This window comes from Cupressus sempervirens, chromosome 10, assembly GCF_028749045.1.
Source record: "Cupressus sempervirens isolate cs-2001-9-10 chromosome 10, ASM2874904v1, whole genome shotgun sequence".
In the NCBI taxonomy this organism is placed as follows: Eukaryota; Viridiplantae; Streptophyta; class Pinopsida; order Cupressales; family Cupressaceae; genus Cupressus; species Cupressus sempervirens.
The window spans coordinates 86,909,611-86,981,699 of NC_143127.1; the positions used below are offsets into that span (position 1 = coordinate 86,909,611).

Genomic DNA, 72,089 nt, shown 5'->3' on the forward strand with positions numbered 1-72,089 from the left:
TCCGTTTGTGGCCTCTTGTTGGACATTAATAAATTATCTTATCTTATATCTTATCTATTGTTCGCTGATGATGTGATCCTTCTGGCCTCCTCTCCTAAGAGTCTTCAGAGACTCCTTGATGGCTTGGCCTCCTTCTATGACCCTCGTCAACTCTCTATGAACCTAAGAAATACTCGGGTTATGGTCTTCAACTGCTTGAAGACCCACTTTCAGGGTCATGAGATCGAGATCACCACATCATGTGTGTACCTTGGAGTCGAGTTCTCTGGACCTCACTTTGGTTTGAGACCTGTCATCCAGCCTAGGTAAGAAAATTAAACAAAACAATAGTTCCACTCATTGATTTTTAATTGAAAGTGTATTCCAAAAAAATTTAAAACACATAATTATATTCCATTCCTTCAACATTCATTGCATGAAATATTTTGCACCAAGAAATTGATTTGCAAACTTTATATTGTCATCAAATCCTACAAAATAGGTGACAATAAGAGGATTAATGATTCAATCCTTACAAAACTCCTCCAAACTTTGTCCCCTACTTTGGAATTCGACCACATCATGACATTTATGGGGTTTTTTCAATTACATAACCACCGAACTACCCCCTGGCACTGAACTACATACTTAGACAAAGTTTAAGCACTTTTTGGTTGGTAACTTTAGTTGACAACTAGACAATTTTTTGCATTTTCACTCTAACAATGAACTTAGTAAGCCATATTACATTAATTTTACCCTTGGCCATTTTTGCACGACTTGATCTCCTTGACCCAATCAGGACCCTGTTGGCTACTTTGCTCAACTAGATCACATTGCTTTAAAAAATGTTTTGACATGTTTTAAAATGATTCATAATACATTAAAGTGGCCTTATAGGCTCAAACATTAATGAGATTGCTTATGGCATGACCTTTTGACCTCCTAGTGTATCGTTGGAACTAGGTACCCCTACAACAAATGACATTACTCCTTTTGAGGGAGAGTGTGGAAGACAATTGGTTGTGAAACACTTCAAAGTATTTGGCTGTCCATCATGGGCACACATATCTTCATAGAAATGCAAGGCATTGGAACCTCAAACTAGGTCTTGCACATTTATTGGATATGCAAAACGTTCAAGGCATATAGCCTTATGGGTTCTGAGACACATGAAATTTTCATAGATAGGAGTGTTCACTTTAATTAAAGTTCGCCTAGCTTAGACTCTACCCCACATACTTCAGATGTTGTGGAAATTGATAGTGATGATAATTGATTCAAAGGATGAATCTATCTCAACTCTGACTCATGGGATTACACCATTTCTTGGTTAAGTTAAAGTTGAGAATACTCCGTCTTCTTCCACTAGACCTCATTGGGTTTGACAAACACTTAATTCAGCGAGCTCACTTATGGAGGATCCTTCGACCAATTAAATGACAAGGTCACAACATCAGGGTCCTCCACATGCATAAATTGCTACACTGATCAATCCATGTTAGTTATAACATCAAGAAATGACTACTTTATGGACATTGTGGGTTTGTTCGTAGAGTCTTACATTATAGATATGGAAGATATCATTGATGATATACATCTTCTATTTGATGAGGATGATCCTTCTTCAATTGTTGCAAGAGAACAATCTGACCCTCTTGTCCATTTTCCACATGATCAATCTTTTGAGGTTGATGGCATTGCAACTCCTTATGTACAATAGTTGGAGGAGGTCTCTTTATCATTAAGGAAGACACTAGGTTCTTTGGGACATTCATCTATCCTCACTAGATCTAAACTTGTTCTTTCAGAAGTTTTGGAAGGGGCAAGCATTGGTATCAACATGGGGATAGTTGAATAGCTTTAAGAGATGTCATACATATTGAGCTTTCTTCCTACAGATTAGGGAGTTGTCTCTCATACACCTATGGTATTATTTCTTCCTAATCGGAGGAATATTTTACATTCATGGACCAACTTTTGTATTCACCTTGGAGTAGCTATCACTGATGTGCACTCTATAGTGAGGTGGGGGGGGAGGTGCTACTTTTTCTTTCTTCTTCTCTTATGAGGGGGAATTTTCCCTCATAAGTGTTGTGTCCTCATACTTCTTGATTGAATATACATGATGTATGTTCTAGGCTAGGACCCATTCTGCATTAACATCTCGCATTTTGAGCTTAAGTACATTTTCGCAAACTACACTTAAGAGGTGTGGCGTGATTATAATTACACTTTATAAAAGCTTACTTAGAACAATGTATTACATAGTAGTTTGTATTGTACATGCATAGGAGTTTGCATCCTATATTAGTACATAATATAGAAGAATTCCAAATTAGGCAAAGTTAGTTGCTAATTCATTCCACTTTATGTCTAGATCCACCTTTAGCGCTCTTATCACATTTAGCATCCTCTCTTTGTTGAACCTACTGTGGTTGATATGTTATCTCTTGCATATCTCATAGTTATCATGCATTGCTTATATATTCAAGCACATCTACTTTGTACACATCAATTATCATTTTAATATTGATCATCATGTAGTCAAAACAATTGAGGATCATATCATTAAGATATAGCCAAGTTGACGCTACTTTGCTTTGGCAGCCAAGCTTATAGAAATTGGTAATAACATCTAACTCGCTGCCAATGATTTTGTGAGAATAGAAAGTATTTCTTCATTTTTAACAAAACCACATTACTATTGATCTTGTGATGAAAAGATTATGTTAGGATCATGGTATGAACATTTAGTATAAATGTCACTGCTATTGTATTAGCTATGAAAGGAAATTATTAGTGTCATAATATGAGCATCTCATAATTCTATCAACCACAACTAGTAGAAAACCTTTGCCCTACCAAGTCCACTGAGACATCTTCCCTTTCTAATGGCCAAATGTTTGTAAACCCAAGGAACTATAAAGTTTTGGCACCTTGATCTTCTCTCATTATTTGTTGCTTCTATGCATCTTGTCATATGGCGATTACTAAACTAAGTATGATCTTTTAATAAATGTCTACAACTTTAAAATGATGAATACAAGGATCAGAACAAGAAGTCATATCTGAGCATCGAGACTCCTTAATCAATGTGTTAGTTGACAACCAAGAAAGAATACACATAATAGTTGCAATAGGGAAGCATGTTACTTCAAAGAAAATTGTTGTGTGAATTCGTGGATTATTATTTGTACCACATTTTTTTGGCACTAAAGCCATGTCCAGGAGACTAATGTCAAGATAGCAGTTAGGTGACCTTGAAGGAACATGCGGCTATTTTGTATGAAAATTAAATTAAGCACAGAAAACGTGCAAGAAGTCAGGTTAGTATTGCAAATCTTAAGAAATTCAGGCTTCTCAAAGCACTCAGGTTATATTTAATCACTACCAAAGTCATTGTAGATATTTTGAAACTTGTGATTTTTTCTAGACTTCTTCCAGCTAATATCGGAAAGAGAATCTAGCCCATTATGTTAATGTTTAGTGTCAACAGAAGCAAAACATGAATTAATTGATATTCTGAAACTACTGTTGATTCCATAATCACAAAGATATAAGCAAACATATATGTATATTTATATTAATATACGTATACACATACATATACCTACATCCCTATAATATATCATGGATTAGCAGCAGTACTGAGATCATGTTATTGATTAATCGGCAGACTCCATAATGATCAGGCACTTATGTTTATCTTGCCTTGTTATCGGGTGTCAATACTAATTGTGCCTTGTTATTGTTATTGGGTGTTAATACTTATTGTGCCTTGTTATTGTTATCGGGCACTTATGCAAAGGTTGGTTGTTATTTAAACTAACATGCCTCCGAAGAGGCATGTCTCTACGTGGCCCTTGACTCTTCGGAGTCATGTCTTTCACTCTTATATATATGTGTATAAGCTGCCGCAGGGAAAGCATCAATCACACAGCATCCAAGTACCTGCAGTCAGCGACAATATTGTATAAGCATCATTTTGTTATCACCATTGTTTTATTTGTTATACAACACTTCAGTGTTATAGTTACTATTGAAGGAGAAGGATAAGCAAATATATTACTGAGATTGCTGCCACAAAAAAGCAAAGATATTTTGCATTGTTCAGGTAAGATATTCTTTGCAAGCATTTATTTGTAATTGTTTTATCTATCAGAGATCCACATTAATTAACATACACGCTTAATTAGTTTCAAAATATCAATTAATTATGATGCTTATACAATAATGTGGATCTCTGATGTTTTGAAACCTTCTCAAAACATGAATCAGAAGAAGTAACCATTGGAGATAATTCCTCTCACCCTATTAAAGGAATTGGTTCTTGTTCTATACAACTGAATTCTGGAATCACATTTCAACTCAAGAATGTCCTATATGTACCAAAGATCAAAAGAAATCTTGTCTCCATCTCCAGACTTGTTGATCAAGGGTACAGAATTACATTTCAGGAAGATAGAGTTCTATCTTGGCCTAAGAACTCACTATTAAGAAAGCCATCTCCATTGGAATCAGAGATGGAAGTCTTTATAAGCATTGTAATAATCAAAATCCTAATTTAAACTTAAACCTTAGTAATGATAAGTCAAACTCCTCTGAAATCCGGCATAGGAGACTAGGTCATCTTAACTTTTGAGTCTTATCATCTATAGGAAAAATTGTAAAAGATCTGCCTAATCTGAAAGCAGATCATTCAAGTATTTGTGAAGGGTGTGCATTAGGTAAAAATAATAAACATTTCTTTCCCAAAAGTGATCATAAATCTAAATCCATTCTTGAATTGATTCATACAGATCTTTGTAGTCCTATGTCAGTCCCCTCTCTTAATGGATGTCTTTTCTATATAATTTTCATTGATAATTACTCTAGAAGAACTTGGATCTATTTTCTGAAACAAAAGGAGTCATTTGAGGTCTTATCCAAGTTTAAAGAATTTAAAGCCTTAATTAAAAACCAATCAAGTCAAAAGATCAAAATCCTAAGGTCTAACAATGGAGGTGAATACACATCTGATATCTTTAAAAACTTTTGTATTTCTATTGGGATTAAGAGGGAGTTTTCTATACCTTATAATTCTCAACAGAATGGAATAGTTGAAAGGAAAAATAAATCTATTGTTGAATCAACTAGAGCCATATTACATGATCAAAATCTTCATTGCTCATTTTGGGCTGAAGCATCCAATATTGTTGTTTGCATTCAAAATTGATGCCCTCACTCCATATTAGAAAATACCATCCCAAAAGAAGTATTTACAGGCATTAAACTAGATTTAAGCCACCTGAGAATATTTGGATATCCAGTCTATATTCACAAACCAAAAGAAAAAAGAACCAAATTGGAGTCTTCCAAGAAAAAGGGAATATTCATTGGATATAGTGAAACTACAAAAGGATATAAGATCTACATTCCTGGGTAAAGGACAATTGAAATTAGCGGAGATGTAATATTTGAAGAAGACACAGCCTTTCAAATCTCTAGTAACAGTGATGACTCTATGTCAAAAGAAGATCAACCTACAGAAATTGAGAGGGAGGATGATTCTGACTTCTCTTCCATGTCTAATCATATAGAACCTGAAAACATTAACAATAAGAAAAGACCTCTTTGGGCTAGAAAAATGTTACTGAAAAATCAAGTTGAACCAGATGAAGTAATTCAGGAAAGCAAACGGACCAAAAATCAATCTTGTTATGTTGCATTATTATCTGAACTCATAAAATCCGAACCTACTAATGTTGAAGAAGCACTTTCACATCAATCATGGAAAGAAGCAATGATTGAGGGATATAACTCTATATTGAAAAATGATGTATGAGATGTTGTACCTAGACCTAAAAACAAATAAGTTGTCTCTTCCAAATGGTTGTTCAAAATTAAACATGCTTTAGCTGATAGTATTGAAAAATACAAAGCAAGATTTGTAGCCTGAGGTTTCTCTCAGAAAGAAGGTATTGATTATGAAGAATCCTTTGCCCCTGTTGCCAGGTACACTTCAATCAAAACAATCTTATCAATTGCAGCATCCAAAAGATGGAAAGTACATCAAATGGATCTCAAAACAGCATTTCTCAATAGTAAGATTGAAGAAGAAGTTTACATTGAACAACCAGAAGGGTTCAATACTTATGACAACAAGACTCATGTTTGTAAATTAAAGAAAGCATTTTATGGACTCAAACAGGCTCCCAGAGCCTGGTATGAAAGAATAGATAATCACCTATTGAAATTAGGATATGTCAAAAGTGAAGCTGATCCAAATCTATACTTCAAAACTGAAGGTGATAATATGGTTATTCTTGTATTATATGTTAATGATTTGCTAATTATAGGTGAGGAACATCTCATAAAGAAATGTAAACAAGAACTCACTGTAGAATTTGAAATGAAGGACTTAAGGTTACTTCACTACTTTCTAGAATTAGAAATCTGGAAACAAGACAACTGTATTATACTAAACCAAAGAAATATACAATTGATATCTTAACCAAATTTGGAATGATGGAATGTAAACCGGCTGCTACCCCTATGGAAATAAATCTACACAAACTAAAAGATGATATGAACGATTCTAAGGTTGCAAATCCTACTTACTACAGACAAATTATCAGATCCCTAATGTATTTGGTCAATACTCGTCCGAACATATGCTATGCAACTCACATCTTGAGTCAGTTTATGTGTGCTCCTAAGAAGATACATTTACATGCAGCTAAATACATATTAAGATATATGACGAGTACTATTGGAATGGGAATCAAATATGACAAAGTCAACATTGAACTACTTGGATATTCAGATTTTGATTGGGCTAGAAGCTCCATTGAGCGAAAGAGTACTTCAAGATATTATTTGTGTCTTGGATCTGGTATGATTTCTTGGTCTAGTCAGAAACAAACTTTAGTAGCATTGAATTGCACCGAAGTTGAGTACATTGCATCTTCCTTGGATGCTAGAGAAGCAATATGGCTACAAAAGTTGCTTTCAAATCTCTTCAAAAGACATTTGAAGCCCACTGTGATTTATTGTGATAATCAAAGTTGTATTAAGCTTTCTTCTAATCTAATATTTCACAACCGCTCCAAACATATTGAAATTTCATTTCATTACATCAGAGATATGGTGAATCGAGGAGTTATTCAATTGAAATACATATGTACAAATAGTCAAACAGTTGATATCCTTACCAAGCCTCTTGCTAAAGTGAAACTAAAATACTTTAGAGAAAAACTTGGTATGATTAATTGTAATGACAAATTTTTGCAATAAAAGTTATATCATTTGAGTTTATGCCTCTATTGGTTACTTAGCAGTATTTGATATGTAATGAAAGGTGACAATCTTTCATGAACATATTCATTTGTAAAAAATTATTTACAAGGTGACGATCTTGTAAATAATAAACCGATTATGAGCATCTCTAGACATTGCTTAAGTGCAAGTAGAGATTATATGTGCATCTCTAGACATTACTTAAGTGCAAGTAGAGATCATGGAAACTTTATCACAATAGATATCTCTAGACATTGCTTAAGTGCAAGTAGAGATCATTTACTGTTCATACCATGTTGATTATATGATGATTCTAACTTAATTAATGTTTTACTTCTCCCTAGCTAAAGAGGGAGTGTTAATGTTTAGCGTCAAAAGAAGCAAAACATGAATTAATTGATATTCTGAAACTACTGCTGATTCCATAATAACAGAAATATATATATATATATATATATATATATATATATATATATATATATATATATATATATATATGCCTACATCCCTGTAATATTTCATGGATTAGCAGCAGTACTGAGATCACGTTATTGATCAATCAACAAACTCCATAATGATCGGGCACTCATGTTTATCATGCCTTGTTATCGGGTGTCAATACTAATCGTGCCTTGTTATTGTTATCAGGTGTTAATACTTATTGTGCCTTCTTATTATTATCGGGCACTTATGCAAAGGTTGGTTGTTATTTAAACTAACATGCCTCCGAAGAGGCATGTCTCTACGTGTCCCAAGGGCCACGTAGAGACATAACTCTTTGGAGTCATGTCTTTCACCCTTATATATATGTGTATAAGCTGCCGCAGGGAAAGCATCAATCACACGGCATCCAAGTACCTGCAGTCAGCGACAATATTGTATAAGCAACATTTTGTTATCACCATTGTTTTATTTGTTATACAGCACTTCAGTGTTATAGTTACTATTGAAGGAGAAGGATAAGCAAATATATTACTGAGATTGCTGCCATAGAAAAGCAAAGATATTCTGCATTGTTCACGTAAGATATTCTTTGCAAGCATTTATTTGTAATTGTTTTATCTATCAGAGATCCACATTAATTAACACATTAAACTAAGAAAACTTAACATATCTATTGCACACAACTAGTACAAAACTCTTGGGATCTACTTCAAAGCTATGTATTGAAATCAACTTAAAAGTAAGGCTACATTCAAACATGCTTCTTAAAAAATTGCCATTGAGACATTTTTAGACTGATTCTACAATGTTCTGAGATCTATAAAAATTATTTTGTCAAGGCATTGATCATTAAAACATCACTGGAAGAACTTCCGGAGATTTTAGCAAGACCAAACAGTTCAACTACTCTACTCAGTTAAGACAGTCCTCACAGTGGTTAAGCTTTTAGGCAGTAAAGTAACCTCTGAGAATTAGTTGGCCACTGGTACCTAGCGGTTCATCTACTCTGGTTGAGACAGAATCCTCATGGTGGTTAAGCTTTTATGCTGTAAAGTAACTTTGAGAATCATCTGGCCAACAGTTTCTGTGCAGTTATTATGCATGCTGACAAAATACGCTCTGTGACTCTACCTATCTAGATGGCTGTATGACTTAAATGCAAGACTATTTTTCAACTCTCTGCATAGTGGAAATATGTTTTTGTAACTCAATTTTGCAATTACCCGTGTAAATCCTATATTGATGCTTGAAATTCTATATTATATGCTATTCTATGTTTGTAACTGTCTATAACATGGATTGACTTCTTACAGGCATGGGTTTGGTTACGCTTTCTTTTATTTGATTTCTCATTTACAAATCAACAAATGGGCTATTCTTGACTTGTTGTAATCTGCCTTTTTGGCGGACAGCACACTGCTTGTGCTGCTTATTTTGAAAAAACAAAGGTTTTCTAGTAATTTAAATGATCATATAAAAATTTGATTGCATCACCGTCATTCAATATAGAATTCAAGAACTTTATTAACTTATAGGCATTACATAAGTATCTCCACAGAAAATAGCTGCAATAGGCTAAGCATTCTTGTGAGCTCAAAATCTATCCTGAAATAATCTTAAATTGTAGTGTGATCAACATGAGATTGACCAAAGTTATTCCTTTTCCAGACAGGAGCATTTATCGTCTGCACATAAAATAAACAAGTGAGATAAAATTCAAGTATTTCATATTGTTGCAAGTGGGAACATAAGAGAGGAAAATAGGCTGGGGTCTAAGAGATTAAAAATTGTCCTAGCCAGTGATAACCAGTGATATAGCTTCATAACCTGCAACATTATAACCCATACAACCAAGATGATGCAAAGAAATGTCATACTTACTGCATTTGGTCACAAACATATGAACACTACCACTTCACGAACACCTGTGCTCATTTACACAGGAGCTGTGCATGCATGCATGCATGCATCAAGGGAGAGAAATTGGTTTCTGTCCACAATGAATAGCCTAAACAGATGACTTGCATTAACCAATTTTACTTACATATTTTCTACCCAACTTACATCTTTATTGTAGCTCAACACCCTTAAGTTGCAGCCTCTCAATCATCTTTCATCATAAAAACAGAATGAGGTAGGCTGAATTCCTCCTCTTGACCCAATGCCTCTATCTCATCATCATCTGGCTTCTGAAGTAAATGACAAAATATTAGGAATGTCCGCCTAATTGTACTAGTATCCATGTCAAGCAACTGCAAGCAAACTATAAATCTTTAAGCTCTACCACGATTGAAAATACCAGAAGCAATATAATTTTGTGAGTGTAATTTATAAACAATGGTATGAAAGTGTAATATTCTACCTACCAGCATTTCAAGATTGTAGAAACGATCCAGAAGCTGCAAGACCTCATCTGGAGAGAAGTGCCGATTCAGCCTGTTTATACAAAAATAAACATAAAACACTGGAAATCAGGTAATATTTTTTTTGAATAGTGCAACTACTGACCTTCTCTTGAGGTATTCCATCAAGCCAAAGAGGACAAAGTGCCTGTGCATCCCTGCATAAAATCATTCAAATCAATTAAGTTCGGAATGCTTTATAACAAAGAAAATCTATGCCCAACCACTGGGAGCGTGACAAATTTTCATATTTCGTCCCAAAAAAATCCAATATATAAAATCGACTTAATATTCATGTCATAGTATTCATTCATTTATCCCAATTCCAAACATAAAGGTGAACCAAAGCTAGATACTGACAAGCAACTAAAATAAAATAGCCGCAACTCATACATGAGTAAAGGATTATAATAGTCAATGACATGCTTTCAATATGGTAACACAGGATTCTAAAGTATAAGTGTAACTCAATGTGGTGAAAGAAAATGAAGAAACGAAAGCAGAATCCAAGTTCAGGAGAAAATTGAAGTCAAAAATGTTGAAATTGGCATCTACTAAACAATATGTAGCATGCATAATTTGGGCAAACAATGATTAACAATCAGAAAAATAAATCAGAATCCAAGTTGAGGAATTCAAGTCTATTAGGTTGAATTCAAGATCCACCCAACTCTGCATCTACCTTGCATTGTAATGCAGGTTTCTGGAAGGTACACATGATACAGCACCCTAGAGCCTCAGAAAGTGATATAATAGGACAAAAATTGAAGAAATGAAAGCTGAATTTTAAGGACTTTTTAAGTCAATTATGTTGAAATTGACTTCCACAAAACAGCGTGTATTATGCATAATTCAAGTCAATTAGGTTGATTTATCATCCAGCAAACCATATGTATTATAGAAAGATAGGTACCTACTTACTGGTACTTTCCATTTATTCTGGATCCATTATTGAGTATTATTAATTTGAGAGCACATAAAATCATGTGACATTATTTAATCAAATACCGTACATATTTATAGGATATGCACACATCCCAATTCAGAGGGAAATTTTTCTCTAATTATACAAGTTGTTTGTAACAACAAATGTACAGCTGATATTAATAAAATAGTTCACAAACCTATAATGTGAATATTAACAAATATACAAACACCCTCCCTTAATAAAAAACCTAACAGGTTTTGTCATTACAATACATTGAACGCGCGTAATCAAGAACACATATAAGCACTTCTCTGGTGAAAGTGAGCATAGTTCTCTCATAGTACAGACAAACAGAAAATAAGAAAAATAGTGCAATCACAACCCTCCCAATGAAGAAACATGAAAAATGCCTAACTTGTTCCTTAACTTTACGAATTTGAATTGACTACGCGGCTTGGTCATTGTGTCAGCAACTTGTTCATTGGTGGGATAGTGGGACAACATTGAAGACAGATTGCATTGTGGGTTATTAAGTTACCAGATATAATGATGATGAATTTCAATATGATAGAATCAGCATAATTAATTGGATTCCAAAATGCAAGAATGAGCTCAAGAAAGTATGAAGAGGTTATGAAGTTGTCCTGAGAAATTGAAACTGTGTAGAGGAAGACCAATTTAAGCCAAGGAATGAAGTTTTGAGTTGCCGAAGTGATTCTCGACGTTGGTGGGTGGTGGTAGGAGGCATTACAATGCAGGGGTGGCAATTGTGACAGTATCCACAGCTCACTGCATATCTGTATGCTCTCAGAATCTCAATGCGATTTTAATTTTCTGAGACGACAAGAAAGCTATGGCTTGTCATAGAGCCCTTCCAAGAATAATAATATATTGGGTAGTTTCGTTGAAGCCATCAAGTGTAGAACAATCATTCTTCCCCAACAAAGAAGACTGATATATGCTTAGATGGTCATTTGGATGTATCTTCTATTAGTGATAACTTAAAGATAAATTGTTTGGGAGGAATAAGTGGGAAGTGTCTACTGTTTCCCAAGACAAATGTGGTTAGAATATTGTCCAAGATTATATGGCAAACAATTGAGCAAGTTCTCAAGGATACTGATATGGACAATTAAATGTCTCAAGCGGAAGCTTTGATGTTTTGGATTATCACAGTGAATCACGAGGGGTTTATAGTGCATTTTATCTCTCTATCAAATGTTGTATTACTTTCTTCTAGTCCTACTTTTGGAAGGTAAAGGACTAACAAAGGTCAACTTGGAGGCCAGAGGCACTAGAGGATGGAGGATTTCTACCATCTCAAGCTAGTTTCTCACTTTGAGATGGTGCTTGTATGAGGAGCATTTTTGGCTTTTCTTTCATGCTTTCTTTTGGTCTTCTTTGTTGTTGTTGATTGATTTAAGAATACATGTACTAATAGTGATAACTTAAGAGGTAAATTTCTTAGGAGGAATAAGTGTGAAGTGTCTACTGTTTCCCAAGATAAATGTGGTTAGAATATTGTCCAAGATTATATGGCAAACAATTGAGCTCAAGGACACTAATATGGACAATTAAATGTCTCAAGTGGAAGCTTTGATGTTTGGGATTATCACAATGACTCGCGAGGGGTTTATAGTGCATTTTATCTCTCTATCAAATGGTGTATTACTTTCTTCTAGTCCTACTTTTGGAAGGTAATGGACTAACAAAGGTCAACTTGAAGGCCAGAGGCACTAGAGGATGGAGGATTTCTACCATCTCAAGCTAGTTTCTCACCTTGAGATGGTGCTTGTACAAGAAGCATTTTTGGCTTTTCTTTCATGCTTTCTTTTCGTCTTCTTTGTTGTTGTTGCTAGATTTAAGAATACTTGTAGCATCAAGGTTGATTTGGAGAAAGGTCTGGCGTTTGGTGAAGAGCTCGAGCATGGAAGGTTGCCCAAAGAGTTCAAGAGAATATGGTTGAGAATTATCACCTTTCCAAGGGTCAAGAGATAATTTCAAAGTTTTTTGTTCAAAATAATTCAGAGTTTGTGATGCAAGATTTTGAGACTAAGAGCTCAAGCCTTCAACTCGGAGCTACACACCTTTATGAGGGTCACAAGGCAACTTGAGAGAGTTCTGCTTGATTTAAGATTTGATTCTTGAAGGAAACAGTTTCTCAAAAATATCTTTCCATTTATGTAACCAGGAATTTTTCCTGTTTAAGCCTTAGTAGGGTACACCTTGCTTTCACTTTTTAGGGTTTTGTTTAAGCATTTTAGTTTCAGTCTTCACTGTGCAGTTTAGTAGTTTATTCCCATTCAGAAGCATCATTAAAAATGAACGAGAGAAAGCATTACCAAATGAGTTTTCTGATGCCACAAAGGTGTTCAAGAGGGCCACGGGGTTAAGATTGACAATGCTTGAGGTCAATTCTAATGAACCCTATTTTTTTGGAAATGTTGTTGTTTCTTGCTTTTTGCTTTTTTTGAAAGTTTCTGGTTTTGACATTTGAGGCCAACCTGCTTTTTGTTTGCTTTTTCTAAATTAGGAAGTTTTTTTTCTTTTTTGAAGTTTCCTTTATAGATGTTTCTATTTTGGAAGGTCAAAAGTTGTGAAATCGCCCAGATGTAAAATTCCTATTTTCAACTTCAAATTCATCTAGGATTTTGCAAAAAATGCATGAAAAGTGGTGAAATGTTCTGAAATTCAAAATAAGGAAAAGCATTTTAAATCGTGGAAAAGCTATGGAAAAGAAGATTAGTGGAAGCATATCGATTACTGAAATTTGGTTGAGTCTAAAATTTTTAGATTTTCCCAAACCTAGAATTTCCATTATAATTCTTGGAGATCTGAAACCACTCTTACAAGTCCTTACATAAGAAAGGACTTAAAATGTTATATTTTATATAAAAATTTCACCTAAAGAGAGAAACTGTTCAATGTCCAAACCCACAAAAATAATAGAATAAAACAAAAGGATCGACTTGGAAAAGAACTTCTAGAAGAAAGCTAAGGATCGACATTGAAAAGAATTTCTAGAAGAAAGCTACAGATCAGCTTATGAAAAGAAATTCTAGAGGGAAAAAAAAAAGCAAGAAAATAAAACAACTCAGTCCCTTCTTGATATCATCATTTCCTATAAATACAAGAGCTTGGCATTGTATTCATTCACAAACAAAAGATCGCAGCTCTTGAGATAGCATTACTTTTTTTCATTTCAGAGTATGGCAGAGATTTTGGGTGATTTTTTAATTGAAATCCATGATTTTTTATGATGACTTCTTGGAATTTTAATGTTTCCTGACGAATTTCTTTTCAAAATTTTGATTTCTTTCAAGATTAGAGATGATTTTCAAGATTTTTTGAAAGTTTTCAAGGGTTTTCTAATCTAATTTGCAAGCTCTAACAAGTTTAGGCAAATTTGAAGGATATTTTCATTCCAAATTCAAGATTTCAATTTGAAAATTCTAAAAAATGGGGTAGATTGTAATTTTCCCTTTTTGGGACATTAGGAAATATCAAAGTCCGCTTCATCAAATATTTAAAAAGTGAATTTAGAACAAAGTGCAAGATATTTTAAGGGTTATTTTTAAACTAAAAGAGGAAATAGAGACTCACTTTAGATGCTTGGTTATTGATTTGATTTGAGTTTTCTCTTGGAGAAACTTGGAAGCATTCAGCTTTCATGTTCAGCACTTGAGGACAGAAACCTTCATGCTCTTCTTGGTGGATTGGTCGCAAACCAATTCATCAGACATGGTGAATTCAGAACAGAGTTCACATTTGGATTTACAAGTTCTTTCCCATTTTCCAATCTGACTGTTGACTCTGTAAATAAGATTGGATTTTTGGTTGCTATTGTATTGCTGATCAATATAATAAAATAATTTCTGGTTTATTTGCTGAACTTTATTGCATTAAATTATCTGCTTATATTTTTTAAATTTCTGGGAGATTTTGGCAACAATAGCGATCATGGGATATTGCAGTGGTATCAAAGTTGGTTGTCCTACCAGCCAGAGAGATTTGTAATAGAAATTTGAAGTGCTTGCAGCTATGGAATTTTCTAAAGTTTAATCATAATTTGCAAATAGTTGAATGGAGGAATAAATGAAAGATTTATGAGAGGAAGTACTAATATTGGGCATTCAATTCTTTGAAATAAATAATTACTGTGAATCTATTTAAAGTAAAACTTTGGGCCTCTATTCATCCTCGAATAATTCAGAAAATTGGTGCAGTAAATGTATAATGATAATTTATTAATATCTGATCCTTTCTAAAGTTGCTGAGTTGGGAGTAATGTTTGTAATGCGTTGGGCATTGATATTATTGGGTCCCATCTAAAGTATTGGTGGATTCATGGTAGCAGACTTATTAGTTGTCATGAGGAATATTGCAAAAAGAAATAATTGAATATATTATGAACTGACAAACATTTGAGTTGTAAAGTGTCACAAACGTAATCGGTGTGCCCTGGATATGCCCGATATCAAGTCTGGCTAGCAGAGAAGTATACTCATAGCCTCCATTCGCAGAAGAGTATCATGTCCTTCCTGTTACAAACAACCGGAGAAGTAATTGTATTGTTGCGAACTTGGGGTGTGAGTAAATTTTTGGTTTTAGGGAAGATTCTCAGAAATTTTGGTCAAGAATTTGCAGGATTGCAGTGATGAGCAATTTCAACTTCTAAGGAATGAAATCTTCTCATAGGGACATGGTCTTTGGATTTCCAGCTTCATTAATTCCAGTTATTCTATGTGATTAATGGTATTACAAGTAGTGCGCGAAGGTATCTCTATGTTCTTGTTACTGAGTTCATCATACCTAGAAGTGTTGGGGAAAAGATTGAACAATACATTTAAGCAGGTCTTGAAATACATGCGGTGAACTGATGCACAGAAGGAAAAATACATTACGGACTCAATTTGTGGTTGTTTCAAAAAAGTTAAAACTAACTGAAAGTCAACCTACACACTAGCAGTTGCCTTGAATCCCTTTTGGGAGATTCGGCAGGTTCTAATGATTTATCATAATAGAGAACTAGAGACTGGGAATGATGGAAAGAAGTAACTAAAGACTGCATATGTCCTTTTGAATATCATTCAAACTGAATTTAGAAATGTGTCCACTGTTGGAATGATAGAATGAAATCTTTGAACTGGCTGGTTAACATGAATACCAAACCTTAATCTTGGAAAGATTATCTTAGATTAGATTGCAACTGTTGACTAGTGATCAGTAATGAAGGCATAGACGTTGTGATTAATGGCAAAATATTCAGCTCGTAAGGTCGCTTGATCACATAATCAGTTTTGATGGAAAGCATTCATGAAAAATGAGAAAACAAAAAATACTGAGAGGGGGAGGGGGCGAATTGGTATTTAAACTTCAATCTAACAAGTTCAAGAGAATTAAGATAGAGACACACAGATTTATCTCCTGGAAACCACAATACAGCTAATCAAAAAGGACACCGATCCAATTACATGAGAGAGCTCCAACTCTCAAAAGAGCATACTCCACATATCAGAGGATGCAACCTCAATGAGCACCTACTCATACATCAGATTACTACAAGAAATATTTTGGGCACACATTCAAGCTCTATATTCACTATGAAATAAGTGAACCCAGATTTTAATGACCAAGACCAGCTTCTCGTTTTGTCAGTACCAAGCCTGTGCAATCAACTCAAAAATGTTGAGACCTTAATATTGTATCCTCTATAAAAACAAACATGGAGATGAAAACTGTATCTCCAGAACACTGTTATTTATCACAAAAATCTTCTTTGTCAGCTGATTTTGCCGTCAACTATACTTGCAGCATTAAAATCTTCAAAAATGTTCCATCACAACTACATTTGCCATCTTCATTTTTCCGAGAAAGGAAAATTACCAGTGTAACCTGGAGACTCGCACCCACCCCAAAACCTCAAAGTACCAGTCCCTGAGACGTCCCCACACCGGATGCTTGGAGTACCCAAGTACCCCTACCTCCACCATTCTGCAACCATGCCACCACCAGGAAGGATACTTGGTCTATTTGAATTTTGATTTTTTATTTTTTAATGTTACTATTGGTTATGTACTATTTTACTATGTAAAATGTTCAACGGTTCTGATTTGTGTTGCAATTTGGCTATGTTCAAGTATTTCAATTTGGTATGTTATACTGAAACATCATTTCCTAACTAGTATTTCGAATTTTGTATGTATAATATATAGCACCCCGTCGTCATCCCGAAATCTAGGCCCTTCGTCCCCCCATCCTGGAAATTTGTCCCAGCATACTGACATCTTGATGTACCACAGCGTCAGTGTCACACTGAAAATTACTTTCTTGCTATCTGCTACATTTTTTCTAATCATTGTATATCAATCCAGTAAGAATCGCAAAGTGTCTCTAAAAAACAGGAGCCTTCAAAACTTCAACCCAGAAAAAAGGCCATGCACTTTGTTAATTTCTGGGCGTCTAAGACTGATACATCGGGACAAAAATAAAATATTGTCATATTCATGCACAAACAAAATCACACCCCTGCTAGAATTTGAACGCACGATACCAACCTTCCTCACCGTAACTACCACTCTTGTTTTTACCACTTCATCCTTTGTATTACCTTCCTCACCAATAACCACAACTTTTGTTTTTACCACTTCATCGTTAATATTACGTGTTGTATCCTTGCTACCATGCATGCCCAATTTCGCAAAAAGATGTTCTTTGCACACTTCACTCATCCAAAGAGAATATCTTCCGCATCAAAAAGAAACTCAAAAACTGTCACCTGTGAATTTTCTTCACACATACCTTCTATCTTGCAAGAACGGCATTATAAAAAGTAAACATCACAGTCATCTTTTTAACACAGCACTCAACATTTTCATTTGCACACACATATATTCTTTTTGCAGGTAACGCTACTGCTCATGTTCAGGTTACATTATTGTCTTCCTACAAACACATATAGTCCATTTATCTCTCTGCAACCTTGGTGGCTTCAATGCAATTTGCAGAATAGGTGAACTCAATACTATTTGCAGACCTGGAGTTTCATTTACTTTTGGCAGACTTGGCGTTAACAGAAAGAATAAAAGAATCTACTTAAGTAGCTATGACAAGTGTACATCTTTTCTTAAAAAATGTTCTACCAAACAGTCATCTTCTACTTAGCATATTAGTGAATGCAACAATGCAACGTGGACCAAATTGAACTGCTTAGACAGCCAATCCATGAGAAGAGCAAATGTAACCATGTGTCATTAACAAAAAACAAGACAACTCTCAACATTGTTGGCACCAATTTGTTTAGAAAAACACAAGCTTCCAAAGCAAGCACGGCAGGGACATCAAGGAAAAATATTTACCATCTCCCACTATTTTTTCATTTAAGGTCACCCATATTGAAACCAACTTCTGAAACAAAAAGTACAACTCCCCTTCAAAGCATATTCTCCCTTTGACATCAATGATAATTAAATCTGAAACAAACTAAATTGAATTGTAGAAAAGATATTGCAATGAAGTGCATCTTCTGAACATAGATCATCTAGTGAGAAAGAAGAACACCGAGTTTGCTCCTGAGATATTCAAATTGTTCCCGAGGTAGTGGTTTTGTGAAGATGTCTGCTAACTTTTCTTTGGAGCATACATATTCCAGCTTGACAACATGATTAGTAACTTGTTCTTTCAAGTAATGGTATTTAATTGGAATATGTTTAGTGCAAAAATGCATTACAGGGTTTTTAGAGATATTGATCGCAATACTGTTATCACAAAAAGTGGAAATAGGATTAGCAAAACTGGAGTTTGAAATTTAACAAGGTATTCTTCATCCAAATTATTTGGTGCAATAGGATATGACTGCAATATATTCTTCTGCAACTATAGATAGAAAGTACAAGTTTGTTTCTTGCTGAACCGAGAAACAAGGCAACCACAAACGAAAAATGCACAGCCACAAGTGCTCTTTTTATCATCCACTAAACCTTCCCAATCTGCATCTGTGTATGTTATTATTGAAAAATTAGAACATGTAGGAAACCATAAACCATAGTCAACAATCCTTTTTAGGTACTTAAAGATCTTCTTAACAGCTTTCACGTGTGTTTGCTTAGGTGTGGCTTGAAAGCATGCAACATAACCAACAACTTGCATGATATCAAGTCTAATAGCTGTAACAAATAGCAAACTTCCTACCATAGACCAGTAGTGAGTTTGATCAAACACTAGCAGGCTCATCCTCTTAACTTGCACCTGGTTTCCATAGGAGTGCTAACCGGATTACAATCTTCCATTTGAAACCTTTTTAACAGTAAATTTGCAGCCCAAGAAAATAAGATAAGTTACCCATCATTGACATTTTGAATTCATTTTTCATACAACCAGCAAATTCCTTAGTCACTTTGGAGCTGTCACTTCCAAAAATTAGCTCATCAACATACACAACAACAATAAGAATGTTATTACCTTCCTCTTTTACACACAAGACGTTGTCCACATAACCCTTTTTGAAACCTTCTTGTTGTAGATATTTGTCAAACTTGTCATATACCATGCTCTTGGAGTTTGTTTAAATCCATACAATGCCCTTTTTAGCTTGCACACATTATCCAAATTATCAGACAAAAAAAACCCTTCAGACTGTTCAGCATCCAATTCTTCATTCAAGTCGCCATTTAAAAATGTAGATTTAATGTCCATTTAATAAAATTTGAAACCCTTGAAAGTGGCAAAAGTAAGAAACATTCCAATGGCTTCTAACCTTGCAACTGGTGCAAATGTTTTATCAAAATCCACTCCTTCAACTTGAAAATACCCTTTGCATACTAAACATGCTTTACTTCTTACTATTTTTCTTTCTTCGTTTACCTTGTTACAAAACACCCATTTTGTGCCAATGACATTTTTGTCATCGAGTCTAGGTATAAGCTTCCATGTGTTACTCTTTTGGATCTGCTCTAATTCCTCTTTCATAGCAGCAATCCAATGCTCATCTTTGGCTGCCTCTTCAAAACATTTGGGCTCAAGCATGGAGATTAGCAAAACATCATCATCTTCAACGTAACTGGCACGCTTCCTAGCAGCCCTTGTTCTTCTTTCAGCTATTACTTTATCTATAGGATGATTCCTTAGAGGGAGTTTTCGAACATGATGTACCAATTTCACCTTGTATATCAAAACTGAAAGGCACGTGTAGTTCAGCTTCATTAATTGACGAAACTCAATTATCACTATTTGATTGTGAATTCTCTTTTGCATTTTCTTCATCTTTGTTTGTTGTTCCAGCATCAGTAGATGGAGGAGAAGGTACAACAGTGCTGGTTTCAATGTTTACTCCTTGTTGTTCACATTCTCACAAGTTATTTGCACTTACAACAATTTTATGCAGCATTTTGTTGTAACATTTAAAAGCCTTGCTTTTGGAAGAGTAGCCAAGAAATATAACTTTATCCACTCTTGAGTCATACTTGCCCAAGATATCTTCATGTCTCCTAATATAACATGGGCTATGAAAAAATTTAAAGTATTTAACAGTAGCTGGTTTACCATTCCAAAGCTCGTAAGGTGTCTTATGTACTTGACTCTCAACAAAGTTGTGTTTTGAATGTAGACAGTGTTGACTTGGTGGTCATCACCTCCTTCAAGGTTCGCAACATGGCTTAACCACCTCTTGTGGATCTAGGTAAGTCTGGTGTTTGTGACGTTCGATGACAGCTCAAGCTTTTGGTGTATCGGCAAACATACAGCTCAAGCTTTTGGTGTATCGGCAAACATACCAACAATCGGTATCAGAGCCTTGGGTCACAGGTTCAAATCTCGGGAGGTCTCCTTTATTCCATTGGTGCGGAACCCTCAGGCGGTGCTGAGGGGGAGATTGTTGACTTGGTGGTCATCACCTCCTTCGAGGTTTGCAACATGGCTTAACCACCTCTCATGGATCTAGGTAAGTCTGGTGTTTGTGACGTTCACTGACAGCTCGAGCTTTTGGCGCATCAGCAAACATACCAACAGACAGTTGTATGGACAGCTTCTCTCCAAAAGATATCGCTTACTTTTCATTCATTCATGAGGCAGTGAGCCAATTCTTGAGCTGTTCTATTTTTCTTTTCCACAGCACCATTTTGTTGTGGTGTGCTAGGGGCTGAAACTTGTTTGTTAATCCCATGTTGTTCACAAAAACTCACAAATTCATTAGAGGTAAATTCATCACCATTCTCTGGGCATAAACATTTAATCTTTAAATCCACTTCATCTTCAAATGCTTTATACTTATCTAGAGCCTCTGATATTTCTTTGAGAAAAAGTACCCAAGTCATGCATGAATAATCATCTATTAACGGCATTAAGTATCTCACCTTACAGACTTTTTGTCCTAGTTGGCTCACAAAGATCTGTGTGGATAATCTCAAGTGGCTTGCTGCTAGAAAGCTCTTTTGGTTTGAAGAAAGCTCTTGTTTGCTTCCCCTCTTGACAATTCTTGCAGATGATGCTTGTTGGTTCTTCTAGCATACACGTCTCTAACCCCTTCCTTCTTGCTGATCTTTATCAGATAGTCAAAATTTATATCCCCAGGTCTTTTATGCCAAAGCTATCCATCTTCTACTTGACTTAAATAGCAGTTTTCATCATTTGTATCGTCACCTCCAACTCTCAAAAGAGCACCCACTCCACATATCAGAGGCAGCAACCTCAATGAGCACCTACTCATACATCAGATTACTACAAGAAATATTTTGGGCACAAATTCAAGCTCTATATTCACTTTGAAATAAGTGAACCCAGGTTTTAATGACCAAGACCAACTTCTACTTCTGTCAGTACCAAGTCTGTGCAATCAACTCAAAAGTGTTGAGACCTTAATATCATGTCCTCTATAAAAACAAACACACAGATTAAAAAATTTTATCTCCAAAACAATGTTGTTTATCACATAAATATTCTGTCGGTTTCGCCATCAACTCTACCGGCAGCATTAAAAGCTTCAACAATGTTCAACCACGACTACGTTTGCCATCTTCGTTTTTCAAAGAAAGAAAAATTCCTTTTCTTGCTATTCGCCATGTTTTTTCTTCTCATTGTATATCAATCCAGTAAGAATTATGAGGCCTATCTAACAACTTGAGTCTTCAAAACTTCACCACAGAAAAAGGGTCACACACTGTTAATTTCTGGATGTCTAAGACTGATACACCAGGACAACCAAAAATTGTCGTCCTATTCATGCGCAGACATCATCACACCTCTTCCAGAATATTTTGAAGGCACAACACCAACCTTCCTCACCAGTAATTGCCACTTTTTTTTTTACCACTTTATCCTTTGTATTTTGTGTTGTATCCTTGCTACCATGCATGCCCAAGTTTGCGAAAGACATCCTCTGCAAACTTTACTCACTCAAAAATAATATCTTCCACATCAAAAAGGAACTCAAAAACCATCGCTTGTACATTTTCTTCACACAGTTACCTTCTGCCTTGTTGGAGCAGCATTATAAAAAAAAAACATCACAGTCATTTTTTTACACAACACTACAACTTTCATTTACACACACATATATTCTTTTGCAGGTAACGCTACTGCCCATATTCATGTTACATTATTGTTTTCTTACAAACACGTATAGTTCATTTATCTTTCTGCAACTTCGGCATTTTCAATGCAATTCACAGACAGGGTGAACTCAACATTATTCGCAGACCTGGAGTACTCAATGCTATTCGAAGATCTGGAGTTTCATATACTTTTGGCAGACTTGGCGTTAATAGAAAGAATCAGAGAATCTTCTTAAATAGACATTGACAGGTGTACATCTTTTCTTTGCAAATGTTATGCCAAACAGTCGTCTTCTACTTAGCATACTGGTCAATGCAAAAATGAAACATGGACCAAACCAAACTGCATAGACAGTAAATCCAAGAGAAGAGCAAAAACCAAATGTCATTTATGAAAAGCAAGACAACTCTCCATTGTTGTCACCTGTTTGTTTACCAAAACACAAGCTTCCAATGCAAGCATGGCAAGGACATAAATACTAACAAAAAATATCTCAGTATAATGCAGGAAAACAGTGTACAATCAGACAGTTTTGATCAGCAAGCATAGGATGTTGAGCAGACAAGGCTACAATTTTGGATTATGGCATTATACAATGTATATATACTACAGGTATGGTTGCCTATGTTAATATGATGGTTGGCACATATTTTGTTGAGATAAAGCAAAAACCTGGCAGAGTGTAACAGTCAATCAGGACAGTTTTTGGAGATCGGGCAAAATGGCCTAAGTAATTGAATTGTTTTACCAATTCAATTGCTTGGCATTAGAGGGACGACATCGTCGATGTTAACCCTTGGCTAGCATAATGTAATATTTCACTTTGGAGTTTGTGCCACACGTTTTGTGAACAATTTTGGCTAGCTGACCGGATAAATGATTTTGAAGTATATAAAGGAATGATGGATTTCGTATGCAACAATGGGTATTGATGATATGATGATGTTATGTTGGATATACAAGAGCCTTGATACTGGATCAGATCAGATGCAAGCTTTCATTGCGGACTAGTCAGGCATTGTGATGTCAGTATAGTCATTTTCATATTATAATTACTATCTTTGTAATTGGACAGTGAGTTCTCATTATGCAGGAGCTTTTCCTTTTGCAATCTCCTAACAGGATTTAGACCTCTAACAAGGACTAATGCACTAAACATGTGTAATGACTCCTAACAGCGACAAACCTCTTAACAGAGAATTTTCAACTTAGTACATAGTTGCGGGTACCATCCCCACTGGAGTTTTCCCTTGGTCAGGATTTCCTCAAAAACAAATCATGGTGTTATAAGTTCTTTATGGTTTTGTGTTTACTTTCCTGTATTTCTATATGTGGTAGTTTATGGTTTAGTTGCAAAGTTGTTAATTGGTTTGTAAGTGTTGCAACACTGATTCACCACCCCCACCCCCACCAATGCTCGTTGATCCTAACAAGAACAACTACACAGGAAGGAGGGACGACATGCCTAATATAATACAAGCCCAGTCACTTGTTGAGATAGCTGAGATGGTAGTGGATTGTGAATAATAATGGGCATAGCATCTGGCTTGTATTTTACCTAATTTCTTACGAAGAAAACTATTGTGAAGGTTTTAAGAAACATTTGAACCAATAATATAACCTGACAGCCAACCTGAGTTATATGAGCTCATTTCCTTGAAAACTAAATAAGGTCATCAACTGGGTGTAAAGGATCTACTTCTCCTAATTGTATAAACCAAAGACTTCCAACAGTGGGTGACAAGAAAGGAAAAGTTGCGAGGATAGATTCAAATTCCTTGTCATCTATACATTAAAAAAAAAACATGCAGTTGTTTGGATGCAACCACAATGCTTTACTTAGTGTATTTCTTAAGGATTCTGTCATGTCCCCAATTTAATATAGAATTTTAGGAGTAATTAATACAATATTATAAATTAAATAGTGATAATAAAACCATATCAAAACCGGATTTAGTTATAAATGATAATAAACACAAAATAAGTAAGTAAATAATAGGATATAAATTAACTAAATCTAATGAAAAGACGTGACTCCTTCAAATTAAAACATAAAAAGGAAGAGATAGAAGTTGAGGAAGAATGATTAATGGGAGAGGAAATGAATGAGAAGAAAAAAAGAAGTGACTTTTCAAACCACTGCGATGATGAAACAATGTGACTCTCTGAAAGGGTTGTAATTATGAATGGCTGCGACTCTTCAAAAAGATCGTAATTATTAGTGTTGTGACTTTTCTAAAGGAATGTGATTATTAAGGGTTGTGACTTTTGAGAAGGATATAGATATCAAATGAAATAAGATTTATAAATTACCATTGAATAATTAAACAGAAGAAGAATGGAATCAAAAGGAGAAAATAGAACAAGGTAACAAGAGATATAATCACATACCTCTTGTCATATATTTAATGTGAGATGCAAGGAAACTCTAAAAGGTGGTAAAAGCATCATAAAGGGATGTTTATAAGGTATGTCATATGTTTTATGTTTTCTTTATATATATGAGCAGATTATTAACAATTCAAAAAGAGTAATTGGATGACTATTTAACATTTAATATTATGTTCATTAAATGAATATAAAGAAATAATAGATTAAACTCACATAGTGTAAGTGTAAGGATTGTGCTCAACTCTATATAAATGGCTAAAAGCCAGTGTAGGGATTGGGATTATCTCTATATAAATGACTAAGTTGGGATTAATGGAGTCTCATAGTGCCACTGTGGGAGATTTGATCCTCTGTATAAATGGCTAATAGTGTCAGTGCAAAAAGGCAACACAATCCCTATATAAATGGCTAGATGACAATGATACCTCATAGTGCCAATGCAAGAGGTTAGTACAACCACTGTATAAATGGTTATTAGTGCTAGTGCAAAGGTCAATATAACCCTTGTATAATTAACTAGATGAGAATGATACCTTTTAATGCCAGTGCCAGAGGTTAGTACAAACTTCATTTACATGAATAATAGTGCTAGTGCCAGTGCAAAAGGTCAATATAACCCTTGTATAGAATATTTTGATGATGACAATATATGCATATGTGACTAGCATTGGATAGAGGATGTCCTGTCCAAGAAGAACCTTAAGGGGTGCACTCGGTTGCCTCCCAAAACCACAGATTGGAATCCAAGAGCCTACCACTTCTTTGATAGGATACCGCAATCAGTTCTAGCCAACGAATGAAGAATCAACTTGATTCCTCTGCACTTCAGGCTCCGCTACACCTAGACAAGTAGACCTTCTCCTTGAACCAGATCACTTGGTTCAGTGCTTTTCTAAAGCAAATTTAAGCTTTGGAGTTCTTCGGCTGCCAAGGTCCTTGAACTCGATTAAAATGAAATTGAATGTTGAGTGTTTGAAATTTGAATTGAATGAATTGTATAAGATTTTTTATTTAACAGTGGATTTGAGATTGTAAGGAGGTTATCGATTTTCTGACTTCAAATATAAATCCAATAGACCAGTGCTTTAACTTATTCAGGCAACAAAGTCAACTACAATGAAGATTATAACATAAAACTTTATAATGTTCTACACACAAAAACTATAAACAGTTTAATGTTCAAGACGCGATGGATCAAATATATATATATATATATATATATATATATACGCAATTCTAAACTAGTCCAAATTGCGTTTTAGCTCCGAAGGTCGGGGAGATAGACTAGACACAAATTGGAAACAATTAAATATTTCACAATATTTGCGATGATCGAGTTTTAAATGCCATAGATGACCTCGTCCACTTATCTGACATAAATTGTTTATGGAATTTTTTAAAATAATTATAAAGGACAAATCATTTGCAATTTAATTCTCCATGTCTCAAATAAACAAAGGATCTTTTATTTTATTATTAAAATAAAATAATTGAATTTACATTACAAAGTCATATTAAAGCTCCTTCCCTCCATACAAAATATATAATACTTCTTTGTAGAATGTTTTTTTCAAACATATCTTGTTTTTTTGTAATGGATAGATTTGCATATTTATATCTTTGGAAGCAGAAATAATGTGTCCTTTCATTTACGAAAGGATATGACTTTTCATCTAAATAATATATCTTTTATTTTAATCCATTTTCTAATGGCACTTTTAATTATATCATGCTTTGTTAATTTGAAAAACATATCGAACTTGTTTATGAAAAAATGCCGCTTCACCATTTTGTATATTTCTTCTACGACTGCCCAAATTTTCAATCATTCTTTACCTCCAACAGCGACAATAATATATTCTTTTTTCTTGCTCAATTCATTCTAAATTTCTTGTATACTTGCATGGATGTGCTATTCTTTATTGCATCTTGACGTGGAACTGACGGCATCCTTATTTTGTGTAGACAGTTTGGTTTGAACATATCCTTCTTACAACTATATATCACTGCTCACAGGGCTTCTCTTTTATGACTGCTCATTGGACGAAGTTTTGCGTTAGCATGCAGTCAGACAATATTCAACGTTATTACTGCAACTCTATTTCATTTAAATATATCATATTTCCTTCTTTTTGTTGGTTATCATCTTTATCAAGCCTTGTAGCCAAGTCTGGTGAAGATTCTAGAAATCCGATATGTCCAAGTTCACAATACATCGCCTTTGCGTGTTCGTGTGTCTCCATATCTTTATATGCCATTGTGTCTTCTCTGTTGACTTTACTTTCATCCTTAGTGCCAAGGGATTGGTTTGTACCTGGAGCCACTTGTACTTGAGTCTATGCATCTGGATTTGATATGTATCGTGGATCAGTTTATGTAGAGTTTGATTTCTTTGTGATATTAGAGAAAGGTGGTTAAATAAAGTTGAATCATCTGATGTTGACTCGACTACTCCTATAGAATTTCCAGAGTTTATATTTGAGCGAAAGCTGGAAACACTGTACTTGTCTTTTCTGTTGCCACTTGTCAATACTGTGGAAGAAGTCGACTGAAGTGAATTGAACTTGCCCTTTGATACGACATATACAGTACAGAAATTTGGAGCACCTCTTTGTTGGACTGACTGGTACTCAATGCACTTAAATCTCCACCAGAGCATTAAACTGTATGGTTAGTCTATCTGAACAATGAGTGTTTGACAAGGAAGGCAGAATACCATGTTGGCAACGACTCAAAGAGTCTTCATTTTGACCATCCTCAAATTGCACAGCAACTTCTGTAATTTCCACCCTTTGCATGTTCAACGTCACTAATCTAACTCGAAATCTATGAACCAAAACTGGAACTTATTTTTTGTGCATACAATCTATCTCATCACAGTGCTCTGATTTATTTTAATAGGACAATAGCGACCTCCAAACTTCCACCATTTCTGCTTTTCTACATTGTTTCCTACCGCCAAGTTTGAATTTATTTTAAACATATATTTTATATTGCTAAGACCAAGTAACTCTTCATTATTGGCATAGTTTTTCCCGTTTCTATATGCAGCCCTCCCGCGTAGAATTAGCAGTAACAAAGTATAAAGAAAGTAATATCTCAATCTGATCAATTATTGCAACACAATTATCTTCCAATCATGCATTTGTTTAGATTTGATAGTCTTCAATGCTCACAACAGCATCTTGAAAAATTGGAGAATGTCCACAAATGGAGGGCTAAAAGTTAGAGCTCCATCACACTCCACAGAAGAGGGTAGAATAATTAAGGGTTAGGAAACCATGATCTGGAGACACTTTAAGGTTGGGGTTAAGCTAGAAGGTAAAATAATGTGTTTAAACTTATTATCGTTCAATTTTACTTATCCCAAGCTAACCCTAATAGCGAGGGCATTACAGATTCAATACATTGCTTTCATATAGAGAATCAAGTAGTAAGAACGGTAATTTTCTTTGGAAACAGGGTTAAATTTTAGTGCATCAGAATTGGTGGAGGCAAACCACAATTTAAAACAATAGAAAATCTGAAAAACTGTGTTTTTCCAAGGGAATATAATGATACATTTAATGGTGAACAGCTCGGGGACTTGCAAAAAGAGGAAACAATAAGGAATGAATCATATATCATGGAATTGCAATTGGGGTCTATAAAAAGTAGGGATGGTGCTCTTAACAAACTCGAAGAATTGGACTCATGTCTATCCAAAATGGATCAGTCTGATTGGAGGCTTTTGAATCGGGCTTTACAACCCTCCATGATTGCTTTAGTGCAATACAAATTAATGGAATATCTGAATGAAGATGTAAGACTAATTGTTGCCTCTTGTCTTAATGAAATTATCAAAATAACAACTCCTGTTACACCCTGCAATGATAGCATCTTGAAGAAGGTCATGCAATTGATTATGGACAGCCTAGAGGGACTACATGATGTTAAACATCCTACCTTTGGTAAGAAGGTGAAGATTTCAGAACTTATGGGAAAAACCAGATTTTTTATCCTGATGTTGAATCTTGGGCGTGAAAAAATGATTCTACAATTGTTTCAATATTTCTTGAGAGAATTTAGGAAGCATCACCCGTACCATGTGAGATCTTGCATAAAAACAATAATATCTTTAGTTCTAGATGAGGAGGATGTATGCAAACAAGTACAATCAGATTTGTTGGCATAAATATCACCTACGGATTATGAACTCATGGAGATATTAGCTGTTGCATAAAATTAGAAAGGTTCTAGGACTACATGAAGGACAGTGAGCTGATATCAATGGTTATACAAGTGGCACAATCTTTGAATTTGAGCAAAAACCAAATGAGAAATGAGCACTTTGTTTCAATTGCAAGCATGCTTGGTCTCTTGGACACATTTGTGAGAAGAACAGGGAAGGAGAGTCAGCCCAAGAAGTTTAGATCAGTGCTTAGGAAGTTGAGAATCCTGCAGTTCAGCTCCAACAAATTCCCAAGCTTGCAAGGATTTGGGAGCAACAATGGTTAATGGTAAGGTACGCTCCAGCCTCTTATTTGGAGGCATGGAAGTTGTTATTAACAAGCATTTTGATTTGCTCAATTGTTGAAGATTGTAGCTACAATAGAGATCTTTATCTCTCGAAATATCGATGTTATTACCCTTATTGTTACCTTCAGCTGAGAAACACACTTATGTTTAAATTGTAATATCAAATCTTTTGACATGTGTTGAGGCATGGAAATTCGAAGAGTTGTAATTATAACTGTAATAAAGAGTCATGTTTTGGGAAATTCGAAAGACCTTTAGTTGGTATGTGAAGAGTCTCTCCTTAAGTTATTTATATCGTATCAAGCGATAGGCATTGTACACTTGAACTTTTATGATCAATAAAATGATGTTTTTGTTGTATGGCTGGGTTTTTCCCTTCATTCTAGAAGGGTTTTCCCAGGATATTTCTGGTGTTTATTATTTCAGTTGTGGCTCTTTCTTATTGTTGTTTATCATCATTGACTTTTTCTGGGCTCAAGTTTTAACATGGTATCAGAGCTAATTTGATAACAACAATAAAGCTATATCTTCAATGTGTGTTGGTTCTAGCTACTTCTATCTTAATTTTATTTGGCCATTTTGTGATTTTTTATAGAGAAGTTGTCCCTATCACGGTTCTAGCTATATAGTTTCTTCGTATTTGTAAAGCTTTGAGGAGAATCGAAATTATCATGTCTTGGTTTTATGCATATGATAATGCTTTCAATCTTTCGGTTTGTTATCCCTATCACGGTTCTAGCTATATAGTTTCTTCGTATTTGTAAAGCTTTGAGGAGAATCGAAATTATCATGTCTTGGTTTTATGCATATGATAATGCTTTCAATCTTTCGGTTTGTTATCCCTATCACGGTTCTAGCTATATAGTTTCTTCGTATTTGTAAAGCTTTGAGGAGAATCGAAATTATCATGTCTTGGTTTTATGCATATGATAATGCTTTCAATCTTCCGGTTTATTCTTCAGAGGTTTCTTTGGTTGTTCAGATTTATTATCGAAGTTTAGTTCAAGGGGCCATCGGCATCTTTTCATCCCCATGCATCTAAAATCTTTGGATATCATGCGAAGAATCACATAGGTCCCAAGTTCATTGTACCATGGTCTTATGCAACTTTGGGATTCTCATACTGAACTCGTTGTAATAGTCTTGATCCCGATTATATTTCTTGGTCTGTAACCGAATCATATGGTAATGGAGGTGTTTCCATCTTGGCACTTTTTTATTAAAAAAAATTATTCACCGCCATCAATTGATGTTTCACGATATTATCTATGATCATGTATGGTTTGATTTATTTTTGTCTTTTGTTACCATCCGGCTCTTCTTTCTTTAGTGGGTCTCCAATATCGTTTGTAAGAGACATCGAAAGGGTCATGTACTAGCAGTTTTTTCTTTCATTTGGAGCTCATTCATCTTTGTAATTGCCAACCATGATATTGACCATCACCATCCATTCAGCATGGTGTGTGGTATTACTATATTAATGTCGATTTGCAATTGACGACTCATCGTCGTGTTTTATTCTTACTCCTCATCATTCGCTAAGTTTGTTCACGTGCTTACACAAAAGAGTGATGCTAATCACAATGTTTATGGGAGTTTTGGCATGCCTTGTTCTGATGTTTATAGCAATCTTCCTTTCAAGGGAGGCTTCAAAGGATTGTTCTTCATTAAGTTAATGACAGAAAAATACTTATGGATCTCTAGGCATATATGGAAATCAAAGAAATAGTGGCAATCTTTTCAGCTGTTTTGAAATGTTTAATGACTATGCGGCAATTGCAATGCAATGAGCAGATGCTGAGGATTTTGGAGTCTACCAAGTCAAATATTGGCTCGCCGAGGGAGTCGAAGCAGCTCAGCCTCCAAGGTAAGACAAGTTTAACAAAGGATCGATTAGCAATGATATTCCTACTTGTCATTTTTTTTTATGTTGTGTGGGTTGAATTCAAGTTCATGCCTTGATTTCTCCCGAGGCTTGCCAAGGCCTATGTTATATGATATCTGAGGTTATTTTTTGTTTGTGATAAAATATTCTTGTTAAGATTCTTGGTAGTAGAATTTTTTTTGTGGATTCATCTCTGTGGTGAGTCATGTGCGCAGAGGTGATAACCATATATAGGTACTGACTTGGCAAATGATATTTTTGGATTGTCGTAACTGCTGCCTTGAAACATGTTGAGCATCTAAAGAAAAACCGTCAAAACCATACGAACACCCATTTCACATTTGAAAATGCAGTTTATTGAAAGACAAGTTTGAGCTAATTACTCCGTATTAGATGTGATCGAGTATTCTTAAGCATCCTATGAGACACAAATACGAAAGTCTAGTCTAGTACAAGTTGCAGAGATAAGTATTATTGTGATGTTTATAGTATATTCTTATAATTATGCTATAAGATTTACATTTGTTGTAGAGGCATTATTCTAAATCTCTTTGTCTATGTGTATTTATTGAGATTAGACCACAAAGAGGTGAGTATTAATGATTAAACTTCTTGAAAGAGATTATTTTTAGCATTGATAGTTGATTTTAATCTCTTTTGGTTCCAAGCTACAACAAGATAAGGATTATAGCTCCAAAGAGAGATGTTGAGCTTTAGAGGGAAATTTTAGCTTCAGAGGGAGGCTCCATAATTAAAAGGGATTGTTTATGGATTCCTTTTCATTCTCATATATGATTGTAATACTTGCGGTATTTGTAAATTTAAGACTTAAATGAAACTGAGTCTTGCTCTTATAATGTGTATTTCTTTCTCATGTGAATAAATGAGATTGTAAGATCAGCTATGATAACTCTTTCACTATGTGATAGTTAACATCATGTTGAGAGAGTCCATGATGTCATTACGTTGAGAGATTACGTGATGGGAGTTGGATGTCATCTTGAAAGATTCCATGACAATTCATGTTGAAAGAGTCCGTGATTAAAGGCTTAGCTGTGAGTCTTACAAATCTGTCATGTTGAGTGATTCCATGATTATTAACAATGAAACTTTTTACAAATTTTCATGTTAAGTGATTCCATGAATATGAGTAATTGATACAAGTTTTCATATTGAGTGATTCCATGAATTGTATAGGATCTATATGATAAGATTTTATCATCTTGCATTTTGGTTCGACTCTTGTGTGATTGTTTAGCTAAATATCTCTTTCTAGCTAAGAGGGAGTGTTGAAGATTGTAGCTACAATAAAGATCTTTACCTCTCGAAATATGGACGTTATCACCGTTATTGTCACCTTCAGCTGAAAATGACACTCATGTTTAAATTGTAATATCAAATCTAATGACGTGTCTTTCGACATGTGTTGAGGCATGGAAATTCGAAGAGTTGTAATTATAACTGTAATAAAGAGTCATGTTTTAGGAAATTGGAGAGACCCTCGGTTGGTATGTGAAGAGTCTCTCTTTAAGTTATTTATATCGTATCAAGCGACAGGCATTGTACACTAAAACTTTTATGATCAATAAAATGATGTTTTTGTTGTATGGCTGGGTTTTTCCCTTCATTTTAGAAGGGTTTTCCTAGGATATTTCTAGTGTTTATTGTTTCAGTTGTGGCTCTTTCTTATTGTTGTTTATCATCATTGATTTTTTCTGAGCTCAAGTTTTAACACCAATGAGGAAATGAATTTTTCCATGATTAAAAATCAGTTGAAAATGATAACATTATAGAAGATGAGGCTAGGCATTTCAAGGTGGAGGAAAATACTTTCAATGAAACTAAGAATAGTACAATTGATGGTGAAATTTCTTCCAACCAAGGGACTACTCAAAATTGTAAACATGAGCTAGACCATGTGGAGGACACCATAGGGGATGATTTGAATTAAGTCTGGATGAGGGATTTGGAGCATACAATTTGGAGGACAAGCTAAAAGTTTCAATAATTACAAGTTCCATGTCTGAGACATTTTCGAGGTGCTGAATTTTATGATCTGTGTACAATCATTTTAGGAGGGCATGGGTTGTGATTATTTTACTGTGATATGTTTTCTGTGTTGTAAAAGTTACAAGTTCCTCTGATTATTGGGTGTGTGGTTTTTCTTTTTGCTCAGATATTATCACTTCACTTTGTGTCTGCTCCAGATTACTTCTGTTGCAATCATTCTGAGTTTATTGGTTCGTGAAGCTCAAGAGTTTGTGAGTTGTACACTTGTATTCAGTTCTATTATTCAATGAAGGAGATCTTTTGTGTGGCTGGGTTTTCCCCTTGAGTGGGGAGGTTTTCCCAGGGTATCTGTGGTGTGTATGTGTTCTTATTTTATCTGTTATCTGTTATGTTGTCTGGTTCATAAGTTTAACAGATTATAAGATCTAAATTAGGATTTCTCTACATTGACATTTCAATTATGTAATGTTATTATACAATTCTGCTTGCAAATGAATTGCGTTTGTTGGAATTATTATCTTTGGGCAAAATCAGGTATACCCCGAATGAGCAAGAACCAAATGAGGAATGAGCAGCTTTGTTTCACTTACAAGCATGCTTGGTCTTTTGGACACATTTGTGAGAAGAACAAGGAAGAAGAGTTAGCCCAAGAACTTTTTATCGACATTGAGGAAGTTGAGAATCCTACAGTTCAGCTCCAACAAAATGATACCCAAGCTTTCAAGGATTTGGGAACAGCTCTGGGTAATGGTAAGGGACACTCCGGCCTCTTATTTGGTGGCGTGGAAGTTGTTATTAACGAGCATTTTGATGTTCCCAATGAGGAAATGAATTTTTCCATGATTATGAATCATTTGAAAATGATGACATTATAGAAGATGAGATTAGGCATTTTGAAGTGGAGGAAAATACTTTTAATGAAACTAAAATTAGTGTAATCAATGATGAAACTTCTTCCAAGCAAGGAACTGTTCAAAATTGTAAACATGAGCTAGACCAGGTGGAGGACTCCATAGGGGCTGATTAGAATGAACAATCTGAAATCTTATGTCTAGATGAAGAATTTGAAGCATAAAATTTGGACGACAAGCTAAAAGTCTCACTGATTACAAGTTCCATGTCTGAGACATTTTCGAGGTGCTGGATTTTATAATCTGTGTACGATCAATTTAGGAGAGCATGGGTTGTAATTATTTTACTGTGATATGTTTTCTGTGTTGTAAGAGTTATCTCTGAGTATTGGATGTGTGGTTTTTCTTTGAACTCAGATATTATCACTTCGCTTTGTGTCCGATCAAGATTACTTCTGTAGCAATCATTCTGAGTTTATTGGTTCTTGATGCTCAAGAGTTTGTGAGCTGTACACTTGTATTCAGTTCTATTGTTCAATAAAGGAGATTCTTTGTGCGGTTGGGTTTTTCAACTCGAATGGGAAGGCTTTCCCAGGGTATCTGTGGTGTATATGTGTTCTTAATTTTTATTTTATTTTTGATGAAGGTTCAGCTTTTTTTGCCTAGCCTCTTTGGTTAAGAACCAAGGACTGAGGGGTATCGATTCGCCCGGGGCACGATCCCAGCCTCATCCCTTTTAGATGTCGGAAGCCTTATTTTATCTGCTATCTATTATGTTATTCTGATTCATAAATTTAACAGATTATAAGATCTAAATTAGGATTTCTCTATATTGGCATTACTATTATGTAATGTTATTATAGTATTCTGCTTGCAAATGAATTGTGTTTGTTGGAATTATTCTCTTTGGGCAAAATCATGTATACCCCAAAAGGGGACATTACAACCCTTACATACAAGCCCCTTGTTGCACCTGAAAGAAAAATTTAGGGAACATAACATGGGAGCATCCACAAACAGTTGCAAACATTTACAGAAGATAAAAAAGGCACTCATTGTGTCATGAAAAATGTGACCAACTCAAGAGCCAACAGTATTGACTGCCCCACCAATACAGCAACCAGATAAGAAAAAAAGGCCGTACAAACTTTCATCGAGTACTTGGTTATGTTAAGACAAAGGAAGTTGGGACGAATGTTGTGGGTGAACAGGAAGTATATCAGATCATACCTTCTCCTCAAAGAGTGCAAATTCATGGTACACCTAAGAACAGATTAGCCATTAATCTTAGGTCAGAAGAGGATGAAGCAAATGATGTTAAGACCCTGGTTTGTACTGAGTTTATTTCTGATGAAAAATTTAAGTCCAAGCAATTTAAGGACTTTGTATTTAAAGTGAAGAAAAGAATTCCAACAAAAAATGAATAAGGCCAGAGAAGAAGTTGATCCTAAAGAAATGGAGAATATAACAAAACAAATAATGGAAGACAATGACTTCAAAGTAAATAATATCACTCCAGAAGAAGAGAGAAAGATGGTGCAAGAGAGTGGATTGCTACTATTGCCTTGCACTTTGACGCAGGCAAAGGGTGAATAACTAGGGCCAAAGGCTCACCCAGCTATCCAAACCACCCAGCAAGAGTTAACACAACGGAAGCAAACACAAAGAACAGCAACCAAAGGAGGAAGAAGAGTGAAATACTTTTATTGACTCATCAAAATATCTTCATACATGCCCAACTGTAAGGCCTTCTGGGTTACGGTTAATTACAAATACATCCATATTCAAAAATTGTAATGGGCACCCTTGGATGTCCCAACTAACTAAACCAAATTGCTGAAAGGAATTATGTCAAATAGTTTGCATTCAACTTCTTAAAACCCCTTATAACTCTGGAAATCAAACGTTTATTTGTTTGTTGTGTTTCGTGCATGGAATTGGTATCATACAACATAAACAAGAAAGAAACTACAATAATATGCAAAGTGGAAATGAACTGCTGCTAATAAAATGTTATTTTCAGAATTCATAAAACCAAATACATGGTAGATTTATCAACTCACTAATTACTTTAGCAATATTGTCATAATACTCCAGCCCATGCTTACGAACTTGCTGCTACAATACTTTGTCCTCCAATCAGTCCACTACCTTCATAATACCATTCCCTCCAAGCGGCATAAGCGTCGAACAAGTAGTGAAGAAGATATGAACAAAATATCAAATCTGCCTGTAGCCGGAAATGCAACTAAACTGCCTGATAATGAAACCAATAAGGAAGAATTTCAAAGGCCAAACCCCAAGGGAATGACGTCTAGAATGTTACAAGAGAGGATAGACGTCCTCAAATGCCAAGAACAAAGCTGCAACTCACACACCAATTTCTTCTCATATTCAACCTGTCTAATGAAGCCACAAATGCTTCCTTTTATTCTATTCCCACGGGTCCCCTCAACTCATATGGGCAATGTGGGATAAAAGATGTGTAATATAAAACATATATTAAAATACCCCTTATGTCTCCCTTGGGTACACATCACCATAAAAAAAATATTAAAGTAACACTTTAATATTTTACAATTAAATTAGACGTTACTTTAATAAAACTTCAGGCATTAAAATGTATTAGCAATCGGACTCCGAATAATGCGAGTGATAGCTCATCGGAAAGCTCTCACCGAGGAGTATCGAATCCAATCACCAAAATTGACCTGCACTGTGTCCTGCCGACTTACTAAAAATAGTAAGTATGCCTGAAACTGAGTAAATCAACTTCGTTTTGGCCCAAATTGGAAATGACTAGGCCAAAACACTCCAAGATCCCATTAAACCCTTCGTTAGCCCTCGGGACCATGTAGAACAAGGCTAACACGCACACACTTGGTCAACTGCTAAAATGGGGACATTACAGTCCGCCCCCCTTGAAATTGCTTGTCCTCAAGCAATCTCAGTCCAGCCTGCTGAATAACCTGCTCACTCTCCCATGTAGAATCTTCCTCCGGCAGGTCTTTCCATTTGACCAAATACTCCTTCACTATCCTGTTTCTAAGCTTCCTCTCTCTGGTATCCACAATAGCCTCAGGTACTAACACAAGCTTCCCCTCCTCATCCAAAGGGGGTAAATCTGCAAAAGGCACTACACTCTGACCAATGGCTTTCTTAAGCCTAGACACATGAAACACATTGTGCACTCAATTGCCCTTTGGAAGCTCAAGCTCATAGGCGACTTTGCCCACTTTGCGAATCACCCTGTAGGGACCATAAAATCTAGGTTCCAACTTTTCAGCTCCGCTCTTCTTGAGCGATGACTGTCTATATGGTTGTAGCCTCAAGTAAACCATATCCCCTACCTCGAAGCTACGCTCTATTCGGTGCTGATCAGCATACAATTTCTGTTGATTCTGGGCCTGTTGTATATTCTCTTTGAGCACTTTCAGGATGTCCTGACTATCCTGCAATAAGTTTTTGGCTTTGGGCACTCTACTGTCCCCCAAAACTAAATCCATGAAGCTAGGTGCTTCATAACCATAGAGTGCCATGAAAGGAGTCATCTTGATGGACATATGATAAGTGGTGTTATAACAATACTCTCCCATATGCAACCATCTGATCCAAGCCTTTTGTTGTGTAGTTACATAGTTCCTCAAATATCCTTCCGCCCATTTATTCACAATCTCTATTTGCCCATCTGTTTGCGGATGATAACTAGTGCTAGGTGTAAGATCTGTACCACACAACCTAAACAACTCTTGCCAAAAAACACTCATAAACTTACTATCCCGGTCGCTGACAATGAATCTGGGCAACCCATGTAACCTGAATCTCTTTAAAAAAAAGATCTGCCACCTGTGCTGCTATGTAAGTGGACGGAATAGCAAAGAAGTGAGCAAACTTCGTCAAGCGGTCCACCACCACATAGATGCAATCCCTTCCCTGCACTCGTGGTAAACCAGTGATGAAGTCCATCGAAATACTTTCCCATTTCCTATCAGGAATGGGCAAGGGCTGTAATAAACCTGCAGGAAATGTGTGTTCTCCCTTATTCTGTTGACAAACCATACACCCCCTGACATACCTCTGAACATCATCCTTGAGCCCTTTCCATGAAAACCGCTCTCGGATCTGCCTGTAGGTCTTGAAGACCCCCGGATGTCCTGCTGTGGGTGCATCATGAAATGCCTTCAGTATCGCCTCTCTCAAATGTGATGACGGAATCAAATAAACCCTGTCCTGAACTCTGATCAATCCATCTATCACCTCATAGCGATCATCCTGTATGGTACCTGAAATCAATCCAGAAGCCCAAGCATCTCCGACATACTCTGCTATAATCCGATCTCTCCAATCTCCTGAAATCTCTACCAGAGCACATAAGTGAGGTCTCCGAGATAAGGCATCAGCCACCACATTTTTCTTACCTTTGACAAACTCTATGTCAAAGTCATAAGCCTGCAATTTAGTCACCCATTTTTGTTGCCGGTCATTAAGATCACGCTGGCTCATGAAGTATTTAATACTGTTGTGATCAGTCTTGATCACAAAACGTCCACCTACCAAATATGATCGAAATTTGGCCAATGCATGCATTATGGCCAACATCTCCCGGTCATAGACAGAATAACTTTTCTCAACTCCTCAGAGCTTCCTACTCTCGAATGCAATGGGATGCTTCTCCTGCATCAATACTGCTCCAATCCCATCACCTGATGCATCACAATGAAGCTCAAAAGGCTTCGTGAAATCCGGTAGAGCTAGAACTGGACATGAAGACATTACCTGCTTGAAATGCTCAAAACACCTCTGTGCTGCCCCTGTCCACACGAAGGCTCCTTTCCTGGTAAGATCTGTCAAGGGTGTAGCAATCTGTGAGAATCCCTTAACAAACCTTCTATAAAAACCACATAAACCAAAGAATCCCTTAAGCTGTGTAAGGTTTGTGGGAGTAGGCCACTCTACAATAGCTCTAATCTTTTCGGGATCAACCCGAACGCCATCTGCACTAATGATATGCCCCAGGTAAAGGAGCTCAGTCATGCCAAACTCACATTTAGATTCCTTGGCATACAATGACTCTCTCTCCAGAATAGATAGCACCTCCTCCAGATGATGTAAGTGCTCCTCCCAGGTCTTACTGAAGACCAACATGTCATCAAAGAAGATCAAGACAAATCTCCTCAGCTGCTTCCTAAATACCTGGTTCATACAACTTTGAAATGTAGCAGGTGCATTGGTTAGACCAAATGGCATAACCATGAACTCAAAGTGGCCATAGTGACATCGGAAGGTTGTTTTCTCAATGTCCTTTGCTCTCATCCTGATCTGATGGTATCCGGATCGCAAATCAATTTTGGTGAAGAAGCATGCCCCATGCAATTCATCAATCAACTCATCAATCCTAGGAATGGGATACCTGTTTTTAATTGTTTTCTTATTCAGTGCCCTGTAATCGATGCACATGCGCATCGTCCCATCCTTCTTCTTTACCAATACTACTGCTGAAGCAAAAGGGCTCTTACTGGGCCTGATATGCCCCATCTCCAACAAATCCTTAATCGCCTTCTCTATCTCATCCTTGTGTTTCTTAGGATGACGATAGGGAGTAATCATAACTGGTTTGGCTCCCTCCTCGAGCTCAATAACATGTTCCATCCCTCTGTCGGGAGGAACCCCATGAGGAATATCGCTAAATACTTTAGCGTGTCTATCAAGTATCTTCTGGACATCTAGTGGATGACTCTTTTCTTGTGGCTCTGGTGAAGTTGGCATAATGTGGCACTCTGCCGCCCACTCTATGTCATCATGACGAAAAAGTCTCTGCATTCTCCTCAAGGACACTATTCTGCAACCTCCATCTGAAAGCCCTCTAAGTACCATAGTTCTCCCCTCATGCTAGAATCTCATCTCCAATTTCGCTAGATTGAGTGTGAACTCAACTAGTGAAGCCATCCATGTCATGTCGAGGATGACATCATAATCTCCCATGTCCACAACATAGAACTCATCCTCCAACTCGTAGCCATCTCCAAACCTGATGCGAAGATTAGATATCTTTCGAGTGCATAATAACTTATCACCGTTAGCCACCATGACTCTAAACCCATCATGCTCCTCTGTCTGTAACCCTCTCCTGGCTACCAACTGTGCATCTATGAAGTTATGTGTAGCCCCAGTGTCAATAAGAGATATCACTTTCTGCCCCTGGATAGTACCCCTGACCTTAAATGTGATTGCCTTTTGGGCCCCTGTCAAGCGTGCCAACGATCTATCATCCTTAGGAATGTTGCTCTCCTCTATAGTGTTACCCTCATCTGAATCAGAGTGCTGATCCTCCCCTTCTGACTCTGACTCTTCTACTGAAAAATACTCCATTTGATTTGCCTTAGCCTTGAGAGAACATTTATGAGATAAGTCCCAAGGCTCTCTACAATGGAAGCACAGCTTCTTCTTTCGAAGTTCATTCAAGGTTTCATTGTCTAGTCCTTTTGATCCTTCTTTGGGTTTACTATACTCTTTCTGAAATGATTTTTTGTCTTTGTCCTTGCGGTAGGAAGAATCTGTTGAATGGTTTTTTCCTTTGTATACCGAAGGCGCTAAATCTCGTGCCTTTTTAGTTGCTTCAGCTAACGTGAGTGGATCATGTCCCTTCACCCAACCTCGTAATGGATCAGCAAGACCATCACAAAATAACACCACCAATCTCCTAGGAGAGATATCAGTAACAAGTACAGACAAGCACTGAAACTCGGCAATGTAAGCATCCACAGAACCTGACTGTTTTAACTGTGCTAGCTCCTTGAAATGTAACTCGGGATCCTTAGTGTCAAATCTCCCAATCAATGTTTCGGTGAATTCCTCATAGGATGTAATCTGATTATGCCCCAAAGTCACCATGCCATGATGCCACCATTCATGTGCAACGCCATCCAAGTGCATAGCCGCATACTTGATAGCCTCCTCCTCAGGCATAGGATTTAGCTGCAAGTATGTATCTACCTTCTGCACCCAAGCTTGTGCAGTCATCTTCCCTGAAGCATCATAATAAGGTAAAGAAAGTTTTCCAACTTTCTTCCTCAGCTCAAAGTTTTGATTCCTCCCTCCTGCTTTAGGCATGTGTCTCATCCTCAAGTCCGTATAATCTCTAAGAGAAATATCCGCCTGAAACTCTAGTCCACTAGCCTCCCAGTCTCTCCTGAACTAATCCCGTAACTCGGTAATCTGCGGTTCGTTTACTTGATGAACCGGATCTCTGGGTGGAAAAGTGGGTAGAAGAGGTCTCGAGCTCACAGTCTGTGCTGGGCGTGCAACGTGTCTAAAGTTATCAGCCTCATTCCCATTGTTGCCGTGTCCATTATTACCATTAATGTTATTCTCAGGACCATTGTTGTTGCCTTGGCCTTCATGGTTATTGTTTCCCCCGTTGTTATTGTTTCCCTCGTTGCTATTGTTTCTGTTGTTGGCATCACCTGGATTAATATTGACACCCATCTGTCTAGCCATGAGCTGCAACATCATGTCCATTCGCCTATTCTGCTCCTGCTGCATACGCTGCCCCTGCTCTAATGTATCCAGTAACTGTCGGAACAGTACCTCCCCTTGATCTGGACCAGCATTTCTGCCTCCACCTAATCCTGTATTCCTGTCATCTCGATCACCCATATTATTGTCCTGATCACACAATATCTCCTCTGTGTCTGTATGGTTGAATTCAATGTCCCCCTGCACGGATGTACTAGACTGTTTGCTTTGCAAGTCTGAAATCCTATTTTGTCTTGCTCTGGTATCGCGGAAATTATAAGACCCCTGTCGCATGCTCAAACATAAATGCTTAGCCTGTGTTTTTTTTACTTACTTTTTCCCTCTATCCGGCTGTTCCAAATTCCCTATAAGACCTCCACAGGATGGTAGGACTTATAGCTCTGATACCACTGTAATGGGCACCCTTGGATGTCCCAACTAACTAAACCAAATTGCTGAAAGGAATTATGTCAAATAGTTTGCATTCAACTTCTTAAAACCCCTTATAACTCTGGAAATCAAACGTTTATTTGTTTGTTGTGTTTCGTGCATGGAATTGGTATCATACAACATAAACAAGAAAGAAACTACAATAATATGCAAAGTGGAAATGAGCTGTTGCTAATAAAATGTTATTTTCAGAATTCATAAAACCAAATACATGGTAGATTTATCAACTCACTAATTACTTTAGCAATATTGTCATAATACTCCAGCCCATGCTTACGAACTTGTTGCTACAATACTTTGTCCTCCAATCAGTCCACTACCTTCATAATACCATTCCCTCCAAGCGGCATAAGCGTCGGACAAGTAGTGAAGAAGATATGAGCAAAATATCAAATCTACCTGTAGCCGGAAATGCAACTAAACTGCCTGATAATGAAACCAATAAGGAAGAATTCCAAAGGCCAAACCCCAAGGGAATGACGTCTAGAATGTTACAAGAGAGGATAGACGTCCTCAAATGCCAAGAACAAAGCTGCAACTCACACACCAATTTCTTCTCATATTCAACCTGTCTAATGAAGCCACAAATGCTTCCTTTTATTCTATTCCCACAGGTCCCCTCAACTCATATGGGCAATGTGGGATAAAAGATGTGTAATATAAAACATATATTAAAATACCCCTTATGTCTCCCTTGGGTACACATCACCATAAAAAAAATATTAGAGTAACACTTTAATATTTTACAATTAAATTAGACATTACTTTAATAAAACTTCAGGCATTAAAATGTATTAGCAATCGGACTCCGAATAATGCGAGTGATAGCTCATCGGAAAGCTCTCACCGAGGAGTATCGAATCCAATCACCAAAATTGACCTGCACTGTGTCCTGCCAACTTACTAAAAATAGTAAGTATGCCTGAAACTGAGTAAATCAACTTCGTTTTGGCCCAAACTGGAAATTACTAGGCCAAAACACTCCAAGATCCCATTAAACCCTTCGTTAGCCCTCGGGACCATGTAGAACAAGGCTAACGCGCACACACTTGGTCAACTGCTAAAATGGGGACATTACAAAAATCCAATTGCAAATTCGCACTTTCAGTTCTACCCTCTAATCTTCTTCTCCAAAAACTTACCTAACTCTAAGCCTGAACACTCTATATATACTTGCCAAAATGGCTTACAGATTATTCTAGAACATTACATAAGAGGAAGGCCAACCCAACAACAATTTGGACGCATCCCAAGAAAAGATCTTAACATAAATGTTGCGATTAAAATAAATCTCGCAAGTCGGCTTGCAGAAATCACATTCAAATGCTGACACTCGACATACACTGGGTAACTCGGCACATGGAGAATCACTTGGCATACATTGGGTAACTCGGTAAATGAAGAGTCACTTGGCATACACTGGGTAACTCGGCGAATGAAGAGTCACTTGGCATACATTGGGTAACTCAGCGAATGAAGAGTCACTTGACATACACTAGGTAACTCGGTTAATGAAGAGTCACTTGGCATACACTGGGTAACTTGGATAATGAAGAGTCACTTGGTGTACACTGGGTAACTCGGTTAATGAAGAGTCACTTGGTGTACATTGGGTAACTCGGCGAATGAAGAATCACTTGGCGTACACTGGGTAACTCGGCGAATGAAGAATCACTTGGCGTACACTGGGTAACTTAGCGAATGAAGAGTCACTTGGCGTACACTGGGTAACTTGGCGAATGAAGAGTCACTCAGCAAACACATGCAAAATGAACAAAAAAAATGAGCAAGATAACAAGGCAACCTAGGATGCTCTTGCATCAAACAACCGGGGTTGAAAGGAATGATTCTCCTGAATCATTGAGATGTCACAATCTGAGTGGAATCCAACTCAGATTGAGAAATCCATGAAGCATCTTCAATAGGCCTGTTCTTCACTTCACCAAATATTCATAGTAATCTTTTCCTCTTGTGCTCCTGCCAACTCTCTGGTCCAATATCTGTTCAAATTCTTCAATCTGCTTCTTAGGATAATCTTCTAATACAACAACTTCATCATTTGACTCATGATACTTATACAAATCAGCAATATTGAATATAGGAGATATATCCATGTCATCAAGTAACTCAACTTCATAAGCATTACCACTGTCAAACTTCTTCAAGATCTTACAAGGTCCAAATTTCTTCATCTTCAGCTTACTGTATGTTCCAACTGGGAATCTTCCTTTCTTTAGATGAACCATCACCTCATCACCAACTTGAAAATCATGGTGTCTTCTAGACTGATCAGCATTCTCCTTATACTTCTGATTACTTTATTCCAACCTCAACTTCACTTCCTTATGCAAAGACTCCATAAAATCAGCAGATTCTTCTTCTGCAGTGCTTTTCTTCACTAGCAACATCTCTCAAATCTGATATACCTCTAGGATGCATTCCAATAACAATCTCAAAAAGTGTCTTCCCTATAGTCCTATTCATAGAATTATTATATGCAGATTCAGCTTGTGCCAATACCATCTCCCAATTACTTGGCTTATTCCCAACTAAACATCTCAGCAAATTTCCCAAGCCTCTATTCACAACCTCTGTATGTCCATCTGTCTGTGGATGGAATGTAGACTGAACTTCAGCTCAATACCCATCTTCTTCCACAAAGTCTTCCAAAAGTAACCAACAAACTTATTGTCTCTGTCTGAAATAATACTTCTTGGTAATCCATGCAATCTCACAATCTCTTTAAAGAAAAGTTCAGCAACATGCTCAACATCTAATGTCTTCTTACATGGTATGAAATGAGCCATCTTAGAAAATATGTCCACTACAACAAATATAGAATCATGCCCCTTCACTGTCTTAGGCAATCCAAGAACAAAATCCATACTGATGTCAATCCAAGGTTTCTCAGGAACAGTAATAAGTGTATACAAACCAGTTTTTTGACTCACTCCCTTTGCAACTTGACAAACTCCACAATTCTTTACAAATTTCTAAACATCCTTATACATTTGTGGTCAATAATACTTCTCTTTTAGCAAACCCAATGTCTTATCAATTCTAAAATGTCCAACTAATCCACCACTATGCTTTTCCTTAATCAGATTCAACCTCATAGAACTTTTAGGAACACACAACTGAATACCTTTGAACAACATACCTTCTTGAATGAAATACTCATCATACTTACTTATGTGATCTGTCAAATTTGCTTCTCTGCACTCTCTCCACGCCTCAGAAAAATCAGGATCAGCATCATACAACTCTTTCATTTCATCAAAACCAAAAACTTCAACCTTCATTTCAGTCAACAAAGAATGTCTTCTACTCAATGCATCAGCAACTCTGTTAGTAACTCCACTCTTATGCTTGATCACAAATGTAAAACTCTACAAGTACTCAACCCACTTCATATGTCTCTGATTCAATTTATGTTGACTTCCCAAGTATTGTAAAGCTTTATAATCAGTATACAGCACAAACTCCTTAAGAATCAAATAATGTCTCCACTTCTTCAATGCTTGAACAATGGCATAAAATTCTTGATCATACACAAAATGCTTCCTTTTAGCATCATTCAACTTTTCACTAAAGAAAGCAACAGGCTTACCTTCCTGACTTAATACAGCTCCTATTGCATTACCACTTGCATCACATTCAACTTGAAATACTTTGTTGGAATCAGGTAAAACCAATACAAGTAATTCAACAACCTTTTGTTTCAAAGTCTCAAAACTCTTATCAGCTCCATGTGTCCACTTGAATTATTTTTTATCTCCCCTCATTGTATCAATCATAGCATTACAAACAGCACTGAAATTCTTTATAAACTTTCTATAAAAACTAGCCAAACCATGAAATGATCTTACCTCACCCACATTCTCAAGTGTAGGCCATTCCAAAATTGCTTTGACCTTCTCAGGATCCATCTTCAATCCATCAACTGAAATCACAAATCCCAAATACACAATCTCCTCTTGCATAAAAGAACACTTTTTCAAATTGATCAGCAACTTTTCCTCTTTCAACCTCTGCAATACTTGTCTAATATGCTCAAGATGTTCTTCCTTAGTCTTGTCGAATATCAGAATATCATCCAAATAAACAGTCACAAACTTACCCAATAATCTTTTCAAAACTTCATTCATTAACCTCATGAAAGTACTAGGTGCATTAGTCAAACTAAAAGGCATAACCAACCATTCATACAAACCATCTTTTGTCTTGAAAGCAGTCTTCCATTCATCACCTTCTCTGATTCTAATCTGATGATAGCCACTCTTCAAATCAATCTTGGTAAAATACTTTGCTCCACTCAAACAATCCATTATGTTATCCATCCTCGGCATAGAAAACCTATATTTCACTGTGATTTTAATAATAGCTCTGGAATCAATACACATTCTCCATTCTCCATTCTTTTTAGGTGCTAAAACAACAGGTACAGCACATGGACTCAAGCTTTCTCTAATCAAACCTTTCTGCAACAACTCATGCACTTGTCTGTTAAGTTCTGCATTCTCTGCAGGTGTCAATCTATATGGTGCTTTGTTTGGCAAACTAGCTCCAAGAATCAGATCCATACAATGACTTATACTTCTTACTAGAGGTAAACCATCAGGAATATCATCAGCAATAATTTCTTTATACTCATTCAGCAATTTGATAATTTCTACTGGCACTCGGCTATCACTATCTGCTATCACTCGGTCATTACTAGCTTCTGTTGCTCGGTCATTACTACCACCACTCGGTCGTCTAAGAACTATGGAAAAACGGATTTGATTCTTTTTCATTTCCTTTTCAAATTGTTTCCCATTAACCATGCAAATTTTTACAGCAGTACAATTAACCTCATCTGGACTTTCAATCAAATGCAGCAATGTTTGTTTCTTCCCATTTACCCAAAGAGTATATTGATTCAATCTTCCATCATGTACAGCATATCTATCACATTGCCAAGGTCTACCCAACAAAATATGACAACAATCCATGGGCATAATATCACACAAAACTTTATCAAAGTAATGTCTAATTCTGAACTTCACAAGGCATTGCTCACTTACCAATAGCTTATGCTCATCTTTGATCCATGAAACATGATAAGGTTTGGGATGTTTCAGCCTCTGCAATTGCAACTTAGTAACCAACTCTTCTGATGCCAGATTTGTAGAACTTCCACTGTCAATGATCACTTTGCAGCATTTTCCAACCATCTTATATTTTGTCTTGAATAGACTTCTCCTTAAAACAGGTTCCTCATCACTTCCCTTATTACATAAGGTTCTTCTCACCATCAGATTTTCTCCAACCTCAGGTTCACTTGGTGAACCCTCATCATCTTCTTGAATCATAGCATTTTTTTTACCTTGCCTACTTTCAGAGGACCTACATTCAAAAGATATATGTCCCTCTTTACCACATCTAAAACAATTACCATGAAATCCACCTCTAGAATAGGAATTACCTCTTCCTTGGTAAGAATTAGTACTTCCTCAATAAGAATTACCACTTTTCCATTTGGTCTTGCCTTTGTCATCATTCTTCCATTCAAATTTGCCTTTATCCTGCATAGAACTATCAGATCTGCCACTTTCTCCATAAGATCTACCTCTACCTCTCTGAAATCTACCACCTCTATCTCTTTCTCTTTGTTCATGCTTCTTTGTCAAGATCTCCTCAGCTTTCAAGGCATATTGATATGCTTCTTCTACACTTTTGAACTTCACAAAACTTATTTCATCCTGAATTCTAGATCTCAATCCATTAATGTACCTTGCAATTTTCTCAACATCATCATCCACATGTCCAGATCTGATGTCTAATCTATAGAATTCTTCGGTATATTCTTTCACAGTCATGTCCTTTTGTTTCAAATTTTACATCTTTCTCAACAAGCTAACTTGGTAATCAGCAGGAAGGAATTTGTTCTTTACCTTGTTCACCATCTTTGGCCACGTTCTGATCTTCTCCTTTCCTCTCCTTTGTCTATCAATTTGCAAGTGCTCCCACCATAGTGATGCATGACCTTTCAACCTAGTGACTGCAATCTTCACCTTTCTATTATCAGGAGTGTTTTCATACTCCAAGAACTTCTCCCTATCAGAGATCCAATCCAACACAGAATTGGTATCCAATTTTCCATCATAAGGAACAACTTCTACAGCAGGCTTTGAATTTGCCTTAGACAATATTTGGAACAATCTTTCCTCATCTTGATCTTCTTCAGGTTCTGGATTATGATTTGGTGTTGCTACTTCATCATCACTTACATCATCAAGATGCGCTCGTCTCCTCTGGGTTGTCTCCACAACATCTAATTTGGCTGCAATTTGTCTCAACTGATCCAATATAGCATTATCAACATTATGTCCTCTACCACGAACCATCTTTACAAATCAGGTTCCTGCAAGATCGTAACCCTGCGCAAGTTATAGGTCAAATCCGCAAATCTGCCACCCTATAACCAAATCCAAATCAAGGTTCTACACGATCCAATCTCCACAAGAACGAACCTCAAGCTCCGATACCGACTGACACAGGCAAAGGGTGAACAACTTGGGCCAAAGGCTCACCCAACTATCCAAACCACCCTGCAAGAGTTAACACAACGGAAGCAAACACAAAGAACAGCAACCAAAGGAGGAAGAAGAGTGAAATACTTTTATTGACTTATCAAAATATCTTCATACATGCCCAGTTGTAAGGCCTTCAGGGTTACAGCCAATTACATATACATTCACATTCAAAGATCCAATTGCAAATTCGCACTTTCAGTTCTGCCCTCTAATCTTCTTCTCCAAAAACTTACCTAAATCTAAGCCTAAACACTCTATATATACTTGCCAAAATGGCTTACATATTATTCTAGAACATTACATAAGAGGAAGGCCGACCTAACAACGGTCTAGACGCATCCCAAGAAAAGATCTTAACATAAATGTCGCGATCAAAATAAATCCCGCAAGTCGGCTCACAGAAATCACGTCCAAATGCTGACACTCAGCATACACTGGGTAACTCGGCAAATGAAGAGTCACTTGGCATACACTAGGTAACTCGGCGAATGAAGAGTCACTTGGCATACACTGGGTAACTCGGTTAATGAAGAGTCACTTGGCGTACACTGGGTAACTCGGTTAATGAAGAGTCACTTGGCGTACACTAGACAACTCAGTTAATGAAGAGTCACTTGGCATACACTGAGTAACTTGGCGAATGAAGAATCACTTGGCATACACTGGGTAACTTGGCGAATAAAGTATCACTTGGCGTACACTGGGTAACTTGGCGAATGAAGAGTCACTTGGCGTACACTAGATAACTTGGCAAATGAAAAGTCACTCGGCATACACATGCAAAATGAAGAAAAAAATGAGCAGGATAACAAGGGAACCCAGGATGCTCCTGCATCACACTTGATACAGTAGGAAGGCAACATGATCAAGTGTTTGCCCCAAAGGAACAAGCAAAGAAATTGTATTTTGGTTCACAGCTTAACACCAAATATGAAGCCCTTGTTGTTTGGGCCAACGCCCCAAAATCAAATAAGCCTCCACTAGCAAGAAGCATAAAAGAGTTGACTGGGAATTTAGTTGGGAAGAGGTACCCTAAGGCAGCTTCTTTAATGGTGAACACTGCATTATTTAGAGAAGCTAGTACAAGAAAAGCTCTAGGCTGATTTTGATAAGTTGCAAACTGATCACATGAAATTGCTACATGAGTATAGTAAGGCTCAATCTCCACTACCATTACCTCAACCTATTGATGCACTACCTGTTAACCATTTACTGAGCTACTTGACCCCTGCATACAAGCCCAAATCTTGATGCCAGTGGTGATTTCGACCGGGCATTTGGATTCCATGTGGGTCCTGCATGCCAGAATCCAGGCAGAATTCAGCAGAACCCATGGGCACCCAAGGCTGTGACCACCCAAAAATGGGCCCTACATGCCATTTTTTATTTTTTTTAAATCTCAAAAGCATCTAAAACCCTAATTTCAACCATAAAGCATGCATTTTATCACACGAGGCAACTGTTCCACATGACATGGCCATAGTGTGGCACAGTTGCTGGGTTAAATGAAGTTGAAGTGGAATGAAATGTTGACCTTAGTTTCCTATGAAGATAATGAAGATGAATTTGGATATTAAATATTAAAAAAAACTTGTAATTTAAAATTTCATTGTGTAATGACATTTTGATTGCAAAGCATAAATATGATAAATGAGGTATTTTATTTATAATTTTATTGGCACTTAAGGATTTATGAATATTGCACTTCTAACTTCTTATGACTATTATATGTTTGAAGTTTTGAAGTTTGAACCAATGGTAAAATGAGCAATGAACATGTAATGTGTATGAATCTATGAATATATGTGTGTGTGTGTGTGTGTGTGTGTGTGTGTTTGAAAATATCTATTTATACCTGCAGTACCAGAGCCCACCCAAAAAATTGCCAAACCTGAACCTCTATTAGAACTAGGATTGGCAACTTAGCCCATCTATCAAGCTCAGTGGACACATCCACTTGAGATGGAGATACAATGTCCATAAGAACAAAGGACCTTAAGGACCATTTGGAAGTGGTTAGGAAGGATGACAATAGAAAGGCTCATGAATGACCTGATTGGACACAAGATGTCCAACATCATTTGCAGATTTAAGGATACCTGGTCCACCTACATTCAGTACTTGCAGCATTAACAATATTTGAAGGATATCTTATTAGGCACATGTTGCCCTATAGCATTGGCAATTCATCGGGTATACAAGTGTTTCAGTCTTTTAGATACGACCCTACCATTCCTGAAGGGTAAGCAGCCCAAAATGAGGTCACTGATTTTCTAGGGGAACCCTACCTCCCATGGCAGGCTTGAGCAAGACCAAAGGAATAAGATGACAATGATAAAGGCTCTGCCGAAGAAATTGTGTGCAAGATAATGGACCATAATGTGACCATCCATTCAACCAATGGAAACGTGAAGTTGGTACTAGTATCCCTTCTTTCAGTTCATTTATTTATGCTAGTGGGAGAACCAGATTTAGCACTGTTAAACAATAAAGTGGGTTAACTTATAGCATTGGAATTTAATCTTCACAATTTCAATAACAAAGCCAAATTAATTGTGGATGCTAAGTACAATGCACATACAGAAGAAAATTGCAAAAGTGTTAGCTTTTCAAAGGCCTTCAGAGAAAATTTATGCTGCCTTGATGAAGAAATACAGTGAATGGATACCACTCAGAATTTCAATCAGTCATCAAATTGCCAAATCAGCAGCCCAATTGTAGTTGTGACATGGAAAAACTGTAGTATTGGTCTACACCAGCATTTTAAAGCATCATCAGATCTTCAATTTCAATTTTTTGTCTCCTCCAGCCTTCTCAACTTCAAATACGAGCTTCTCAAAGGCATCAATGACTTTTGGTTCAAGCTATGAAAAGGAATATAGTTTCTTGATGGACCTTAATAATTAATCGCTGTACTGTTCCAACAAGAAATGTATTAGTTGTCAATTGTAAAATGAGTCATGACACACATGGGTCATGTGATTGGGCTCATGAGCCTGCATGCTCACCTTGTTCTATAAAAGGGGATTTAACCCTCATTCTAAAAGATTCTGGGAAATTGTGATTGGACAAGCTTGAGTTTAATGTAGTCAAATTTTGTCTTAGGCTATATAAAGAAAACTAGTCTGTAAATGAGATTTTTGCAACGATAATATGTGTTCCAATTGCAAATATATGAATAACATGCTTCAGTTGTAATTGTCTCCAATGTGTAATGCTACAATTACTCACGAATAAAACGATCAATGATTATTGAGTTCATCTTCACACATTTTTGCAATTAGTGTTTTGTTAATTGCTTCTATTCAAATAATAGATCAATATGATTTTAATGAAATACTGGAATGTTGTGTTCCACAGGGATTGTTGAGAACAGTTAAGTGTGGATGTCATGCATAGGATATTTTATTGCAAGTAAACAATGTAAATTAATAATTATCCATTGAAATGTGTTTGATTTATCCTTGGGAGACACTAGTCTGCTTGTCTCTGTAACAATATAAAGGCATCGATCTAGAAACTATGTTTTGCTGAAAAACCCAGCACCAATTCTCAAAATTCCTAATCCTAATAAATGTCCAAGTTATTCTTAAATAGCTTACGTTATCATGCTTGGATCTTAGATTTTACAAGAAATTTAGCCTATGTTGTGTCACATGGAATTCTTGTTATAATTTATGAGACGTATCTGCTATAACAGTATAAAGTTAATATTTGTTCCTCATCTTGAATAATGTTAGAAAGCAGACCTCCCTGGGTTTTGCAGAGCATATAGTACGGAGGGAACTGCATTCCCTGTTTGTTGGCAGATCTCCTGATGCACTTCGTTATAAGATATGACAATTATTAGAGAACATATAGGAATCATTAGGAAACACCGACATATATATAGTCATATAAATTGAGAAACAACAGCTCAGCTGGGTTTTTGTAGTTATTTTTCAGTTATGAACAGCAATAGCATATGGAGCCATGGAAATGTTCTTGATAAGTAAATTTCTATTTTGTAAAACTAGTCGGAGTATTTCAAAATGTTTTTTGAAAATGGATACCAAACAGAATTGCAATATTTGCTCTGAATTTCTCGTCATTTGATACAGTGGAAATCTTATACAAGACAGACTCACTTCCAGTATTGGCTTTAAATTTCTAATTTATATTTACAAAATACAGCTGTACTCAAACCTGACACTGTCAGTCTTATATCACCTCCCGCTGATTTTGATTTGGTTTAAGTAATAAAACGTTGAATGAAAGACAAACAAAGACATAAATTCGCAGAAGACTCTGCAATCCATTTAAAACTTCATATTACCACCAAACATGTAGCTCTCATTGGATTGCAGACCACTTTATAATATACATGGTGCAAATTGGCAGCTTGAGTTGCTTTCTGTATTGGCAACAACAAAGAAACCACATACAAACAGATCACAAAGAGATCCAAACCTGGATGTGCTAGAATTTCCCTCTGTTTATGTGAAAATGGATTTACTCAACTGCCTTTTATAGATTATTTGTACTTGAATTCATGCAAGATTTAAAATTCATTTTGAGAACATCAATCTCCCTTCTGGTAAATCTGGGTTTCACTTTATACCTGTAAATATATTGCAATCCTTCCAGCCGTGAATCCAATTTGCCTCTCAACTCCATAACATATACTCTGGCTTCTCAAGTTTAATCTTACTAGCCAAATGTCAGCACCCAATTCTTTCTTCTCTTGACAATCTTGCCTGGCAAAATGATCTTCTTTTGCTACTTCCAAAGCAATTCAAATGCATCATCTCATTTCCAACTCTAAGTGCCCCACTGTCAGCTAACTGCATGTCTAGTAGCTTTGATATTAATATTATGCTTCTCAAATTTGAATTTTGCTAAGATTTAAAGATATCCACTAGCTTTTGATGACCTAAACAAAGTTCAACTTGAGAATCTTGGTAATACCTCAATTTATAATTCAGTTCCTCAGTATGACACAACTCATCTATGATAATTTGCCTTTATAGCTCTGCTACGAATTTTATAATTTCCAAATTTGAATTTTGCTACCTAAGATTTGAAGTGCTCTACAAACTTTCGATGATCTGCCACAAGTTTGACAAGCGAATCTTGGTAATATGATACCTCATTATGGCCATTCAATTCCTGGATGGTATGACACATCTCAATTATGATGTTTTCCTGAGTATCAATAGCAATTCATACTTCATAAATTATCTATTGTTTCCATCCAAAGAAATGTGGCTTTGTCTTCTTGACATTAGTTATTTTAAGCTTTTGTTGTACTTGGAAGCAATGAGTTCTCCCATATACACCACATTGTTGCGGTTTAAAAGGTTGTGGTGTACTAATAATGGGAGACAATCAAAAAGCATGACCCAATTCCCAAATCTGTCCAGCAATATAAGGTAGTCTGTTACTCCAGTAGACATGTGATTAAGTTCTAGCATAACAATTATAGGCTACATTCATGTGCGAGTCACGCTTACAAATATTTAAGGATGTGGTCCAAACATAACCCACACTGCATTAACGTTGGACTCAACAGGCAAAACTAGATAAGTGCATACAGAGTTATGAGATAAACTGTGCATCAAAATAACACATCATCCATGCCATGCCAACACCAGTTTATACAATCACTATTTTCATGCAAAGCCTAGAAAAGGGAGCAATATGATTCACATTTAGAAAATAATGGTAGGGATTGAAATTAGGGTAACCTTGTAATTTGACAGGGTGGTAAATCTCCAGAGCTTCCAGCAATCTTAGTTCCAGCTCTACTTGGGGCAGTTCCTGCCCCAAAGAGTAGACACAAAAAATTCAAAACTTCAAAAGAAAGAATAGATTTGATCAGAAAATTGAAATCAAACTCAGAATTATTAGTTTCTTTTAATTCGTAAGTTGTTCTTGCATGTAACATTCAACTTGTACGCATTACTATCAAGAAGTACCTGTTTGCCCAAGTTACCTAAAACTGTCATCCTAAATATTCCTGGGCTTAGCCAAATCTCTTAAGCTAAAGAAACCTACAGTGTTGCCTTAGGCTTACGAGCTACTAGGACCAAGAGAAATCTCTTCAACTAAATTGACCACGATATTGCTATTTTGACCAACAGAAATCTCTTCAGCCATAAAATCGGCGGACTAACGTTCTGCTAAACGAAATTTCGGCCAAGCGAACTCTTTGGCCAAATTGATTTGCATGGCAAACTTTTCTACCACTGAGAGATCCCTTTGGCAAAACGAACCGTGAGATAACTTAAGGTTGCGACAAAAACCTAAGTAGCTCAAACTATTTGGAAGAATAATTGAATAGGAAAGAAACAACATGACGCAAGGAAGGAGAAGATTGAGGTCTGTAACATACACTTTCTATAATCCTTGGGTACTTTGAAGCAATAATTGGAAGGGCCATGTCAGTTTCAAAAGTTAGCAACTATGTTTTATCTTTTCTTGCCATTTTATTTTGCATTAAAATTCGAGTAAAATTGGAATTATTTGGAAGATACCTTGGGAAGTGAAGATGCAGAAGAACGTGGAGGCTGAAAGGGGGAGTGAGCAGAGAGGCCGTCCTGCTCTGATGCAGCTGCTTCTTCATTCCCATCCTTGGCGCTCTCTTCCGCCATTCTGCCCTCAATCTTTAGCATATACGTTACTATAATCACAATTTTTTTCAGATGTTTAGCGGGCCCGTGGAGAAGGATGTTCTTGTGATTTCTTCTTTTGGGTTAACAGAAAGATAGTTGTTGGAAACCTTGTAAAATTCTACACTCTCTGCGATTTATGGATTCAGCCTACTCCTTCAAACAGATCACAAATTTCAACTTCAACAACTGGTAGACCAATATCGTAGCTCCCTGTGCCGATGTTTTTGGATTTTGGCTTTTTTGAACTGCCCTCAAACCAAAAGACTTTTCAGCCCTGTGCCGATGTTTTTGATATTTTTATTTTTTCAGGTGCAGAATATTGTTTTTAAAATTTTGACTTTTTGAGGCGGCTCCTATGTTTTGTTTTTTTTTTAAAGTGCATCTTGCTAATAATACTTCATTTTCCTAGGCAAAGAGCCTACACCACAATGCTAACACAATAGTAATATTGTGAGCCTCTTATCCTCCAGGTCTTGCATTTGAATCTATTCGACCTTAATAATAATAATTAACCTTGTGTATTGTGGGTAATCTTTCTTAAAAAATGATAATTATTTTTTGCAATGTAAATGAATCGATTTCTATATTTTGAAGATGACTTGTCATGCATTAGATTTGTAGATACATTTTTCTATAAGCCTAATCTTAATATATGTTTTGTGTAATATTTTTGGAGGGTATAAAAACATTGGAAAACAAGTTGATATATCTTAGGTAATGTATGGGAGGTTGAAGGGAGGGAAATTCAAGTTTATTTGCATTCCCCTTTGACTTAGCCTCCTTCTATTTGTGGTTGTTCTCAATAGAAAACTCAAAAAGAAAATTGAGAAGTTGGGAGTGCTCTTATCAACCTGCATAGAAAAAGGAAAAATTAGTTAAGATACATTTGACTAGACATGCTTTCCTATAGACAATATTTGAATTAGTTAAACTAGATTTGATTTGATGGTTATCTTACAGACCATGTTTTACCTTGTGGTAGACCATGTTTTGCCTTGTGAACGACCATGTTTTACATTATGAATGTTAAAATTGTCTTCTCCTTTATTTAATTTCATAATTTGAACTATTAATCAATTATAATAAATTATTATAATAAGGATTCCTCTTACCAAGCTTCCAAGGGTTAGTTCTTTGAGTTTTCACAAGTGTGGCATTCGGACTCCCTAGGATATATTTTCTAAAGTTACTATGAGTCTTTGTTCTTGGGATGATATGTTCGCCCAGCTTCATCTCTCTCATCCAAATTGATAGACTTTTGAATTACTAGTCTTTGTCTTACCTCCTCAGCTAATTCATAAGCATGGTATTGCTTCTATTAAGCCTTGTCGGAAATATTGGAAATGCCATCCATGTACTCCTCTCTCCAATTATAAGCCCGATCTGGTTTATAATTGGTTGGTCCCTCATTTGCCTCTTGTTACCACCCTAGATTTGTAATGGTATTTGAATTCTTAACTACATACTTGGCGGTTTACGTTCCTTTTTGTATGGTTTTCTACCATAAAGCCTAAAATCACCCATTTTGCTTGGTGTATTATGTACCAAGGCTTGTCAGTGGGTTCCAAACTCATCCATTTGGGGATTCTTGATCCTCAATGCACTTTTTGCAATCAATCAGAGACCTTCATGCTTATTTTATGGTTTTGCCAAAGAGCTCAACATTTTTGGAGCTGGATACATGACTTTTTTTAACCTTTCCAACCTAAACAATTTACTTGGCATATGGCCTTGCTTGGGGGGCCTACTAATCTTCCTTGCAAATTTTCTCAAATTTAGCATGCTTTTAGGATGGAAATCCTTTTCACTATATGGAACGATAGAAATGTTGTCATTTTTAATCATGTTACTATAGATACTCATATTTTTATGTACACTATCTTGGCATAACTAACTGGTAGACAAATTGGTAGATTTAATTATCAAAGGTTTTTTCACTGATGCCAATACATATGGAGGAACTGAGACCAATAGGGACCAACGAATATTGAAGCACATTGGTGTGCGACTCTAGTTCACAATAGTAATCGAAGAAAAGAAGAAGTGTGAGCCTAGCAAAGGCGATGATAGAGATGATCCACTCAGATTAAGAAGGCTAAATAAAGTTTGTGTGAGCAGAAGGATGCCAAACTGGAAAGGAAAGTAGATCAATCGGTGTCCATACAAGATGGTTTTGCCAAGTCGACAAGAAAATCATGGAGCAAGATACCCATGACTACCACGTCATGAAGAAGGATAACAATGCACTCATCATTGTACTTAATGGTGATAGGTTAATGTATTGAGGAAGAGTTGAAAGAATTCAAAATTTAGTTCCTTCCAACAAGAACAAGTCATCAAGGACACATGACACATTTGACTCTTGTACAAACATGCTACATCTGACAAGAGAAGTATATGAATACAACAGGAAGTCAAGCTAGTAGAAGGGATGAGAATTCAAATTTTGAGTTCACAGATTAGGATTTTTGAGTGAAGCAAGAAGAAAGTATAAAAGAAGATAGAGTCAAAAGAGAAAAGGTTAGATTGTTGAGTGATTAGCCACAGAACCATAAGAGTTGACCTAAATGTAATCTCGAGGTGTGAAGGAAAGTGCCAAGAGAGAGGTTGTCTTCAAAGAGCTAATGTATTGAGAGAAGCAAGTAAGCTCAAAAAACACAAGATTTATTGTGTGTTAGAGCAAGGAGAGTCAAGTGTATAAGTGATTGAGATCTACAGTTGTAAAACCAAGAGAAGGTAGAGCATAGTTCCAGATAGGTCAACAAAGTTGAAGAAGAATATATTTCAAGCTAAGTGTACTACCTACTTTGCTAGATGACTCCCTATTATTTACTAATCTTTACAACAATTGTCAAGGGTGGACCCTAATAGGTTCTTTGTACAAAATATCCTAACAAGGTGACACATCGACTTGCATTCTAAAGTCCCTTAACTAGGTTGCTCCTAATAAGGAAAGTCTCTAATAGGTCTTATCAAAATCCCTTAATCAGGTGGCACCTAATGGTGTCTTTGTAATCTACTAATGGAGATAAGCTCTTGATTGGGCACACTTGAAGAGAATGCAATGTTTGTAAGGATTGACTCACACATTATGATTTTTACCCTAGTTGGGTTTCCACAAAATAAATATTATGTTATGTGTTCATATTTTCATGATCCTTGTTTTTGCTTAATCCTGTGCGATTAAGTCTTAGCTAGTACAAACTTGTAGATAAGTGTAGAGTGCAATAGTGAGAAAAAGTTTGAACCAATGAATATATTGATTCACACTCCCCCCCACTCCTATTAGTATACTAACCTATGGTAGGACCAATAATTGGTATCAAAGCCTAGGTCCTCTAAAATAAAGAGTTTAACAACTTGAGGAAAAGATCAAGATGTTGAAGAGAGATGCACCAAAATTTTCCAAAGAAAATGGTAGCTCATGGAGTAGGAAGATTCATTTGCATCTAAGAAGTCTTGGTGATGCTTACGAGACCCATTTATAGGTCAAATATGTTGAACCAATTGGTCAACTCATCCTGGACTAGTTGAAGGAGAAGGAGATACACATAACTACAATGGATGCTCTAGCAAGAACCTTATCCTACTTTGAGTACAAAGATGTTGAAGACCTAGAGACAACACATGAGATGTGGGAAAAGCTTAAAATCATCTATGGTCACAATAAGAATGTCATGAAGGCTATTGAAAACCTGATAGGAAAGTTTGATAACACAAGGATGCAAGAAGGTGAGGATATTGAAGCTTATGGTGAGTGGGTGAAATATGTTTTGCTAGCCATCAGAGCATGTGGAGGCATACTACAAGAAGATGAGTTCATGAGCAAGGCATTGAGAACCTTATAACCCAAATATGCCATAAAGGTGTCAGCCATTCAAGAGCTAAGAACTGTAGATTAGATGAAAGTAACTCTTGATGCCTTGGTAGGTAAGCTTACTACGTTTGAGCTTAGCAATTTCAACAACAATCAACCACCCAATGTTGAAATTGAATTCAAGGCCTAAGTTGCATCAGCTGCTACACAAAAAGGAAAGGAGGAGGTAAGTACATCTAGATACAAAAGAGAACTAGAGAGCCTATATGTTGAAGAAGTCTAACAAGAAGAGTTTGTGGCCCTATCACAAAAGGAATGGTCAAAGGTAAAGGGAAGTACAAAAGTAAGATTCTATTCAAATGCTTTAATTGCAAGAAGATAAGATATTATGCTACTAGAAGTCTAGAACCTTCCGAGAAGGATACCAACAACTAAAGGGAGAACAACAATAGGAAAGAAAAAAACAAAAGGTGGTCAAACTCTAAAGGAAAGGAGAAGAATTGATGCTACAATGTTGAAGAAGGTGTAACTGATGAAGAGTCAACCAATGATAATGATAAGGATGATGATGAAGTATCATTTGTTTCTATCACAAAACAAAGGGTGGAGAGATTCCTAATAACTAGTACCAATATCCACAATAACTGGATAATAAAAAGCAATTGCCCGCACCACATGTCTAGTGATAGGAGCAAGTTTCATGAGATCAATCCCTATTATGAAGGAATGGTGAAGTTTGGCAAAAACTTACCATACATAGTGATAGCTAAGGGTATTATATCCCTAAATGAATCCACTACTTGTGAAGATGTATATTTAGTGGAAGGATTGAAATAGAACTTATTGAGTGTGGCCCAATTGATGGAAAAAGGTAATAAGTTTGATTTGAACAAAGGGTCTGTTAGTGTAAATAATTAATTATTATTTATGCTTTACTTAAGTTTACTTAGGTTAAATGCATTATTTTATTATTTATTAGTTAGACACCTAGGAGTATGCGTACTCACATGAGTTGTCATGTTGACAACACAAGAGTTAGCAACTCATTTTAGCACATGGTGTCTACAACACCAGAGTTTGCATAATCAACTAAGTTTTCATGTAGACAACATATTTGTTCATACCCTAATTAAGCACATGGTGTCTACAACGTCTTTTTATGTGACATGCCTATGTAAGCTTATCCTCTCAACATCGCACAAACTCCTGTGCTCAATGGAGGATAATTCACTCTTGGTGGACATGTGCTTAGTTGTGAGGCTTATCATTTTGCTAACTCCTAGTCATTCTAGAGGCCTTTATATATAGGCACTTCTAGTGTGTATACAACATCAATTATTCATTTTTATATTGTTATTATGATCATACATCATTTGGTCCATATTGTGCTTTTTTCTTGAGCTTCTTGATCTTGGCGTCATTTTGTCCTAAGGCAAATTCTTACATGGTATCAGTGCCATAGGAGCGTCATTTCATAGCCATTGGAGACCATTTTTGCTTCACCTCTCGGAGAACCATGATTCAAATCCAGAGTATCTACAGCTATTGGGAGTGTCTAGAGCTAAAGTGAACCTCACCATTGCATTCAAAGCGTCAATTCAGTGAATTTTGACTATAAATTTGCCTTCCCTAGGCCATAGTCAAAATTGAGGCAAATTTTTTTTTGCAAGCCGGCACCCAAAAGCTCGATTTGCAAAATTGGTATGATCTCTTCAAATCTGTGCAATTGATTTTCAAATCTGCAATCAGATATTGGCATCATATTCAAAAGGTCAAAAAAACCCCAAATCAACTTTTGTTTCATCAAAATCATAAATCTGAGGTGAAATCTAGAGTCAATTAGTTTTTGGAGGTGTGACGGCGACAATTCAGGAAAAATAATTATAGAGGTGAATTTCTAAATAGTGATATCTCCCTCATCGAACTCCTTTTTTCAAGCAATTTTTTTATATTTTGGGGTAGAATTTCATGATCTACACATTGGTTGGTGCAGGTTGTTTGAGATCTCTATTCCTAAATTTTTCTGCAACTCACAAATCCTAATTTTTGCAACTTCAAAGGCTTAGTTTGGATCATCTGGACACATATTCAGGTGCTATTTTTTTTAGAGTGCATGATTTTTTGTCTACTTTCCAGATGTGGTATCAATTTGGAGTAATTATGGGTAGACATGGTACTTTCATAATCTAGTCTCATTTTGGCCTATTGGCACTTGTAATTAATTAGATCCTCGAGAGGTCTTGTGTCTTATCTTGTTGAGCCTAATATAGCTTCATATTTGTTGGCATAGCTAGAAAATTATAAGTCCAATTTGGCCCTAAATTGGCAAGTGGCCCATTATAATCACACTGCATATAAAGTGCCAAATCATTCATTTTGGTGGCGGGGGGGGGGGGGGGGGGGGTGGTTCTTTGATTGTTTTTGCATTTTGGGGGGTGCATATATTTATTGATCTCATGGAGTCATGTTACAAGTATTAGTTTGGTTTAAAATTGAAGTTGAAAAAAAAGGAACTATCACAAATGGAGTGCTTTGATGATTGATCATCTAAGAGAGCATAAGGAAGTATTTCCTTTTCTATGTTCCAAAGAACTACCCTCTTACATTGATCTGATGCCTATTCGCATAATTGTGCAAGCCATTTGTTTCAATATTAGTTATGATTGTTTTGATGTCCTTAGAAAGGTCTGTGAACCTTATGATCTTTGGATGACCCTTTGGAAAGCATATGGAGATCCAACAATTCCTCCATTCCCAAAGGACATTCTACCTCCAGTCACTCCAGTTATGGTACCTTCAACTCTAGTTGAGATCCTACCTTCTAATGCTCATGTTGCTTCTACTGATCCAGTTCCAGTTACAGATGCTCTTGATTTAGTGCAGCAGGAAACACCATGTCTTCCTATTTCAGCTTCATGGGATGACTTCCTTCCAGACATTGCAATGTTGTTTGTGGAATCTTACATTGAATAAATGGAAGACATTATTGATGGCATCCATCTTCTCTTTGTTGAGGAGAATTATTCTTCACTTGTTGCAAGGGAATATTCTAACCCTCAACCACTTGATCTTTCTTTTGAGACTGACATGATTGTGGATACTTCTTTACAGCGGTTGGAGAAGGACTCTTTTACTTCGGTGGAGTTTGGAGATTGTATTCCAATTTCCTTAGACATCATATATTTTGAGGATTCTTCCTACTAGTTCCAGGGAGCATTCTCTACTACACTTATGGCACCATTTCCTCCTACAAGGAGGAATGCCAAGCCAATATAACACCTTTTTAGTTACAGGATTGGGCATCCCTTACTACCAAAGTACTCTATTGATCTTCATTAAATGTCAATATGGGAGCATGAACTTGAGATGATGTCTGCAAAGTATATGCTCTAGTTTTTGCTAAAAGTCACTACTACCTTGAATGCAATAACCATTAGGGAAATCTAGTTTATCCAAAGGAAATACAACTATCAAATGCTTGGAAGGAAATTCTAATTATTTAACCATACATCTATGCACCTATTGCTATAGGAACAGTGACTGGTTCTGTTTCCAGTGGCTGCAAGAATAACAGTTCTAAACTTAACTTTGGAAAGTAAGTCTAACTCCTAATTACTAAAGTAAATTCCACCTTCTGCGTGGGCCCCCACGGAAGAATGAAGGAAAGATCAACTCAAACGAAAGTATAGCAACTTAGCAAAAGCCATGTATTCATTCAAATATGTAGTATTACAATAACTTGGAAAAATAGCAAGATGTCTATCACTTCTATCAATCTACTTACTACCTAACCTCGTAGATACATACAAGGTCTTATTGAAAAGGAAGGAAAATAACAAACTCCTACAATTACGACTTCCTCATAAAGGATAGTCAGTTACAGTTTAAGACTTATGCAAGCATGCAATCATAAAGACATTAGTTATCTCCTTAAATTCCCACAAATATAGAGCATAACAGATGCTAGATCTACTCTGTTATCTGACTTAAACCGCTTCCAAGAATCCAAGTATCGTGCTTTGCATGTTTAACCGATTGCTTTGATGCTTGCTTTCCCACTCAGCCACTTTATCAGGTCCCTCTTATTATTCATTAAAATAGGTCCCTTTTGACTTTGCCACCAAGTCTCCAGTTGCAGCGATGTCATAATGTTTCTCTTTAATACCATCAATGCCTCAATGTTAATCCTTCATGGTTGTTTTTTATTAACTCAAGCTCAACTAGAATTCCTGCAATCAACATTTAATGCACACAAAAATTCCCACAAACATTTACTTATATTTATTAATTTATAAAGAAAAAGCCTTAATTATTCAATTAACAATTTTTGCAATCTCTTCGGCTGTAGGAAAATCTACCCATATAAAAAATTCATGAAGAAAGATTTTTACCACAAAATGAACCCTTTTTAGATATAATTTCGATTATCATTCTTATGCCATATATCCATACCTTATACATCAAAAGTTCAAAATATTATACTTAAAAGATGATAAAGTTCAGTATGCTATAGACAAATGTTCACAAAAAGGGCCAAAAAGACTTCTATTTCTTCATGCCATCATTTTTCCCCCCAACTGTCATGATGTTGGTCCCTTCAACATCTATAGGTTTCTGATCCTTATCCGCAGCCTAAGATCATTGGCGATCTTCTCCCCTGATTCATGAGCTCTATAATTAAAACATCCATGATTTTGTTTCAACCTTTCCCATTTCTGTTCTTCAATAACCATGTTATATTGAAAAAATGAATCATACTTTCCAAACATAGGATGCAAGGGTATTGGTGGTTGGAAATGAAGAGGAACCTAATAACTTTTTTGACTTCTCCCTAGCATCATATACCTGGGCATCCTGCTAATGGCCAACTCCAGATTTTGAGGAGAGTGCAACTCCCTTGTTTTCAGATCTTTTGATAATCGAATCCATCTTTGAGTGGAGGCTCATGTGGCATCAAGGGAATTGCAGAACAATGCTACTCCCAATCCAAAAATGCCTATTCTTGGACAGGGTGAATTTTAGTAGTAGCACTTTGATTGTTGTTAACAAAAAGGCAATCGAAGAATACCCTGTGAGTGTTTTGCACCTCAGGCTGAATGTATAATGGTTCAAAATTTTATTTTTCCCTATAAGGAGTGGTTTGATTCTCTCAACTGATCTCATTCTACATCCATGACATAACTGCTCTAAACTGTACATCTCCCACGTATAACAAAGAATTCCAATCCTTATCATTTGGAACAACAAGATTATGAACATATAACTCACAAAGGAGATTCTGCAGAGCCATCGAGACTGATTTGAATGCTGCACAAAATTATTGGGAGTGTGCAAAGAAGGGTTCAACCCTTGAGTAATTTGAGACAATTGAAAATTAATCATTTTCTCTTTTAGGAATAGTGTATAAACTGGGGACGGTGACCTGCAATTTACAAGTTGTGGAATAAGCTCTGTCACATTCATGACATGTTGCTATAGGACCATAATTTCACTATCTTTCTCTTCAATTTGCTATGCTTGTTCCTTGATAGTTCTAAGCAATTGTTTCCTTTATAGGTCCCAATTTGCTTTTTCCCATTGAAATTGTTGGTATAAACTAAAGCTGGTTGTTAATGGGGTAGAAATGTTCGGTGGTGTATGACAACGGACAACAAGTCTATTATCTTCAAGGTGGGTTTGGAAAAGGAAACAAAAGCTTTTAAAATACTTCGACACTTTCCAAACATCACATCCTTCAGTACTTCATGATGATATTTTAATCACCAAAACATAATGAGGATAAAGATCATGCCCAAAACATATGCCATATTAATGAGGGGTTATGTGCTTGTGAAATCATAATTTAATGGTTGGCTTTTTTTATTATTTCACACACTTCAAAGTACAAAGGAGTGCTAGGTCATTACTGAGATGACCCTACCCCGTACATCCTACATGCCAACTCAAGATTTACCTTGATTTGCATTTATGATTTCGATTTCCCCTCCCCCAACCTATCAGAGACTGGGTCCCACTAGACCTTAAAGATTGCAAATTTTGAAATTTGAAATAACATGCTTTTCTAAATAAATAATAAATTAAATAAATGCAAAGGGGTCAAGTGTAACTGACCTGAGGCGTGATAGGAAGGACGGTCCGAGTAGTAGCGTACAATAGAAAGAAGATGAGATGGCATGATGATGGAAAGACAAGAAGATGAGATGGAATGAGGTGGAAAAGAAATGAATTTCACATGAATGCAAAATTTTTATTATGAAGGCCTTGAAATAAATTCAAGGGACTGTAGGCATCTAAGTGGAAGGCTCGGACAGAGTGGTTGTAGGAAGAGATGTTTCTATTGTATTGAACTGTTGCAAAAATTCCTCTCGGGTTGCTAGTTTATGATATAACTTCAGTCGATGCCCATTAACCAGGAGTTTGAATTTGACTAGATCAATTGTTGACAGTTGAACTACTCCATTATTAAAAATTGCAATAATTTCATATGGACCAAGCCATCGAGTCTAAAATTTGCCTTGATGATGCTAATATCGTGAGTCATACAGGAGCGCCCAATCACCAACTGAGAATTCTCTATCTTTAATGAATTTGTCATGCCACTACTTCCTCTGACTCTAAATTAATTATGTATTATGAAGAGCTAACTTTCGCCATTCATCCAACTCATTGAGATGTAAAATGCAATCCTATTGTGCTATACGAAGGGTAATATCAAGTTCCAAAGCTGTCCGCAGAGTCTTATGTTCAAATTCAATGGGCATAACAGCTGTCTTCCCATATAGGAACTCTAAAGGTGTAAACCCAGTAGTGGATTTCCATGTTGTTTTGTATGCCCATAAGGCTTCAGGAAGTCGAGCTGCCCAATCTTCTCGATGCAAGGACACTATTTTAGTGAATATATTTTCCAGCTCTTGATTTGTCACTTTAACCTGTCAATTGGCCTATGGATGATACAAAGAAGATTTGCAATGCCAAATTTTGTACTCCTCCATGAGTGCATCTATCAAGTTAGATGTAAACTAAGGCCCTTGATTTGATTGTAATTCTCTTGGAACACCGAATCTAGTAAAGATACATTCATATGGAAACTTTACAACATTATTGTCACGAGTGTGCTTCATGCGTTTTGCTTCTGCCCATTTAGTAACATAATTAGTGCAAACCATGATGTAACAATTTCCTTCTGATGGTGGTTCAATATGGCCAACAAAATCAATCCCCCATTTATCAAATGGTACTACTACTATATGTGGCTGTAGGGGCATTTCATCTGTTTTCGTTGGTTGACCCATTCTCTGACATTTGTCACATCTTTTGGTATATTGAGTTGCATCCTTGTAAAGTGTGGGCCAATAATAACCTATATTAAAAAAATTCAATGCAGACCTTTTGTTAGCAAAGTGGCCACCACAGGGTTCATCATGACAAGCACGAAGAACATCATAAGTTTCATCCTCTCTAAGACATCTTCATGTCACCTGATCTGGTCGAGTATAAAACATGAACCCTAAGATCCATGAAAAGTTAAAACTCTTTTTTGCCAACAATCATTTTTCTTTTGCAGAGAAATGTGAGCGTGTTTTACTAGTGGTTAGGTAGTTGGCAATGTTAGCATACCAAGGATTTTGTGCTGACAAAAGAAAGAGATGTTCATTGGGAAAGCTATCTTCTATGGTTGGAGGATCATCAGGTGTTTGAAGGCGAGACAAGAAACCAGCTACAACATTTGTGTTACCTAGTTTGTTGATAATGGTAATGTCAAATTCTTGCATTAGTAATAACCATCGAACCAATCGTCCAAAGATTGCTAGTTTTCTCATCATATATTTGATAGCAAAGTGATATGTATGTACAAATATTTGGTACCCTATAATATAATGTTTGAACTTATTCAAAACATAAATTATAGCAAGCAATTCTTTCTCTGTTATAGTGTAGTTGCACTTGACTCCTTGAAGATTCTTGCTAATGTAGTAAATTGCATGTTCTACTGAATCTATCTTTTGGCCAAGTACTGCTCCAATGGCATGATCTAAAGCATCAATATGTATGTGAAAAGGTAACTCCCAATTTGGTCCTTGAAGCACTGGTGTTGTTGAGAGGACTTCCTTAAGCTACAAGAAAGCCTTTGTACAATTAGGATCCCATACAAACTCTGCATCTTTTCAAAGCAATTTATATAGGGGTGTTGCAATTTGATTGAAATCTTTGATAAAATGCTGATAGTACCCTACATGTCCTAGAAAACTCCTAACTTCTTTCAATTTAGCTGGTACAACCAATGTGCATATGACTTCTATTTTTGTTGGATTTACTTCAATTCCTTTGGGGGAAATAAAGTGTCCCAACACCACTCCTTCTTGCATCATTATGAAACAATTTTTGTTGTTTAAAGACAAGTTGTAGTCTTTGTATCTTTGTAAAACCTTGTCCAAGTTCTCCTTGGCTTCTCCAAATGTCTGCCCATATGTGGTGAAGTCATCCATATACACTTCCAAACAATCTGCAAATATGTCATAAAAAATGCTAATAATAGCTATTTGGAAAGTTGCAGGTGCATTGCACAAACCAAATGGTAGAACAACATAAGCAAATGTTCCCCATGGATATGTGAATGTGGTCTCGTCCTAATCCTTTGGTGCTATCTGGATTTCATTGTAGCCATTGAACCCATCCAAGAATGAAAAGTACTTCTTTCCTGCAAGATTGTCAAGAACTTGATCGACAAAAGGAAATGGAAAATGATCCTTCTTGATAGCTGAGTTAAGTTCTCTATAATCTATGCAGACTCATCATTTTCCCCCCTTCTTGGGAACAACAACCAATGGTGAAACCCATTGACTATCTGAAATAGGATATATGAAGTTGGCATTGAGTAACTTTTGCAGTTCATTTTTGACAATATCCCTTAATGCTGGATTTATCCTATACTAAGATTGTCTCACAGATTTGCAATCGAGACTTATATAAATCCTATGAGTACATAGTGTGGGGTCCAAACCTTTCATATCTATATATTCCCAAGAAAAAATATCTTGGTGCTTTTGTAACAGCTACAGGATATTGTGATGTTGTGCCTGAGACAGGGACTTGCTTAAGTTTAATTCTCTCCTTGGGACGATTGTTGTTTTGACTACTTTCTCAGCCATTGAAATCTGAGCAATTGGTTGTGAGTCTATCTCATGTGTCAGGAGTGAATTTAGAAGCTGTGCAAACTCAGAATAATGAAGTTCAGAGGGTAAAGGTAGAATGCTTTCTAAAACACAATCCTATTTAGAAGATGTCTCAAGTTGTGTTCCATACTCATTCAATATGATAGAAGAAATGACATCATCCTCTTCTTTAATGCTTACAAATGAGTCCCATGAGATCATCATCAATTGTTTTATAGAATCTATGTCCATATCAGAGTCACCCATATTTGGCCAGACAACTTGGTCATCTTGCAGCAAAGGCTGAGCAGGAGAATACAAGGTTAAGTTTTTAGTGTTTGTCCCATCTGAAATAGTCATCTTCCCTAATCAGGATGCAACATAAGTATCTGTTGCTGCTAACCATGGTCATCCTAGAATGATAGGATATCCCCCAGTACTTTTTTTTGGAGAGAGTACTACAAAATCAACTAGATAATCCCATGAATGTAATGTGACAGTGACATCTTCTAACATACCATCAAGAATGGTGGTAGAACTATCTGCTAACTGCAAGATTGTTGGTGTTTGCTAGAGACCAATGATATTTAATTTGGACACTACTTCCTTGGTCATTACAATAATGGAAGCTCCTAGGTCTATTAAGACATTCTACACTTGTACTCCTTGAATGACAAGGGTTACTATTGGGCTTCCAAGGTCTGCATACTTAGGCATCTTAAGGTTATCGAGCGTAAAATCAGAAAGCTAGCCAAGGACATGGATAGTCTTTGGATCTTTCCTTTTTGTTCTTGGATTTTTAATATAGGCTTCTTTGATGGCTTTTGAATATATGGTAACTTCCTTTATTGCATCGAGCAAGGAAATTTTTACCGTTATTTGCTTGAGTTGTTCAAGCAAATCTAGTGCTACTTGATTTTTCTTTGGCAGAATTTGCTCTGTTAACCTACTAGGAAATGGTGGTTTCTTCTCCTATGCATGCAAAATACTAAGAATGAAACTAAGTGACTCAATAGTGAATACTAGATTAACACACGACACCAAAAATGTCAAGCCAATATAACACCTTTTTAGTTACAGGATTGGGCATCCCTTACTACCAAAGTACTCTGCTAGTCTTCATTAAATGTCAATCCAGGAGCGTGAACTTGAGATGATGTCTGCAAAGTATATGCTCTAGTTTTTGCTAAAAGTCACTACTGCCTTGAATGCAATAACCATTAGGGAAATCTAGTTTATCCAAAGGAAAGACAACTATCAAATTCTTGGAAGGAAATTCTAATTATTTAACCATACATATATGCACCTACTGCTGCAGGAATAGTGACTGGTTCTGTTTCTAGTGGTTGTAGGAACAACAGTTCTAAACTTAACTTAGGAAACTAAGTCTAACTCCTAATTACTAAAGTAAACTCCACCTTTTGCATGGGCCCCCACAAAAGAATGAAGGAAAAATCAACTTAGACAAAAGTATAGAAACTCAGCAAAGTCGTGTATTCATTCAAATATGCAATATTACAATAACTTGGAAAAACAACAAGATGTCTATCACTTCTATCAATCTGCTTACTACCTAACCTCATAGATACAGATTAGGTCTTATTTAAAAGGAAGGAAAATAAAAAACTCCTACAATTATGACTTCCTCATGAAGGATAGTCAGTTACAGTTTAAGACTTATGTAAGCATGCAATCGTAAAGACATTAGTTATCTCCTTAAATTCCCACAAATATAAAGCATAGTAGATGCTATATCTGCTCTGTTATCTGACTTAAACAACTTCCAGGAATCTAGGTATCGTGCTTTGCATGTTTAACTGATTGCCTTGATGCTTGCTTTCCCGCTCAGCCACTTTATCAGGTCCCTCTTGTTATTCATTAAAATAGGTCCCTTCTGACTTTGTCACCAAGTCTTCAGTTGCAACAGTGTCATAATGTTTCTCTTTAATACCATCAATACCTCAATGTTAATCCTTCACAGTTGTTTTTTATTAACTCCAGCTTAGCTTGTGTTCCTGCGATCAACATTTAATGTGCATAAAACTTCTCACAAACATTTATTTATATTTATTAATTTATAAAGAAAAAGAATTAATTATTCAATTAATAGTTTTTGCAATCTCTACGGCTGTAGGACGATCTACCCATATCAAACATTCATGAAGAAAGATATTTACCACAAAATGAATCCTTTTTAGATATAATCCTGATTATCATTCTTATGCCATATATCCATACCTTATACATCAAAAGTTCAAAATACTATACTTAAAAGATGATAAAGTTCAGTATGCTATAGACAAATGTTCACAAAAAGGGCCAAAAAGACTTCCATTTCTTCATGCCATCAAGGAACATCATCTAGCTTTCATGGTGTAGCTTCTTCAGTCATCTAGGAGCTTCTTTCATGGGTGGACATTCCTCATTGATGGGAGGCTACATTACTTCTCTTCCCATATCTTCCTATCACGATGCTTCATTGTCTTTGGAGGTTGATTCACTTTCATACATGGACATGCTACCTTGTTTGCCACCTTCTTTTCGACATCCACCAGATTGGTTCATGGCATCTACATTCATCAAGGACTTGCCAACATATGAGAAAACTTTAGAGGTAGCATCCACAACATACTACATGTGGATCCCTCTTCCATCTTCCTATCCATAGTGGGAAGCATACTTGTACCTACATTTGGTGTATCTTCTTCCTAAAGGGAGCAATGTTGTTTGTAGGCATTGGATTCTCTTTTGTCTTCAAGCACTCATCATTAGGAGATCCTTCACTAAGGGGGAAAATTTCATGGAGGGATTCTCTATTGTTTATGCATGATGTATGTCATAATGGGGGGGGGTCTTGATTACTCCATCCATACATGCATCTTTCTTTATTGTACTTATCCCTCTTTTTGGGGGAGGGCTTTTCCCATGAGGTTTTCTCTCTTTCTCCATTTTCAGAGAGATGGCATTGCATAGCATTGTATGTAGCATAGTGCATTTGTACATGGGTACCTAACATGGCCTAGTAGTCGAGACCCATCATAGCTTTTGTGAGCTTAAGTGCATTCCCCTAAGTTGGGGGGGTATTAGTGTAAATAATTAATTATTATTTACACTTTACTTAGGTTAAATACATTATTTTATTATTTATTAGTTAGACACCTAGGAGCATGTGTACTCATATGAGTTGTCATGTTGACAACACAAGAGTTAACAACTCAATTTAGCACATGGTGTCTACAACGCTGGAGTTTGCATATCAACTGAGTTGTCATGTAGACAACACAGTTGTTCGCAATCTAATTAAGCATATGGTGTCTACACCATCTTTTTACATGACACACCTATGTAAGCTTATCCTCTCGTCATCACACAAACTGTTGTGATCAATGGAGGATAATCCACTCTTGGTGGACATGTGCTTAGTTGTGAGGCTTACCATTTTGCTAACTCCTAGTCACTCTAGAGGACTTTATATATAGGTACTTCTAGTGTGTATACGACATCAATTATTCATTTTTATATTGTTATTATGATCATACATCATTTGGTCCATATTGTGCTTTGTTCTTGAGCTTCTTGGAAAAGTAAGCTCTTAGTTGGAAAAGAATAGAGCATAGGTAATCTTTTCTACCTTAGTATCTCTGATAATGTTTGTATAGTAGCTAAAAATGATAATAGTTGGTTTTGG

The 72,089-nt window shown here is 36.4% G+C and overlaps 1 protein-coding gene across 2 annotated transcripts; it reads right to left on the reverse strand.

Moving 5' to 3' along the window:
• Positions 1–9,024: 9,024 nt before the first annotated feature.
• LOC149532703 (chromatin modification-like protein) lies at positions 9,025–55,794 on the reverse strand. 2 transcript variants are annotated; one of them, XM_089805463.1, is made up of 6 exons: positions 55,295–55,794; positions 54,506–54,578; positions 10,213–10,264; positions 10,071–10,140; positions 9,769–9,893; positions 9,025–9,389 (listed from the first exon to the last, which is right to left on the reverse strand). In XM_089805463.1, exons 1-5 carry the CDS (start codon positions 55,430–55,432, stop codon positions 9,807–9,809), a joined length of 420 nt encoding a protein of 139 aa, XP_089661589.1. In that variant the 5' UTR covers positions 55,433–55,794; the 3' UTR covers positions 9,025–9,389; positions 9,769–9,806. The 2 variants fall into 2 exon arrangements, with proteins under 2 accessions (XP_089661589.1, XP_089661588.1); XM_089805462.1 differs by having other exon boundaries at positions 9,154–9,389; positions 9,769–9,956.
• Positions 55,795–72,089: the final 16,295 nt, after the last annotated feature.

What these genes read in the sequence shown, in the direction of transcription:
- LOC149532703 (XM_089805462.1), bottom strand. Translation starts at nt 55,432, where the DNA reads ATGCTAAAGATTGAGGGCAGAATGGCGGAAGAGAGCGCCAAGGATGGG. An exon ending in ATGGAATACCTCAAGAGAAG is followed by an intron (nt 10,141 to 10,212) that starts GTCAGTAGTTGC and finishes TTGTATAAACAG; the next exon opens with GCTGAATCGGCACTTCTCTC. An exon ending in TCTACAATCTTGAAATGCTG is followed by an intron (nt 9,957 to 10,070) that starts GTAGGTAGAATA and finishes GTTTGCTTGCAG; the next exon opens with TTGCTTGACATGGATACTAG.